The 70,815-nt window shown below is 52.6% G+C and overlaps 1 protein-coding gene and 4 pseudogenes across 1 annotated transcript; all 5 read left to right on the top strand.

Annotated features, from left to right (window-relative positions):
- Positions 1-8,390: 8,390 nt before the first annotated feature.
- Positions 8,391-13,816, top strand: LOC132317285 (inositol 1,4,5-trisphosphate receptor-interacting protein-like 1; annotated as a pseudogene).
- A 2,225-nt stretch (positions 13,817-16,041) lies between these two features.
- Positions 16,042-21,564, top strand: LOC132317286 (inositol 1,4,5-trisphosphate receptor-interacting protein-like 1; annotated as a pseudogene).
- Positions 21,565-23,789: 2,225 nt separating this feature from the next.
- On the top strand, positions 23,790-37,083 carry LOC132317287 (inositol 1,4,5-trisphosphate receptor-interacting protein-like 1; annotated as a pseudogene).
- Positions 37,084-39,292: 2,209 nt separating this feature from the next.
- On the top strand, positions 39,293-40,837 carry LOC132317288 (inositol 1,4,5-trisphosphate receptor-interacting protein-like 1; annotated as a pseudogene).
- Positions 40,838-49,369: 8,532 nt separating this feature from the next.
- Positions 49,370-50,383, top strand: LOC132317289 (inositol 1,4,5-trisphosphate receptor-interacting protein-like 1). The gene is made up of 2 exons (XM_059819470.1): positions 49,370-49,429; positions 49,586-50,383. The coding sequence occupies exons 1-2, from the start codon at positions 49,370-49,372 to the stop codon at positions 50,381-50,383; spliced, it is 858 nt and encodes a 285-aa protein (XP_059675453.1).
- Positions 50,384-70,815: the final 20,432 nt, after the last annotated feature.

A 70,815-nucleotide genomic window follows, 5' to 3' on the forward strand; every position in this document is an offset into this window, starting at 1 on the left:
CACTGGCTGCGGCCGGGATGGCATTTCACAGGGGCTCAGACATTCTTGCTGGCAGCTCCGGCTGTGCAAGGACCAAGCAAGAGGCACTGCTGATGTGCCTCGGTGTGCTCACTGGGGGCCGGGTGGAGAGTCTACCCATCCTAGACGCTCCCCGGGAGGCTGGTGCCGCAGAACCGAGCACGCAGCATATGGAGAAGACACTGCTCAGTTGGCAGCGGGAACTGCTGAACACACCTTTCCTCCAGAGCAAAAGCACACTCTGGGGAGTCTGAGCCGATGCAGCTGAAGAGGCTGTTGCAAGAAGGCTTGTGACAGAGACTCCCGTTACCACCTGGACGGTGACTGCCCTCCCTCTTCGAGAGAGTCCATTCCCTCCGGGAGATTGGCCGTGGACAAAGATGGCAATAAATCACTTGTTTGAAGAAACGCTGCATCCATGAGTCTCTGTGCATCACTTTGATGGCGAACGCGGGCATAGGGTGCTGACAGCTCAGCTGCGGCAGAGTCAGCGAGCATTTTGCAGAAGAGCTGATGCAGTGGGCTCTGGTTTCAATGATTTCCTGGGCTTTGGCTTCCCAGGTGTTGTGGGTTAATGCCAGTAGGCAGCTTGGCATCACGCTGCTGCTCAATCCCTTTCCCCCAGTGGGATGGAGGAGAGACTCTGAAGCATAAAAGTGGGAAAACGTGTGGGTTGAGAGAGGACAGCTTAGTAGGTAATGCAAGAGCTACATGCCCAGGCCAAGCAAATTAAAGAATTCATTCACTACTCCCCTGCTCTGCTGAGCACACCTGCCTTTTCGGGAAGCGTTCTGCCTCCCTGCGGCTCAGGGTGAAGGCGTTACCAGGAAACTTCCTAACCTAGTACGGCCCTCAGATTATTAGCCACTCTTGCTTTTTCATGTGGGTACCAACAAAGTCGCGATGAGAAGCCCAAGGGCGGTCAAAAGAGACTTCAGGGCCTCGGGGAGATTGGTAAAGGGATCAGGAGCACAGGTAGTGTTCTCCTCTGTCCTCGCAGTCGTAGGGAATGACATCGAAACAAGCAGGCGGACACAGCTTATCAATACCTGGCTCTGGGGCTAGCGTCACTAGCAGAATTTGGGGTTTTTCCATCACGGGATGGTCTACCTGACTCCAGGCCTGCTGGGGCCTGACGAGATTCACCGTTCTCCATGGGGGAAAAGTATTTTTGCTCACCAGTTAGCGGGGCTGATTGAAAGAGTTTTAAACTAGCTTTGAAGGGGGGAAGGGAATAAATCAGGCTTACTAGTGATAAGCTAAGGGACGGCATGACAATGTTTGAGGGACGGTGTGCTAGTGAGAGCTTTCCCTCTACTCCACGATGTGGTGAGTACACTGGAGCGCTTTTGAAATGTTTGTACACTAATGCACACGGTGTGAGGGATAGACAGGAGGGACTAGAGGTCTTGGCTCAGTCCCAGAGCTACGACATCATTGGCCTCAGTGAGACTTGTTGGCAAGAGTCCTGTGACTGGAGTGCTCTGATGGACTGTTACAGGCTCTTCAGGAGAGAGAGGCAGGGCAGGGCAGGCGAGGCGGTGGGGTAGCGCTGTATGTAAAGGAGGGGTTGGGCTGTACAGCGCTTGCAGTTGGGGACGACATGGTCGAGAGCCTTTGCGTAAAGATTAGGGGAAAAGCTAATAAAGCAGATGTTCTTGCAGGACTCTACTATGGATCACCCAGCCAGGATGACGGCACCGATGTATTACTCTCTAAGGAATCAAGGGAAATCTCTGGATCAGTCGCCCTATGTTGTCCTTACGGGAGACTTCAACTTCCCAGCTGCAAATTGGGACTGTCATGGGACAGACACGAACAGGCCCAGGAAATTCCTGAAGGCCACGCTGAAGATAACGTTTTGATTACTAAGGGTACTAAGGGAGCCGAGTAGGAAAGGTGCCCTCCTAGACCTGCTGTTTGTACATAGAGATGGTCTCGTGGGTGAAGTGATGGTTGGTGACTGTCTGGGCCATAGTGATCATGAAAAGGTTGCGTTTAAAACCATTTGCGATATGGGAAAAGCTGTTCGCAGAGGTACTAGCTGTTGACGCGGAAGTCACGGACAACAACACGACGACCAATATGATCAGTTTGATGCCACTTTATTGCGCAGATAGCTCAGTTAATATACCTTCTGTTATCGCATTACACGCGCCGTCAGCCTTATGATTGGTTTTCAGCAAGCAAGCACGCGACTCTAAGCATTCCACCATTGGTTAAAGCTAGCTGTTCACACGAACGTGGCTCCCGCCTATATCCTGGCTGAAGTTCTGTCTTTATCATGCTTTCCTCCCTTTTCTTGTTCTGCTTTTAGATTACACAGCATTCATGCTGCCCGAAGGTAACCTTTCAGTCCAAATCATTGTTCGCTCATAACCTTTGAGTACAGAGGCCTATATACAAGTTAAGTACAGATTTTCAGTGCTTGGAGTGTTCACAGGATGTCCATTTCTTACCAGAAAATCTCCCACAATTCCCCCTTCTTTTTTTTGAACACTCCAAGGCTCATCGGAGAGAACTGGCACTTGGTTGAACCATACTCTTCGCACCATTCCTTCTAATGCCTTTTGAAAACATTGAAATAAACAAGGCAACACAAGCAATGCTACAAAAATGACAAGCAATATAAACAGCCCAGTTTTAACCAGGGTTGCTAACCATCCTGTAATGCCCTACGATTTAAACAATGATTCTAACCATGAAACGTTGTCCTGGGTGACAGCATGTAAGATTTTTGTGTGATCCCATATTTGTTGTACATTGGATAAAATTACCCCTGACTGATCTACATAAGCACAACAAGACTCGTTTATAAGGGTACAGACTCCTCCCACCTGGGCGGTGAGGAGGTCAAGGGCTCGGCGATTCTGCCATACAACCTCTTTCAAGGATGGAACTTCCATCTGCAACGCAGTGATGGCTGCGGCTGTAGCATTGGCAATGAGCTCCATTTCTGTGGAAATATTTACCAGGGCTTGCTCTAACTGTTGAATACCCAATGTAGGAAAGATTGCCCTAACAAAGCTGTGAAAACAGGTATTGTAAATGCTCAAGGGATTCTCTCGGCTTCTCCGACATCGTGACCGCGTCCAAACACCACGCACGATACCATGCATGTCAGAATGATTAAAAACTTGGAGGTTTGGTATTAACATTCCAAGAGTATAGTGCCCAGTCCAGTTGCCAGGCAACTGCTTTCTGGCTATCAAATCACCACACAGCCACCATAGGCCTGGTTGTAGGTCACAGGTGACCGTGATCACGAGGCTTTTATTCTGCCCAGTGAGAGCATAGAGAAAGTCGGTCCACTGTTGGAGATCTATACCCAACGTGTTGTTTTGTGGACCTTGTCTAAGTGCATTAAATGGACCGTATTTCAACCGCACTCTCGTCCAATTCCCCTTCGAGGTATTAAAATTCCCATAATAGGGTGAGGACATTTCATTCCAGGTTACTGCCTTGTTATCATAAGTATAATTGATAAAAACAACAGACTTATTGAGTAGCTGTAATGACTAGGGATGATCCTGTAAGGGGCTAGATAAATTTCTACATTGACCACTAGTGTTGAGTAGTTCATAGGTATTGTATGCACTCCAATTCGTTATCGGAATACCAGTTACGGGGTTCTGATATTGATCAGCCGTACCACAAACCCAACATTCCTTCAACCCAGTGATATTTACCTTTTGAAGTGAGGTGACAAACGAATTACCGGAGAAAGCAGTAAGGCTTCCACCAGGTAACGCTAACAAGCCCATAAATAACAACCACCGCTCCATATTTATCTGTTCCTTCGTCTATCCCTATTATATTTAAACAAATCAGCACACTTTGATTTAGTTTGTTCCCATTCATTCACAACCAAATGACAGTACTAACCAAATGATCAATACAAATCATGCAACGTAGTAACCAAGTGATTAATACAAATCATATATGCAATTGTATGCCACCCGGCGGGGTTCTCACAAACCGTGACTTATGAGCAGCTTCAAATGACTGGTCTCTAACAAAAAAGAATGCCTTATTCTTACCAGAGGTCCTTGTCTGCCCCCGCAAGGATCCACTGAATCGGTGAGTCCCTCCAGAGAAATCTCTGGGGCTGGCCTAGGGAGTCGCCGATTCAGAGGTTCCTGCAGCCGGACAGAGATTGTCCCATCTAAAACTGAAACAACAAAGTCGGTACCAAGCCCGCGATCAGGACGGTTTTCCAAGATGAATAACTTAATAACAACTAGTTTGTTATTAAGCAGGCATTCTTTAATACAGCGCTGGGCAGCACTGGGGATTTGTCCACCATGAGTGCTCCAACGGGTTAGCAAAGCACCTCAGTTCATATACAGAAAAATCATACATATTCATCAGAATTCTAAAAAGGCCAGTCTTATGTGGATGAGTTCCCGGAATTCATTTGCTGCCAGATCCGCGTATACCATAACTGAGTCTGTTGGAGCAGTCTGTCAGAGTTGGCCTCAGGCTCGTGACGTGTTGCTACCATGATGCGAGAAGCATTGCGAACCGATTTGGTATTGTCCTTCTAAACAGTCATGACACCAATGTCCCGCTAATCCTCGACAACGAAATTCTTGTCGTCCGCAGGTGGCACAGTGCACGTATTCAGTTGTCATTCAACTGGACGGGGTCAATCGAAGGAGGAGGTTCTTTCCATGGTCTAATCCACCGTGCTGGGACCCACCGTGGACCCTGATCTGTTAAGATCCAAGCATAACCTCTCCCAGTCATTTTAACTTCAGCAGGACCTTTCCATTCCCCAGAAATTGGGTCCTTGAACTGTACCCGCACAGGTGTCGAGGGCTGCAGGCCAGATTTCAGCGATAAATGATGTATCACTATTGGGGGGGACTTGCGATCGCCCGTTAAGTGTAAAAAAATTAACACACACAGCACTTTTGCAAGCTGTTCAGCTGGACACAGGGATGAGTCTCCCCCTTTTTGTTTTTGCAAAAGCGATTTCAGCCTAGCATGAGCACGTTCTACTATGGCCTGTCCCGTCAGGGAATGTGGAATACCCGTAGACCTACGGATGCCCCACTGGGTACAAAAATGTGCGAAGCGATGCGAAACAGAAGCAGGCCCGTTATCGGTTTTAATTTCATTAGGTACACCTAACACAGCGATGGATGCACACATATGTCTAACCACATGTCTCGCCGTTTCACCTGTCTGCGCCGTTGCCCACATAGCCAGAGAATATGTGTCAATGCTTACATGAACATATTTTTGACGCCCAAATTCAGGAATATGAGTGACGTCCATCTGCCACAATTGTAAAGCATGCAATCCACGAGGATTGACTCCTAAACCCAATCCCAGACCTGTAATTTGGCAGTCCGGACATGATTGCACAATGCCACGGGCATCAGAAATAGAAAGATTAAATTGTCTCACTAAAACTTTAGCCGATTGGTGAAAAAATTCATGGGAACTCCGGGCTTGCGCAAACAGGTTAGTTTGGCGATTTTCCCAAGCGGCGGCAACTAAGTCATCTGCTCTGTTATTGCCAATGGCCAGACCAGAGTCAAACTGATGGCTGTGAATATGCGTAATAAAATGAGGATTGGTTCGCTGATTTAACAAATGCAACATCTGTAACAACAACTGGTATAATATCGGGTTTTTCACCTCACGTACCATAGATCGTTCAATCCGTTTAACAGTACCCACCGCATACAAAGAATCAGAAACAATGTTAAGAGGTTGAGTTGCCCAATTCTGAAAAGCCCAAACCACGGCCTTTAGCTCTAATGTTTGCAACGAATCTTGCGGACAACCCGTAAGCAATTGGGAATGCCATTGTCCCTGAACACACCAAGTAATAGCGGCTCGTTTTGACTTTTTTCCTGCATCGGTAAAAATGGTAAGCCCTGGGACAGGCGTTTCTCATAATTGCGGAGATTCTTCAAACGCTTGGTCCTGTAACAACGGTAAAAGTCTTGTGGGTGGGTAAGCATTAGTAATCTGACCAGTATATTCTGCAAAAGCATATTGTAAAATATCAGAAGAGGACAAAAGCCAATCTAAATAGGATTGCTTAACAGGAATATAAATTCGTTCTGGATCCTGCCCTGTTAAATCAATACTGCGACGCCTTCCCTTTATGATGATATTTGCAAGCAGTTCTATTCTAGTAGACACTGTTGTCTTAGGCTGATATGACAAGAAAAGCCATTCTAATATTACAACACTTTTTGGTGATTGCTGGATTAAGAGACCTAAAACATGGTTCCTACTTTTACTGGAATTAACAATAAGTAAGTGCATAGGTAGTTCTGTAATGAATCGTTGTGATGCCCCACTGACTAATTTCTTGGTTATCTTTTGCAAAGCTTGCTGTTGCTGCATCGATAAATGAGACCAAGTGTCCTGAGCATAGGCAGCCTCAATCGTGGGGATAAGTCTTTTATTGCGTGCCCAAATTAACAGCGCCTTCGAGGTAGACAGGTTGTGACGGAGAGAAAGACTTCACTGTCAGGTTCAAATTAACAATTTATTTGAACTTCACTCACAGGTCCAATACGCCACTATTGCAGGTTCTTTTATGGATACAATGGAGGAATGCACTATTGCAATTAAATACACAATTCACAAGCGTGCTAGATATTAATACCTTACAAAAAAAAGAGTGCACTAATCACAGTCTTAAAGCATGCCAAATACCATACGTATGTTTCTTAATCACTTACCCCCTCTCTCAGGTAAGGCCTCTTAATCCCTGGGAAGTTACTTTGTACAGCGTCCTGGACAAGGGGGAAAGAATCTCCTACAGGCCAGCTGTACCCTTGGAAAAGCGACTCTCCCCATTTTTCTGCCCAAACCTTACGGGTTTTTTTATTCCCTGATTTGATGGGTGGGGGCAGGCTTATGCACGAATGTTTATCTCTGGTGCCTTGATGGCTCGGCTCCTTAGTCTATGTGGTAATTTAGTGATGTCTAGCACACAGTTACTGAATAGTGGTGGAATGGTACTCAGGGCATTTTGTTTGTTAAGGGATCATTCAGGCTCCATTTGGGTTTTGGGTTTCGGGTTCCGGCAGTGTTCAGACAACCCCGGGCTGAGCCGTTTCCACAGCTCCCCCCAGGTCCTCTCTGCATAGATAAGGATTTGTCAAGGTGAGACAAAGCTGAGTCCAATCACAACTCCCTGCATCTTGCCTTGGTGCTCTGAAACAGGTTTAGCCGGGTGATCCCATACACAGATCATAACTCAGTCCTCTCGTAGAGAGTATATGTAGGAGAAACTTGAGCACTGCCGCCTCTTCCTTTGACAAAGAAGACCCCATTCTCCTCCCGGCCGCTCGCTTGATCAGAGCAAGATTCCCTTTGTTTTCTTAGCGCGCTAAATTTTCCCGAGTCCTAGGGTAGCGCTCACCTGTTCCGGCCGGCTTCCACCCCCTCTTTTCGTGGACTGCTCATCGGACCGTACTTGATCCCTTATCAATCTGAGGGTCCCTGTCCTCTCGCAGTGGCACAGCAGGAGCAGAGGTCCTGCCGTGGGCAGGTCCCACCCCACCACCAGGATATACACCACCACCCACCATCGGTGTCACGAAGGCACCAAGAGCACACCCATGTCCACAAGCACAGAGGTCAGCACCAAGGGAGCCGATCCCATCTCACAGGATGGCATCTCAAGGAACAAGCATCCATGGGTTACGTCACCCGATTTTATGTTTGGTAAGGGCTTGGGAGGCTTCTGTCTGCTTTGTAAAGGGAGCCCCTGGGAGCCACGTCCTGCCGGGTGGGTCTGCACTTTGTGGGTGTCGGGGCGTCGGCTGCCTGGGGCAGCTGTGAGTCGCTGAGCCGGGGTAGGGCCAAAGGCTGGGGCTGGCTGGCGGGCGTGCCTGTGATGCGCTCTGGTGCCTGTGACAGCACAGGGCACGAGTCACAATGGGGGTGGTTATAAGGGGCGCCAGCAGGCAGCGCTGCCCCAGTCCGGCCTGGGCCAGCGGTGAGTGCGCACGCGGGGGGAGGCTGAGCTGGAGGAGGGCGTGGGCAGGAACGCGGAGCCCCAGGGGGGTGGGTTCTCACCCTGCCTCGAGGGCCCAGACACTCGTGGGAGCGCCTTGGGCAGGGCACTGTGCTGCTGCCGCCGCCGGGGCTGACAGCAGGCCTTCCTGCCTCCCACGATGCCTCGCCCCCTCTCCTACATGTCCCCAGATCCCTGCGGCTCTCATCTCTGCCCCCCCACCACCAGCAGCTCCCTCCCTCCCAGCCCCACTGAACCCCTTCTCTCCCTCCTCCTGCAGGCCATGGCTGTCGCAATATTCCTCGCACTCATTGTGCAAAGCCTCCTCCAGTACCCGCAGATGGTCAGGGATGAGCTGGATGAGGCCACGCCCGAGTGCATGCAGCAGTGTGCGGAGCAGCTGAGCCAGGAGATGACTCGGCTGCTGCAGGAGCTGGAGCAGAGGAGCCAGGAGCAGAGCGCCTTTGCCTGGGGAGCCCTGCTCTTTGCTGCCTTGCAGCAGTGGCAATTCTGGGCCGTTGCTGGAGTCCTGGTCCTGCTCTTTGGGCTCTGCTGGTGGCTCAGGAAAGGGAGCCGTCAGCCAGCCAGCAGCCGCAAGGAGGGCAGCTCCAGAAAGAAGGCACATAATAAGGAGCAGGCAGTAAAACCCAGTGTTGCACTGCATGTGGGCAGAGTTTTGTCCAGTCGCCTCCTGGACCTGCCAGAATCGTTCGTGATGGTGGAGGAGCTGGTGGATGAACTTCTCCGCATCTGCCGAAAGCTTTCCAGGAATACTTTCATGCCGCAACTGAAGCCAGCCATTGGGGTGGGCAGTGCCTTAGAAAGTTGGAGTCCTCATAAGCATGATGCTGTCTTCTGCCTGCTTGTGCCCCTGAAGCCCCCCCGTGGGCACACCTTCCACCTGGAACTGGGCACCATGGAGGAGATGCCAGCGAGGCATGCCAGTCTCCGCGTGGAGCTCGAGTGCACCTGCACGAGGGAGCAGCTGGTGGAGGACATGCTGTGCTTCCTCCACCACCCCGAGGAGGAGCTGAGGAGGAATCAGGGCGCCAGCCTCCTAGACACCCTCTGCACCGGCCCCTACCTAGACATGGAGAAAACCACCCTCTGGTTCCAGATATTGGTAAAAGCAGCCTGGGTGGCTTTGCCTCTGTCGCAACACTGCCGTCTAACAGTGCTACCTTCCAGGCGCTCAGGCAAGCTCCGGCTGACAAACACGGACGATATTACCCTCCTGATTGAGGTGATGTTTGGGGTGCAGCAAGATGGCTCAGACACCTTCCTGAGCATCGAGTAGGTAGAGGCCAGTGTTACCAGCAGCAGGACGTGGCCAGAGAGCTGTGCTGTGCCAGACGAGCAGTTCTCCAAGCACAGGGCCAGGCCTGAGGACACTCCCCGGGGAGCTCGTGCTGCAGAACTGAGCAGGCTGGACACAGAGAACACGCTGCTCATGCGGCAGTGGGAATTGCTGCCGCATCTTTCCTCCACAGCAGAAGCACACTCTGGGGAGTGGGACCCGATGCAGCTGAAGGGGCCATTGCAAGGAGCCTTGCAACAGAGACTCCGTTACCACCTGGACGGTGACTGCCCTCCCTCTTCGAGAGAGTCCGTTCCCTCCGGGAGACTGGCCGTGGACAAAGATGGCAATAAATCACTTGTTTGAAGAAACGCTGCATCCATGAGTCTCTGTGCATCACTTTGATGGCGAACGCGGGCATAGGGTGCTGACAGCTCAGCTGCGGCAGAGTCAGCGAGCATTTTGCAGAAGAGCTGATGCAGTGGGCTCTGGTTTCAATGATTCCCTGGGCTTTGGCTTCCCAGGTGTTGTGGGTTAATGCCAGTAGGCAGCTTGGCATCACACAGCTACTCAGTCCCTTTCCCCCAGTGGGATGGAGGAGAGACTCTGAAGCATAAAAGTGGGAAAACGTGTGGGTTGAGAGAGGACAGTTTAGTACGTAAAGCAAGAGCTACATGCCCAGGCCAAGCAAAATAAAGAATTCATTCACTACTCCTCTGGTCTGCTGAGCAGACCTACCTTTTTAGGAAGCCGCCTGCCTCCCTGCGGCTCAGGTTACCATGAAATTTCCTAGTCTTTTATGTCCCTCAGTTTGTTATCATAGAATCATAGAATATCTCAAGTTGGATGGGACCCATAAGCATCATTGAGTCTGAGTCCCTGCTCCTTGCAGGACTATCTAAAACTATATCATATGACTAAGAGCATCATCCAGAGGCTCCTTGAACTCTGACAGGCTTAGTGCCATGACCGCTTCCCTGGGGAGCCTGTTCCAGTGACCAACCACCCTCTTAGGGAAGAACCTTTTCCTAAGGCCCAGTCTGAATTTCCCCTGACACAGCATTATTCTATTTCCTCGTGTCCTGTCGCTGGTCACCAGAGAGAGGAGATCAGCACCTGCCTCTCTGCTGCCCGCCTTGGGGAAGTTGTAGACTGCGATGAGGTCACCCCTCAGCCTTCTCTTCTCCAAGCTGATCAAGCCAAGCGACCTCAGCTGCTCCTCCTAAGCCTTACCCTCGAGGCCTTTCACCATCTTGGTCGCCCTCCTCTAGACACCTAGACACACTCTAATAGTCTGATGTCCTTCTTACATTGAGGCGCCCAAAACTGCACACAGTACTCGAGGTGGGGCTGCACCAGTGCAGTGTCGAGTGGGACAATCTCCTCCCTCAACCAGCTAGCTATGCTGTGCTCGATGCAGCCCAGGACCCAGTTGGCCCTTTGGGCTGCCAGGGCACGCTGTTGACTCCTATTAAATTTGCATTCAACCCAAACCCCCAGATCTCATTCTGCAGCGCTGCTCTCCAGCCTCTCATCCCCCGATTTGATTACCCCATTCCAGGTGGAGAATCGCGCACTTGCTCTTGTTACATTTCATACGGCTGGTGATTGCCCAGCTCTCTAGTCTATCCAGATCTCTCTGTAAGGCCTCTCTACCCTTGAGGGAGTCCACAGCTCCTCCTAGTTCAGTATCATCAGCAAACTTAATTAATGTACATTCGATTGCTGCACCCAGATCATTTATAAAAACATTAAAGAGCGCTGGCCCTAAAATCAAGCCCTGTGGGACCCCACTGGTGACTGGTCACCAGCCTCATGTAACCCCATTTACCATAACTCTTTGAGCCCAACCCATCAGCCAGTTGCTCACCCAACATATTATGGACTTGTCTAGCTGTGTGCTGGACATTTTGTCCGGAAGGATACTGGGAGAGACAGTACCAAAAGCTTTGCTAAAATCCAAAAAACCCCACATTTACTGGCTTCCCTTGGTCAATTAAATGGGTGACCTTGTCATAAAAGGAAATTAAGTCAGTTAAGCAGAACTTTCCCCTCGTGAACCCATGTTGGCTATGACCAATGACTGCATTGTCTCTCAAGTGTTTTTCAGTAACTCCCAGAATAACCTTCTCCGTAATTTTACCAGGCACTGAAGTGAGACTGACAGGCCTGTAATTACCAGGGTCTTCCTTCTTTCCATTCTTGAAAATTGGGACAACATTTACCAGCTTCCAGTCAACTGCAACCTCTCCAGACTCCCCAGACTGCTGAAAAATAATCGAGAAAGGTCCTGCGATAACATTGGCCAGCTCTTTCAGTACCCTGGTATGAATCCCGTCAGGCTGCATAGATTTTTTCGCATTCAGCTGGAGCAGCAAGTCTCAAACAAGTTCAGAGTCAGCTGGGAGCTCATCATCCCCCCAGTCACGATCTTCCAACACAAGGCTCCGGGGGTCCCAGGGCCCATCATTGGTGTTAAAGACAGAAGCCAAGAAGGCGTTAAACTTCTCTGCTTTGTCTACATCCCTATTTGTGACGTGACCAACCTCATCAAGTAAGGGACCAATGTTATCTCTGATCCTCCTTTTGCTGTTAACATATTTAAAAAAGCCATTTTTGTTGTCCTTCACAGTGCTAGACAGCCTGAACTCTAATCAAGCTTTGGCCGCATGAATTTCTCCCTACAGTGGCGAACAGCATCTCTGTAGTCCTCCCGTGTTGCCTGCCCTTCCTTCCAGTGGCTATACACTTTTCCTTCTGCACCTATGTTCTAGAAGAAGATCCCTGCTCAGCAAAAACAGCCTTCTGCACTGCTTGCTTGACTTCCAACACTTTGTAATTGCCTGGTCCGGCACTCTTAAGAGATGGCTCTTAAAAAGTGACCAGCACTAATGGACCCCAATACCCTCTAATGAAGAGGCCCAGGGGACCTTACTAACTAGTTCCTTGAGCAGCCTGAAGTCTGCTGTCCCCACAGCCAGGCTCGAAGTTTTGCTGGCAGTTTTCCTCCTGTTGCCAACAACTGGAAACTCAGCTATTTCGTGGTCACTGTGACCAAGAATGCCACCAATCACCACTTTGCCCACGAGTCCCTCTCTGTTCACAAACAACAAATCTAGGAGGGCGTCTTTCCTAGTCGGCTCCCTTAGTACCCATATCAAAACGTTATCATCAACGTGGCCTTCAGGAATTTCCTGGGCCTGTTCGTGTCTGCTCTATGACAGTCCCAGTTCGCAGCTGGGACATTGAAGTCGCCCATAAGGACAATCTAGGGTGACTGATCTAGAAATTTCCCCTGATTCCTTAGAGAGTAATACATCGGTGCTGTCATCCTGGCTGGGTGATCTACAGTAGAGTCCTGCAAGAACATCTGCTTTATTAGCTTTTCTCTGAATCTTTACAGAGAGGCTCTCAACCATTTCCCGCTTTGAGAAAGGTGAACCCCATCTGTCGCTAGCTGGCCAAGTGTCATGGAGACTGACCTGTGATCAAAAACCCCAAAATTCTGCTGGTGACACCAGTCACAGAGCCAGGTATTGATCAGCTGGGTCTTCTTGTTTCTTCCCTCCTCATTCCCTGCAACTGAAGGCACAGAGGAAAACACTACTTAAGCACAAAGTAAAACCCTGCTTGTGCTCCTGATCCCTTAACCATTCGTCCCAAGGCTCTGAAGTCTCTTTTGATCACCCTTGGTCTTCTTATTGCAACTTCATCGCTGCCTACATAAAAAAACAATAACAGATAATAAACTGAGGGCCATACCAGACTGGGAACATTTCTAATCACAGCTTTAACATGAGCCTCAGGGAAGGACCACATACAGTGGCCAGGTCAGACATCAACTATTGCCTGCTCATGCATCTGAAGCAGCATGGGTGGTTTTGACTCTGTTGTCCAAATGCCATATAACAGTGCTGCCGTCCAGCCACTCCTCCAAACTCCAGGTGACAAAAGGAAGCAAGTATAGCCTCTTCATTGAGGTGAAGATTGGGGTGCAGAAATGCGACTTGGACATCTTCTGGAGAAGCCAGACTACGGAGGCCATCTTCACCCCAAGAACAATGCGGCCAGAGAGCTACGCTGTGGCAGTAGTTCTTCAGGCATATCACCAGGCACGCCCCGCATGACAGCTGCCACCTCAAATGCCTGCAGATCTGCGCCCGCATCCTGGTGGGCACAGGCTTTTCCACCTATACTTTGAAGACAGTTGTGATGCACCTCCTGACCTCCATACCCCTGTCAGGCTGGCGCAGGAGGGATTTCCTGCCGCGGCTGCAGGATATCATGCGGTACCTGTGCTGCTGCCTGGAGGAGAAACGCCTTGATCACTTCTTCTTTGGCAATGAGACCGTGCCCGAGGAGATCACCTTGCCCCAGCCTTCCAAACGGCCGAGCCACTCAACCTCTTCCAGCACCTGGCACAGGATCCTGAAGCCCACGCTGAGGCACTGCGTGAGTTCGATGAGCTGCAAGATAGGCTCACGAGGCTGCTGTTCTATGGACAATGAAAGAGGTCTTCATGCACAGAGCTGTGTTTGCGCGGCTCACAGCTGATGGCACACGACCACCTCATACCCCAGGGAAAAGAGGGGAGTAGGCGGGACACAGGAAGGAAAGGGAAAACCCCGTGCAGCACCAATTCTTTATTCGTGCGCATGAGGTGTCCCATTCAAATTGGGGCACCCCGAACGAGGTTTTACACGAGGTTCTTATACCTTTCCTGGGCGACCAGGTACAACAGGATTTGACCAATCGCTACTTAACACACGCGTAGTACTATTTTGCAAAGCAGCTATAAATCTGCGGCGTCACCATCCCCCTGCTTCCTTCTTGATCTAAACGACCCTGAGTTGGTCTTGCTACAGTTACTTATCAATGATGCCAGATACGGGGAGGGTTTCACAGAGGTGTTCCAGGGGCTAGGAAGCAGGCATGATAGTCTGGGATTGGAGAATTCAGAGCACGTGAGTAAGGGACAGGATCCCGGAAAAGTCAAGCAGGCAAAGGTGAGCCACCCACCCGCCCGCATTAGAACCAGTGCCACCAGGAAAGCGCGTAAGCTATTAGCAACTGGAGATTCCTTACTGAGGGGCACTGAAGCACCTGTTTGCCATCCAGACAATTTGTCTAGAGAAGTTTGCTGCCCACCAGCAGCTCACATTCCTGACGCCACTGAGAGGCTGCCAAGCCTGCTGAATGGTACAGGATATCATCCAGTCCTGCTACGCAAAGTAGGGTCAAACAATACTGTGACGAGGCAACTTAGAAGCAGCAAAAGAGGCCGCGTGTCCCTCGGAGCAATGCTAAAAGGATCAGGAGCACAGGCGGTGTTCTCCTCTATCCCGCCAGGAGGAGGAAGGGGTTCGGGAAGGAGCAGACAAACTGAGCACTGAATGCCTGGCTGCGTAGCTGGTACTCAAGGTTTTGGCTTCTCTGGTCATGGCTCTACCTTTGAGAAGCCAGGTTTGTTGGGAGCTGATGGCATTCACCTGACCCCATACCCCAGGGAAAAAGAGGGGAGAACGTGGGACACAGAAAGGAAAGGGAAATCCCTGCACAGCAGCCCTCTGCCGAGAGCGGCACCATCCTCCTCTCAATGGTCTCCCCAGCGCAGCAGCCGGTGAAGACCACAGTGGCTACGAAGATGATTTTCGCCTGCTTTCCCCTCGCACTGTCACGGCCATGGTGCTGATTTCACAAGGGCCGGGAAACTCCCTGGCAGCTCCGTCTGGGCAGGGACCAAGCAAGAGGCTTGTTCACTGGGTTCCGGGTAGAGAATCTGCCTGTCCCAGACACTCCCCAGGGACTTGGTACCGCAGAGCTGAACATGCTGGACATGGAGAAGACGCTGCTCTATCGGCAGAGCGAGTTTCCCCCTGGGAAATCTCCACCCGCACCCCCTCATCACCCTGGGAAATGTCTCTTTGGAAGCAATGTCCTCTCGCAGTGGCACAGCAGGAGCAGAGGTCCTGCCATGGGCAGGTCCCACCCCACCACCAGGATATACACCACCACCCACCATCGGTGTCACGAAGGCACCAAGAGCACACCCATGTCCACAAGCACAGAGGTCAGCACCAAGGGAGCCGATCCCATCTCACAGGATGGCATCTCAAGGAACAAGCATCCATGGGTTACGTCACCCGATTTTATGTTTGGTAAGGGCTTGGGAGGCTTCTGTCTGCTTTGTAAAGGGAGCCCCTGGGAGCCACGTCCTGCCGGGTGGGTCTGCACTTTGTGGGTGTCGGGGCGTCGGCTGCCTGGGGCAGCTGTGAGTCGCTGAGCCGGGGTAGGGCCAAAGGCTGGGGCTGGCTGGCGGGCGTGCCTGTGATGCGCTCTGGCGCCTGTGACAGCACAGGGCAGGAGTCACAATGGGGGTGGTTATAAGGGGCGCCAGCAGGCAGCGCTGCCCCAGTCCGGCCTGGGCCAGCGGTGAGTGCGCACGCGGGGGGAGGCTGAGCTGGAGGAGGGCGTGGGCAGGAACGCGGAGCCCCAGGGGGGTGGGTTCTCACCCTGCCTCGAGGGCCCAGACACTCGTGGGAGCGCCTTGGGCAGGGCACTGTGCTGCTGCCGCCGCCGGGGCTGACAGCAGGCCTTCCTGCCTCCCACGATGCCTCGCCCCCTCTCCTACATGTCCCCAGATCCCTGCGGCTCTCATCTCTGCCCCCCCACCACCAGCAGCTCCCTCCCTCCCAGCCCCACTGAACCCCTTCTCTCCCTCCTCCTGCAGGCCATGGCTGTCGCAATATTCCTCGCACTCATTGTGCAAAGCCTCCTCCAGTACCCGCAGATGGTCAGGGATGAGCTGGATGAGGCCACGCCCGAGTGCATGCAGCAGTGTGCGGAGCAGCTGAGCCAGGAGATGACTCGGCTGCTGCAGGAGCTGGAGCAGAGGAGCCAGGAGCAGAGCGGCTTTGCCTGGGGAGCCCTGCTCTTTGCTGCCTTGCAGCAGTGGCAGTTCTGGGCCGTTGCTGGAGTCCTGGTCCTGCTCTTTGGGCTCTGCTGGTGGCTCAGGAAAGGAAGCCGTCAGCCAGCCAGCAGCCGCAAGGAGGGCAGCTCCAGAAAGAAGGCACATAATAAGGAGCAGGCAGTAAAACCCAGTGTTGCACTGCATGTGGGCAGAGTTTTGTCCAGTCGCCTCCTGGACCTGCCAGAATCGTTCGTGATGGTGGAGGAGCTGGTGGATGAACTTCTCCGCATCTGCCGAAAGCTTTCCAGGAATACTTTCATGCCGCAACTGAAGCCAGCCATTGGGGTGGGCAGTGCCTTAGAAAGTTGGAGTCCTCATAAGCATGATGCTGTCTTCTGCCTGCTTGTGCCCCTGAAGCCCCCCCGTGGGCACACCTTCCACCTGGAACTGGGCACCATGGAGGAGATGCCAGCGAGGCATGCCAGTCTCCGCGTGGAGCTCGAGTGCACCTGCACGAGGGAGCAGCTGGTGGAGGACATGCTGTGCTTCCTCCACCACCCCGAGGAGGAGCTGAGGAGGAATCAGGGCGCCAGCCTCCTAGACACCCTCTGCACCGGCCCCTACCTAGACATGGAGAAAACCACCCTCTGGTTCCAGATATTGGTAAAAGCAGCCTGGGTGGCTTTGCCTCTGTCGCAACACTGCCGTCTAACAGTGCTACCTTCCAGGCGCTCAGGCAAGCTCCGGCTGACAAACACGGACGATATTACCCTCCTGATTGAGGTGATGTTTGGGGTGCAGCAAGATGGCTCAGACACCTTCCTGAGCATCGAGTAGGTAGAGGCCAGTGTTACCAGCAGCAGGACGTGGCCAGAGAGCTGTGCTGTGCCAGACGAGCAGTTCTCCAAGCACAGGGCCAGGCCTGAGGACACTCCCCGGGGAGCTCGTGCTGCAGAACTGAGCAGGCTGGACACAGAGAACACGCTGCTCATGCGGCAGTGGGAATTGCTGCCGCATCTTTCCTCCACAGCAGAAGCACACTCTGGGGAGTGGGACCCGATGCAGCTGAAGGGGCCATTGCAAGGAGCCTTGCAACAGAGACTCCGTTACCACCTGGACGGTGACTGCCCTCCCTCTTCGAGAGAGTCCGTTCCCTCCGGGAGACTGGCCGTGGACAAAGATGGCAATAAATCACTTGTTTGAAGAAACGCTGCATCCATGAGTCTCTGTGCATCACTTTGATGGCGAACGCGGGCATAGGGTGCTGACAGCTCAGCTGCGGCAGAGTCAGCGAGCATTTTGCAGAAGAGCTGATGCAGTGGGCTCTGGTTTCAATGATTCCCTGGGCTTTGGCTTCCCAGGTGTTGTGGGTTAATGCCAGTAGGCAGCTTGGCATCACACAGCTACTCAGTCCCTTTCCCCCAGTGGGATGGAGGAGAGACTCTGAAGCATAAAAGTGGGAAAACGTGTGGGTTGAGAGAGGACAGTTTAGTACGTAAAGCAAGAGCTACATGCCCAGGCCAAGCAAAATAAAGAATTCATTCACTACTCCTCTGGTCTGCTGAGCAGACCTACCTTTTTAGGAAGCCGCCTGCCTCCCTGCGGCTCAGGTTACCATGAAATTTCCTAGCCTTTTATGTCCCTCAGTTTGTTATCATAGAATCATAGAATATCTCAAGTTGGATGGGACCCATAAGCATCATTGAGTCTGAGTCCCTGCTCCTTGCAGGACTATCTAAAACTATATCATATGACTAAGAGCATCATCCAGAGGCTCCTTGAACTCTGACAGGCTTAGTGCCATGACCGCTTCCCTGGGGAGCCTGTTCCAGTGACCAACCACCCTCTTAGGGAAGAACCTTTTCCTAAGGCCCAGTCTGAATTTCCCCTGACACAGCATTATTCTATTTCCTCGTGTCCTGTCGCTGGTCACCAGAGAGAGGAGATCAGCACCTGCCTCTCTGCTGCCCGCCTTGGGGAAGTTGTAGACTGCGATGAGGTCACCCCTCAGCCTTCTCTTCTCCAAGCTGATCAAGCCAAGCGACCTCAGCTGCTCCTCCTAAGCCTTACCCTCGAGGCCTTTCACCATCTTGGTCGCCCTCCTCTAGACACCTAGACACACTCTAATAGTCTGATGTCCTTCTTACATTGAGGCGCCCAAAACTGCACACAGTACTCGAGGTGGGGCTGCACCAGTGCAGTGTCGAGTGGGACAATCTCCTCCCTCAACCAGCTAGCTATGCTGTGCTCGATGCAGCCCAGGACCCAGTTGGCCCTTTGGGCTGCCAGGGCACGCTGTTGACTCCTATTAAATTTGCATTCAACCCAAACCCCCAGATCTCATTCTGCAGCGCTGCTCTCCAGCCTCTCATCCCCCGATTTGATTACCCCATTCCAGGTGGAGAATCGCGCACTTGCTCTTGTTACATTTCATACGGCTGGTGATTGCCCAGCTCTCTAGTCTATCCAGATCTCTCTGTAAGGCCTCTCTACCCTTGAGGGAGTCCACAGCTCCTCCTAGTTCAGTATCATCAGCAAACTTAATTAATGTACATTCGATTGCTGCACCCAGATCATTTATAAAAACATTAAAGAGCGCTGGCCCTAAAATCAAGCCCTGTGGGACCCCACTGGTGACTGGTCACCAGCCTCATGTAACCCCATTTACCATAACTCTTTGAGCCCAACCCATCAGCCAGTTGCTCACCCAACATATTATGGACTTGTCTAGCTGTGTGCTGGACATTTTGTCCGGAAGGATACTGGGAGAGACAGTACCAAAAGCTTTGCTAAAATCCAAAAAACCCCACATTTACTGGCTTCCCTTGGTCAATTAAATGGGTGACCTTGTCATAAAAGGAAATTAAGTCAGTTAAGCAGAACTTTCCCCTCGTGAACCCATGTTGGCTATGACCAATGACTGCATTGTCTTCTCAAGTGTTTTTCAGTAACTCCCAGAATAACCTTCTCCGTAATTTTACCAGGCACTGAAGTGAGACTGACAGGCCTGTAATTACCAGGGTCTTCCTTCTTTCCATTCTTGAAAATTGGGACAACATTTACCAGCTTCCAGTCAACTGCAACCTCTCCAGACTCCCCAGACTGCTGAAAAATAATCGAGAAAGGTCCTGCGATAACATTGGCCAGCTCTTTCAGTACCCTGGTATGAATCCCGTCAGGCTGCATAGATTTTTTCGCATTCAGCTGGAGCAGCAAGTCTCAAACAAGTTCAGAGTCAGCTGGGAGCTCATCATCCCCCCAGTCACGATCTTCCAACACAAGGCTCCGGGGGTCCCAGGGCCCATCATTGGTGTTAAAGACAGAAGCCAAGAAGGTGTTAAACTTCTCTGCTTTGTCTACATCCCTATTTGTGACGTGACCAACCTCATCAAGTAAGGGACCAATGTTATCTCTGATCCTCCTTTTGCTGTTAACATATTTAAAAAAGCCATTTTTGTTGTCCTTCACAGTGCTAGACAGCCTGAACTCTAATCAAGCTTTGGCCGCATGAATTTCTCCCTACAGTGGCGAACAGCATCTCTGTAGTCCTCCCGTGTTGCCTGCCCTTCCTTCCAGTGGCTATACACTTTTCCTTCTGCACCTATGTTCTAGAAGAAGATCCCTGCTCAGCAAAAACAGCCTTCTGCACTGCTTGCTTGACTTCCAACACTTTGTAATTGCCTGGTCCGGCACTCTTAAGAGATGGCTCTTAAAAAGTGACCAGCACTAATGGACCCCAATACCCTCTAATGAAGAGGCCCAGGGGACCTTACTAACTAGTTCCTTGAGCAGCCTGAAGTCTGCTGTCCCCACAGCCAGGCTCGAAGTTTTGCTGGCAGTTTTCCTCCTGTTGCCAACAACTGGAAACTCAGCTATTTCGTGGTCACTGTGACCAAGAATGCCACCAATCACCACTTTGCCCACGAGTCCCTCTCTGTTCACAAACAACAAATCTAGGAGGGCGTCTTTCCTAGTCGGCTCCCTTAGTACCCATATCAAAACGTTATCATCAACGTGGCCTTCAGGAATTTCCTGGGCCTGTTCGTGTCTGCTCTATGACAGTCCCAGTTCGCAGCTGGGACATTGAAGTCGCCCATAAGGACAATCTAGGGTGACTGATCTAGAAATTTCCCCTGATTCCTTAGAGAGTAATACATCGGTGCTGTCATCCTGGCTGGGTGATCTACAGTAGAGTCCTGCAAGAACATCTGCTTTATTAGCTTTTCTCTGAATCTTTACAGAGAGGCTCTCAACCATTTCCCGCTTTGAGAAAGGTGAACCCCATCTGTCGCTAGCTGGCCAAGTGTCATGGAGACTGACCTGTGATCAAAAACCCCAAAATTCTGCTGGTGACACCAGTCACAGAGCCAGGTATTGATCAGCTGGGTCTTCTTGTTTCTTCCCTCCTCATTCCCTGCAACTGAAGGCACAGAGGAAAACACTACTTAAGCACAAAGTAAAACCCTGCTTGTGCTCCTGATCCCTTAACCATTCGTCCCAAGGCTCTGAAGTCTCTTTTGATCACCCTTGGTCTTCTTATTGCAACTTCATCGCTGCCTACATAAAAAAACAATAACAGATAATAAACTGAGGGCCATACCAGACTGGGAACATTTCTAATCACAGCTTTAACATGAGCCTCAGGGAAGGACCACATACAGTGGCCAGGTCAGACATCAACTATTGCCTGCTCATGCATCTGAAGCAGCATGGGTGGTTTTGACTCTGTTGTCCAAATGCCATATAACAGTGCTGCCGTCCAGCCACTCCTCCAAACTCCAGGTGACAAAAGGAAGCAAGTATAGCCTCTTCATTGAGGTGAAGATTGGGGTGCAGAAATGCGACTTGGACATCTTCTGGAGAAGCCAGACTACGGAGGCCATCTTCACCCCAAGAACAATGCGGCCAGAGAGCTACGCTGTGGCAGTAGTTCTTCAGGCATATCACCAGGCACGCCCCGCATGACAGCTGCCACCTCAAATGCCTGCAGATCTGCGCCCGCATCCTGGTGGGCACAGGCTTTTCCACCTATACTTTGAAGACAGTTGTGATGCACCTCCTGACCTCCATACCCCTGTCAGGCTGGCGCAGGAGGGATTTCCTGCCGCGGCTGCAGGATATCATGCGGTACCTGTGCTGCTGCCTGGAGGAGAGACGCCTTGATCACTTCTTCTTTGGCAATGAGACCGTGCCCGAGGAGATCACCTTGCCCCAGCCTTCCAAACGGCCGAGCCACTCAACCTCTTCCAGCACCTGGCACAGGATCCTGAAGCCCACGCTGAGGCACTGCGTGAGTTCGATGAGCTGCAAGATAGGCTCACGAGGCTGCTGTTCTATGGACAATGAAAGAGGTCTTCATGCACAGAGCTGTGTTGGCGCGGCTCACAGCTGATGGCACACGACCACCTCATACCCCAGGGAAAAGAGGGGAGTAGGTGGGACACAGGAAGGAAAGGGAAAACCCCGTGCAGCACCAATTCTTTATTCGTGCGCATGAGGTGTCCTATTCAAATTGGGGCACCCCGAACGAGGTTTTACACGAGGTTCTTATACCTTTCCTGGGCGACCAGGTACAACAGGATTTGACCAATCGCTACTTAACACACGCGTAGTACTATTTTGCAAAGCAGCTATAAATCTGCGGCGTCACCATCCCCCTGCTTCCTTCTTGATCTAAACGACCCTGAGTTGGTCTTGCTACAGTTACTTATCAATGATGCCAGATACGGGGAGGGTTTCACAGAGGTGTTCCAGGGGCTAGGAAGCAGGCATGATAGTCTGGGATTGGAGAATTCAGAGCACGTGAGTAAGGGACAGGATCCCGGAAAAGTCAAGCAGGCAAAGGTGAGCCACCCACCCGCCCGCATTAGAACCAGTGCCACCAGGAAAGCGCGTAAGCTATTAGCAACTGGAGATTCCTTACTGAGGGGCACTGAAGCACCTGTTTGCCATCCAGACAATTTGTCTAGAGAAGTTTGCTGCCCACCAGCAGCTCACATTCCTGACGCCACTGAGAGGCTGCCAAGCCTGCTGAATGGTACAGGATATCATCCAGTCCTGCTACGCAAAGTAGGGTCAAACAATACTGTGACGAGGCAACTTAGAAGCAGCAAAAGAGGCCGCGTGTCCCTCGGAGCAATGCTAAAAGGATCAGGAGCACAGGCGGTGTTCTCCTCTATCCCGCCAGGAGGAGGAAGGGGTTCGGGAAGGAGCAGACAAACTGAGCACTGAATGCCTGGCTGCGTAGCTGGTACTCAAGGTTTTGGCTTCTCTGGTCATGGCTCTACCTTTGAGAAGCCAGGTTTGTTGGGAGCTGATGGCATTCACCTGACCCCATACCCCAGGGAAAAAGAGGGGAGAACGTGGGACACAGAAAGGAAAGGGAAATCCCTGCACAGCAGCCCTCTGCCGAGAGCGGCACCATCCTCCTCTCAATGGTCTCCCCAGCGCAGCAGCCGGTGAAGACCACAGTGGCTACGAAGATGATTTTCGCCTGCTTTCCCCTCGCACTGTCACGGCCATGGTGCTGATTTCACAAGGGCCGGGAAACTCCCTGGCAGCTCCGTCTGGGCAGGGACCAAGCAAGAGGCTTGTTCACTGGGTTCCGGGTAGAGAATCTGCCTGTCCCAGACACTCCCCAGGGACTTGGTACCGCAGAGCTGAACATGCTGGACATGGAGAAGACGCTGCTCTATCGGCAGAGCGAGTTTCCCCCTGGGAAATCTCCACCCGCACCCCCTCATCACCCTGGGAAATGTCTCTTTGGAAGCAATGTCCTCTCGCAGTGGCACAGCAGGAGCAGAGGTCCTGCCATGGGCAGGTCCCACCCCACCACCAGGATATACACCACCACCCACCATCGGTGTCACGAAGGCCCCAAGAGCACACCCATGTCCACAAGCACAGAGGTCAGCACCAAGGGAGCCGATCCCATCTCACAGGATGGCATCTCAAGGAACAAGCATCCACGGGTTACGTCACCCGATTTTATGTTTGGTAAGGGCTTGGGAGGCTTCTGTCTGCTTTGTAAAGGGAGCCCCTGGGAGCCACGTCCTGCCGGGTGGGTCTGCACTTTGTGGGTGTCGGGGCTTCGGCTGCCTGGGGCAGCTGTGAGTCGCTGAGCCGGGGTAGGGCCAAAGGCTGGGGCTGGCTGGCGGGCGTGCCTGTGATGCGCTCTGGCGCCTGTGACAGCACAGGGCACGAGTCACAATGGGGGTGGTTATAAGGGGCGCCAGCAGGCAGCGCTGCCCCAGTCCGGCCTGGGCCAGCGGTGAGTGCGCACGCGGGGGGAGGCTGAGCTGGAGGAGGGCGTGGGCAGGAACGCGGAGCCCCAGGGGGGTGGGTTCTCACCCTGCCTCGAGGGCCCAGACACTCGTGGGAGCGCCTTGGGCAGGGCACTGTGCTGCTACCGCCGCCGGGGCTGACAGCAGGCCTTCCTGCCTCCCACGATGCCTCGCCCCCTCTCCTACATGTCCCCAGATCCCTGCGGCTCTCATCCCTGCCCCCCCACCACCAGCAGCTCCCTCCCTTCCAGCCCCACTGAACCCCTTCTCTCCCTCCTCCTGCAGGCCATGGCTGTCGCAAATCTCCTCGCACTCATTGTGCAAAGCATCATCCAGTACCCGCACGTGGTCGGTGATGAGCTGGATGAGGCCACGCGCGAGTGCATGCAGCAGTGTGCGGAGCAGCTGAGCCAGGAGATGACTCGGCTGCTGCAGGAGCTGGAGCAGAGGAGCCAGGAGCAGAGCGCCTTTGCCTGGGGAGCCCTGCTCTTTGCTGCCTTGCAGCAGTGGCAATTCTGGGCCGTTGCTGGAGTCCTGGTCCTGCTCTTTGGGCTCTGCTGGTGGCTCAGGAAAGGGAGCCGTCAGCCAGCCAGCAGCCGCAAGGAGGGCAGCTCCAGAAAGAAGGCACATAATAAGGAGCAGGCAGTAAAACCCAGTGTTGCACTGCATGTGGGCAGAGTTTTGTCCAGTCGCCTCCTGGACCTGCCAGAATCGTTCGTGATGGTGGAGGAGCTGGTGGATGAACTTCTCCGCATCTGCCGAAAGCTTTCCAGGAATACTTTCATGCCGCAACTGAAGCCAGCCATTGGGGTGGGCAGTGCCTTAGAAAGTTGGAGTCCTCATAAGCATGATGCTGTCTTCTGCCTGCTTGTGCCCCTGAAGCCCCCCCGTGGGCACACCTTCCACCTGGAACTGGGCACCATGGAGGAGATGCCAGCGAGGCATGCCAGTCTCCGCGTGGAGCTCAAGTGCACCTGCACGAGGGAGCAGCTGGTGGAGGACATGCTGTGCTTCCTCCACCACCCCGAGGAGGAGCTGAGGAGGAATCAGGGCGCCAGCCTCCTAGACACCCTCTGCACCGGCCCCTACCTAGACATGGAGAAAACCACCCTCTGGTTCCAGATATTGGTAAAAGCAGCCTGGGTGGCTTTGCCTCTGTCGCAACACTGCCGTCTAACAGTGCTACCTTCCAGGCGCTCAGGCAAGCTCCGGCTGACAAACACGGACGATATTACCCTCCTGATTGAGGTGATGTTTGGGGTGCAGCAAGATGGCTCAGACACCTTCCTGAGCATCGAGTAGGTAGAGGCCAGTGTTACCAGCAGCAGGACGTGGCCAGAGAGCTGTGCTGTGCCAGACGAGCAGTTCTCCAAGCACAGGGCCAGGCCTGAGGACACTCCCCGGGGAGCTCGTGCTGCAGAACTGAGCAGGCTGGACACAGAGAACACGCTGCTCATGCGGCAGTGGGAATTGCTGCCGCATCTTTCCTCCACAGCAGAAGCACACTCTGGGGAGTGGGACCCGATGCAGCTGAAGGGGCCATTGCAAGGAGCCTTGCAACAGAGACTCCGTTACCACCTGGACGGTGACTGCCCTCCCTCTTCGAGAGAGTCCGTTCCCTCCGGGAGACTGGCCGTGGACAAAGATGGCAATAAATCACTTGTTTGAAGAAACGCTGCATCCATGAGTCTCTGTGCATCACTTTGATGGCGAACGCGGGCATAGGGTGCTGACAGCTCAGCTGCGGCAGAGTCAGCGAGCATTTTGCAGAAGAGCTGATGCAGTGGGCTCTGGTTTCAATGATTCCCTGGGCTTTGGCTTCCCAGGTGTTGTGGGTTAATGCCAGTAGGCAGCTTGGCATCACACAGCTACTCAGTCCCTTTCCCCCAGTGGGATGGAGGAGAGACTCTGAAGCATAAAAGTGGGAAAACGTGTGGGTTGAGAGAGGACAGTTTAGTACGTAAAGCAAGAGCTACATGCCCAGGCCAAGCAAAATAAAGAATTCATTCACTACTCCTCTGGTCTGCTGAGCAGACCTACCTTTTTAGGAAGCCGCCTGCCTCCCTGCGGCTCAGGTTACCATGAAATTTCCTAGCCTTTTATGTCCCTCAGTTTGTTATCATAGAATCATAGAATCATAGAATATCTCAAGTTGGATGGGACCCATAAGCATCATTGAGTCTGAGTCCCTGCTCCTTGCAGGACTATCTAAAACTATATCATATGACTAAGAGCATCATCCAGAGGCTCCTTGAACTCTGACAGGCTTAGTGCCATGACCGCTTCCCTGGGGAGCCTGTTCCAGTGACCAACCACCCTCTTAGGGAAGAACCTTTTCCTAAGGCCCAGTCTGAATTTCCCCTGACACAGCATTATTCTATTTCCTCGTGTCCTGTCGCTGGTCACCAGAGAGAGGAGATCAGCACCTGCCTCTCTGCTGCCCGCCTTGGGGAAGTTGTAGACTGCGATGAGGTCACCCCTCAGCCTTCTCTTCTCCAAGCTGATCAAGCCAAGCGACCTCAGCTGCTCCTCCTAAGCCTTACCCTCGAGGCCTTTCACCATCTTGGTCGCCCTCCTCTAGACACCTAGACACACTCTAATAGTCTGATGTCCTTCTTACATTGAGGCGCCCAAAACTGCACACAGTACTCGAGGTGGGGCTGCACCAGTGCAGTGTCGAGTGGGACAATCTCCCAATCTCCTCCCTCAACCAGCTAGCTATGCTGTGCTCGATGCAGCCCAGGACCCAGTTGGCCCTTTGGGCTGCCAGGGCACGCTGTTGACTCCTATTAAATTTGCATTCAACCCAAACCCCCAGATCTCATTCTGCAGCGCTGCTCTCCAGCCTCTCATCCCCCGATTTGATTACCCCATTCCAGGTGGAGAATCGCGCACTTGCTCTTGTTACATTTCATACGGCTGGTGATTGCCCAGCTCTCTAGTCTATCCAGATCTCTCTGTAAGGCCTCTCTACCCTTGAGGGAGTCCACAGCTCCTCCTAGTTCAGTATCATCAGCAAACTTAATTAATGTACATTCGATTGCTGCACCCAGATCATTTATAAAAACATTAAAGAGCGCTGGCCCTAAAATCAAGCCCTGTGGGACCCCACTGGTGACTGGTCACCAGCCTCATGTAACCCCATTTACCATAACTCTTTGAGCCCAACCCATCAGCCAGTTGCTCACCCAACATATTATGGACTTGTCTAGCTGTGTGCTGGACATTTTGTCCGGAAGGATACTGGGAGAGACAGTACCAAAAGCTTTGCTAAAATCCAAAAAACCCCACATTTACTGGCTTCCCTTGGTCAATTAAATGGGTGACCTTGTCATAAAAGGAAATTAAGTCAGTTAAGCAGAACTTTCCCCTCGTGAACCCATGTTGGCTATGACCAATGACTGCATTGTCTCTCAAGTGTTTTTCAGTAACTCCCAGAATAACCTTCTCCGTAATTTTACCAGGCACTGAAGTGAGACTGACAGGCCTGTAATTACCAGGGTCTTCCTTCTTTCCATTCTTGAAAATTGGGACAACATTTACCAGCTTCCAGTCAACTGCAACCTCTCCAGACTCCCCAGACTGCTGAAAAATAATCGAGAAAGGTCCTGCGATAACATTGGCCAGCTCTTTCAGTACCCTGGTATGAATCCCGTCAGGCTGCATAGATTTTTTCGCATTCAGCTGGAGCAGCAAGTCTCAAACAAGTTCAGAGTCAGCTGGGAGCTCATCATCCCCCCAGTCACGATCTTCCAACACAAGGCTCCGGGGGTCCCAGGGCCCATCATTGGTGTTAAAGACAGAAGCCAAGAAGGCGTTAAACTTCTCTGCTTTGTCTACATCCCTATTTGTGACGTGACCAACCTCATCAAGTAAGGGACCAATGTTATCTCTGATCCTCCTTTTGCTGTTAACATATTTAAAAAAGCCATTTTTGTTGTCCTTCACAGTGCTAGACAGCTTGAACTCTAATCAAGCTTTGGCCGCATGAATTTCTCCCTACAGTGGCGAACAGCATCTCTGTAGTCCTCCCGTGTTGCCTGCCCTTCCTTCCAGTGGCTATACACTTTTCCTTCTGCACCTATGTTCTAGAAGAAGATCCCTGCTCGGCAAAAACAGCCTTCTGCACTGCTTGCTTGACTTCCAACACTTTGTAATTGCCTGGTCCGGCACTCTTAAGAGATGGCTCTTAAAAAGTGACCAGCACTAATGGACCCCAATACCCTCTAACGAAGAGGCCCAGGGGACCTTACTAACTAGTTCCTTGAGCAGCCTGAAGTCTGCTGTCCCCACAGCCAGGCTCGAAGTTTTGCTGGCAGTTTTCCTCCTGTTGCCAACAACTGGAAACTCAGCTATTTCGTGGTCACTGTGACCAAGAATGCCACCAATCACCACTTTGCCCACGAGTCCCTCTCTGTTCACAAACAACAAATCTAGGAGGGCGTCTTTCCTAGTCGGCTCCCTTAGTACCCATATCAAAACGTTATCATCAACGTGGCCTTCAGGAATTTCCTGGGCCTGTTCGTGTCTGCTCTATGACAGTCCCAGTTCGCAGCTGGGACATTGAAGTCGCCCATAAGGACAATCTAGGGTGACTGATCTAGAAATTTCCCCTGATTCCTTAGAGAGTAATACATCGGTGCTGTCATCCTGGCTGGGTGATCTACAGTAGAGTCCTGCAAGAACATCTGCTTTATTAGCTTTTCTCTGAATCTTTACAGAGAGGCTCTCAACCATTTCCCGCTTTGAGAAAGGTGAACCCCATCTGTCGCTAGCTGGCCAAGTGTCATGGAGACTGACCTGTGATCAAAAACCCCAAAATTCTGCTGGTGACACCAGTCACAGAGCCAGGTATTGATCAGCTGGGTCTTCTTGTTTCTTCCCTCTTCATTCCCTGCAACTGAAGGCACAGAGGAAAACACTACTTAAGCACAAAGTAAAACCCTGCTTGTGCTCCTGATCCCTTAACCATTCGTCCCAAGGCTCTGAAGTCTCTTTTGATCACCCTTGGTCTTCTTATTGCAACTTCATCGCTGCCTACATAAAAAAACAATAACAGATAATAAACTGAGGGCCATACCAGACTGGGAACATTTCTAATCACAGCTTTAACATGAGCCTCAGGGAAGGACCACATACAGTGGCCAGGTCAGACATCAACTATTGCCTGCTCATGCCTCTGAAGCAGCATGGGTGGTTTTGACTCTGTTGTCCAAATGCCATATAACAGTGCTGCCGTCCAGCCACTCCTCCAAACTCCAGGTGACAAAAGGAAGCAAGTATAGCTTCTTCATTGAGGTGAAGATTGGGGTGCAGAAATGCGACTTGGACATCTTCTGGAGAAGCCAGACTACGGAGGCCATCTTCACCCCAAGAACAATGCGGCCAGAGAGCTACGCTGTGGCAGTAGTTCTTCAGGCATATCACCAGGCACGCCCCGCATGACAGCTGCCACCTCAAATGCCTGCAGAACTGCGCCCGCATCCTGGTGGGCACAGGCTTTTCCACCTATACTTTGAAGACAGTTGTGATGCACCTCCTGACCTCCATACCCCTGTCAGGCTGGCGCAGGAGGGATTTCCTGCCGCGGCTGCAGGATATCATGCGGTACCTGTGCGGCTGCCTGGAGGAGAAACGCCTTGATCATTCTTCTTTGGCAATGAGACCGTGCCCGAGGAGATCACCTTGCCCCAGCCTTCCAAACGGCCGAGCCACTCAACCTCTTCCAGCACCTGGCACAGGATCCTGCTGCCCACGCTGAGGCACTGCGTGAGTTCGATGAGCTGCAAGATAGGCTCACGAGGCTGCTGTTCTATGGACAATGAAAGAGGTCTTCATGCACAGAGCTGTGTTTGCGCGGCTCACAGCTGATGGCACACGACCACCTCGTACCCCAGGGAAAAAGAGGGGAGAAGGCTGGACACAGGAAGGAAAGGGAAAACCCCGTGCAGCACCAATTCTTTATTCGTGCGCATGAGGTGTCCCATTCAAATTGGGGCACCCCGAACGAGGTTTTACACGAGGTTCTTATACCTTTCCTGGGCGACCAGGTACAACAGGATTTGACCAATCGCTACTTAACACACGCGTAGTACTATTTTGCAAAGCAGCTATAAATCTGCGGCGTCACCATCCCCCTGCTTCCTTCTTGATCTAAACGACCCTGAGTTGGTCTTGCTACAGTTACTTATCAATGATGCCAGATACGGGGAGGGTTTCACAGAGGTGTTCCAGGGGCTAGGAAGCAGGCATGATAGTCTGGGATTGGAGAATTCAGAGCACGTGAGTAAGGGACAGGATCCCGGAAAAGTCAAGCAGGCAAAGGTGAGCCACCCACCCGCCCGCATTAGAACCAGTGCCACCAGGAAAGCGCGTAAGCTATTAGCAACTGGAGATTCCTTACTGAGGGGCACTGAAGCACCTGTTTGCCATCCAGACAATTTGTCTAGAGAAGTTTGCTGCCCACCAGCAGCTCACATTCCTGACGCCACTGAGAGGCTGCCAAGCCTGCTGAATGGTACAGGATATCATCCAGTCCTGCTACGCAAAGTAGGGTCAAACAATACTGTGACGAGGCAACTTAGAAGCAGCAAAAGAGGCCGCGTGTCCCTCGGAGCAATGCTAAAAGGATCAGGAGCACAGGCGGTGTTCTCCTCTATCCCGCCAGGAGGAGGAAGGGGTTCGGGAAGGAGCAGACAAACTGAGCACTGAATGCCTGGCTGCGTAGCTGGTACTCAAGGTTTTGGCTTCTCTGGTCATGGCTCTACCTTTGAGAAGCCAGGTTTGTTGGGAGCTGATGGCATTCACCTGACCCCATACCCCAGGGAAAAAGAGGGGAGAACGTGGGACACAGAAAGGAAAGGGAAATCCCTGCACAGCAGCCCTCTGCCGAGAGCGGCACCATCCTCCTCTCAATGGTCTCCCCAGCGCAGCAGCCGGTGAAGACCACAGTGGCTACGAAGATGATTTTCGCCTGCTTTCCCCTCGCACTGTCACGGCCATGGTGCTGATTTCACAAGGGCCGGGAAACTCCCTGGCAGCTCCGTCTGGGCAGGGACCAAGCAAGAGGCTTGTTCACTGGGTTCCGGGTAGAGAATCTGCCTGTCCCAGACACTCCCCAGGGACTTGGTACCGCAGAGCTGAACATGCTGGACATGGAGAAGACGCTGCTCTATCGGCAGAGCGAGTTTCCCCCTGGGAAATCTCCACCCGCACCCCCTCATCACCCTTGGGAAATGTCTCTTTGGAAGCAATGTCCTCTCGCAGTGGCACAGCAGGAGCAGAGGTCCTGCCATGGGCAGGTCCCACCCCACCACCAGGATATACACCACCACCCACCATCGGTGTCACGAAGGCACCAAGAGCACACCCATGTCCACAAGCACAGAGGTCAGCACCAAGGGAGCCGATCCCATCTCACAGGATGGCATCTCAAGGAACAAGCATCCACGGGTTACGTCACCCGATTTTATGTTTGGTAAGGGCTTGGGAGGCTTCTGTCTGCTTTGTAAAGGGAGCCCCTGGGAGCCACGTCCTGCCGGGTGGGTCTGCACTTTGTGGGTGTCGGGGCTTCGGCTGCCTGGGGCAGCTGTGAGTCGCTGAGCCGGGGTAGGGCCAAAGGCTGGGGCTGGCTGGCGGGCGTGCCTGTGATGCGCTCTGGCGCCTGTGACAGCACAGGGCAGGAGTCACAATGGGGGTGGTTATAAGGGGCGCCAGCAGGCAGCGCTGCCCCAGTCCGGCCTGGGCCAGCGGTGAGTGCGCACGCGGGGGGAGGCTGAGCTGGAGGAGGGCGTGGGCAGGAACGCGGAGCCCCAGGGGGGTGGGTTCTCACCCTGCCTCGAGGGCCCAGACACTCGTGGGAGCGCCTTGGGCAGGGCACTGTGCTGCTGCCGCCGCCGGGGCTGACAGCAGGCCTTCCTGCCTCCCACGATGCCTCGCCCCCTCTCCTACATGTCCCCAGATCCCTGCGGCTCTCATCTCTGCCCCCCCACCACCAGCAGCTCCCTCCCTCCCAGCCCCACTGAACCCCTTCTCTCCCTCCTCCTGCAGGCCATGGCTGTCGCAATATTCCTCGCACTCATTGTGCAAAGCCTCCTCCAGTACCCGCAGATGGTCAGGGATGAGCTGGATGAGGCCACGCGCGAGTGCATGCAGCAGTGTGCGGAGCAGCTGAGCCAGGAGATGACTCGGCTGCTGCAGGAGCTGGAGCAGAGGAGCCAGGAGCAGAGCGCCTTTGCCTGGGGAGCCCTGCTCTTTGCTGCCTTGCAGCAGTGGCAATTCTGGGCCGTTGCTGGAGTCCTGGTCCTGCTCTTTGGGCTCTGCTGGTGGCTCAGGAAAGGGAGCCGTCAGCCAGCCAGCAGCCGCAAGGAGGGCAGCTCCAGAAAGAAGGCACATAATAAGGAGCAGGCAGTAAAACCCAGTGTTGCACTGCATGTGGGCAGAGTTTTGTCCAGTCGCCTCCTGGACCTGCCAGAATCGTTCGTGATGGTGGAGGAGCTGGTGGATGAACTTCTCCGCATCTGCCGAAAGCTTTCCAGGAATACTTTCATGCCGCAACTGAAGCCAGCCATTGGGGTGGGCAGTGCCTTAGAAAGTTGGAGTCCTCATAAGCATGATGCTGTCTTCTGCCTGCTTGTGCCCCTGAAGCCCCCCCGTGGGCACACCTTCCACCTGGAACTGGGCACCATGGAGGAGATGCCAGCGAGGCATGCCAGTCTCCGCGTGGAGCTCGAGTGCACCTGCACGAGGGAGCAGCTGGTGGAGGACATGCTGTGCTTCCTCCACCACCCCGAGGAGGAGCTGAGGAGGAATCAGGGCGCCAGCCTCCTAGACACCCTCTGCACCGGCCCCTACCTAGACATGGAGAAAACCACCCTCTGGTTCCAGATATTGGTAAAAGCAGCCTGGGTGGCTTTGCCTCTGTCGCAACACTGCCGTCTAACAGTGCTACCTTCCAGGCGCTCAGGCAAGCTCCGGCTGACAAACACGGACGATACTACCCTCCTGATTGAGGTGATGTTTGGGGTGCAGCAAGATGGCTCAGACACCTTCCTGAGCATCGAGTAGGTAGAGGCCAGTGTTACCAGCAGCAGGACGTGGCCAGAGAGCTGTGCTGTGCCAGACGAGCAGTTCTCCAAGCACAGGGCCAGGCCTGAGGACACTCCCCGGGGAGCTCGTGCTGCAGAACTGAGCAGGCTGGACACAGAGAACACGCTGCTCATGCGGCAGTGGGAATTGCTGCCGCATCTTTCCTCCACAGCAGAAGCACACTCTGGGGAGTGGGACCCGATGCAGCTGAAGGGGCCATTGCAAGGAGCCTTGCAACAGAGACTCCGTTACCACCTGGACGGTGACTGCCCTCCCTCTTCGAGAGAGTCCGTTCCCTCCGGGAGACTGGCCGTGGACAAAGATGGCAATAAATCACTTGTTTGAAGAAACGCTGCATCCATGAGTCTCTGTGCATCACTTTGATGGCGAACGCGGGCATAGGGTGCTGACAGCTCAGCTGCGGCAGAGTCAGCGAGCATTTTGCAGAAGAGCTGATGCAGTGGGCTCTGGTTTCAATGATTCCCTGGGCTTTGGCTTCCCAGGTGTTGTGGGTTAATGCCAGTAGGCAGCTTGGCATCACACAGCTACTCAGTCCCTTTCCCCCCGTGGGATGGAGGAGAGACTCTGAAGCATAAAAGTGGGAAAACGTGTGGGTTGAGAGAGGACAGTTTAGTACGTAAAGCAAGAGCTACATGCCCAGGCCAAGCAAAATAAAGAATTCATTCACTACTCCTCTGGTCTGCTGAGCAGACCTACCTTTTTAGGAAGCCGCCTGCCTCCCTGCGGCTCAGGTTACCATGAAATTTCCTAGCCTTTTATGTCCCTCAGTTTGTTATCATAGAATCATAGAATCATAGAATATCTCAAGTTGGATGGGACCCATAAGCATCATTGAGTCTGAGTCCCTGCTCCTTGCAGGACTATCTAAAACTATATCATATGACTAAGAGCATCATCCAGAGGCTCCTTGAACTCTGACAGGCTTAGTGCCATGACCGCTTCCCTGGGGAGCCTGTTCCAGTGACCAACCACCCTCTTAGGGAAGAACCTTTTCCTAAGGCCCAGTCTGAATTTCCCCTGACACAGCATTATTCTATTTCCTCGTGTCCTGTCGCTGGTCACCAGAGAGAGGAGATCAGCACCTGCCTCTCTGCTGCCCGCCTTGGGGAAGTTGTAGACTGCGATGAGGTCACCCCTCAGCCTTCTCTTCTCCAAGCTGATCAAGCCAAGCGACCTCAGCTGCTCCTCCTAAGCCTTACCCTCGAGGCCTTTCACCATCTTGGTCGCCCTCCTCTAGACACCTAGACACACTCTAATAGTCTGATGTCCTTCTTACATTGAGGCGCCCAAAACTGCACACAGTACTCGAGGTGGGGCTGCACCAGTGCAGTGTCGAGTGGGACAATCTCCTCCCTCAACCAGCTAGCTATGCTGTGCTCGATGCAGCCCAGGACCCAGTTGGCCCTTTGGGCTGCCAGGGCACGCTGTTGACTCCTATTAAATTTGCATTCAATCCAAACCCCCAGATCTCATTCTGCAGCGCTGCTCTCCAGCCTCTCATCCCCCGATTTGATTACCCCATTCCAGGTGGAGAATCGCGCACTTGCTCTTGTTACATTTCATACGGCTGGTGATTGCCCAGCTCTCTAGTCTATCCAGATCTCTCTGTAAGGCCTCTCTACCCTTGAGGGAGTCCACAGCTCCTCCTAGTTCAGTATCATCAGCAAACTTAATTAATGTACATTCGATTGCTGCACCCAGATCATTTATAAAAACATTAAAGAGCGCTGGCCCTAAAATCAAGCCCTGTGGGACCCCACTGGTGACTGGTCACCAGCCTCATGTAACCCCATTTACCATAACTCTTTGAGCCCAACCCATCAGCCAGTTGCTCACCCAACATATTATGGACTTGTCTAGCTGTGTGCTGGACATTTTGTCCGGAAGGATACTGGGAGAGACAGTACCAAAAGCTTTGCTAAAATCCAAAAAACCCCACATTTACTGGCTTCCCTTGGTCAATTAAATGGGTGACCTTGTCATAAAAGGAAATTAAGTCAGTTAAGCAGAACTTTCCCCTCGTGAACCCATGTTGGCTATGACCAATGACTGCATTGTCTCTCAAGTGTTTTTCAGTAACTCCCAGAATAACCTTCTCCGTAATTTTACCAGGCACTGAAGTGAGACTGACAGGCCTGTAATTACCAGGGTCTTCCTTCTTTCCATTCTTGAAAATTGGGACAACATTTACCAGCTTCCAGTCAACTGCAACCTCTCCAGACTCCCCAGACTGCTGAAAAATAATCGAGAAAGGTCCTGCGATAACATTGGCCAGCTCTTTCAGTACCCTGGTATGAATCCCGTCAGGCTGCATAGATTTTTTCGCATTCAGCTGGAGCAGCAAGTCTCAAACAAGTTCAGAGTCAGCTGGGAGCTCATCATCCCCCCAGTCACGATCTTCCAACACAAGGCTCCGGGGGTCCCAGGGCCCATCATTGGTGTTAAAGACAGAAGCCAAGAAGGCGTTAAACTTCTCTGCTTTGTCTACATCCCTATTTGTGACGTGACCAACCTCATCAAGTAAGGGACCAATGTTATCTCTGATCCTCCTTTTGCTGTTAACATATTTAAAAAAGCCATTTTTGTTGTCCTTCACAGTGCTAGACAGCTTGAACTCTAATCAAGCTTTGGCCGCATGAATTTCTCCCTACAGTGGCGAACAGCATCTCTGTAGTCCTCCCGTGTTGCCTGCCCTTGCTTCCAGTGGCTATACACTTTTCCTTCTGCACCTATGTTCTAGAAGAAGATCCCTGCTCAGCAAAAACAGCCTTCTGCACTGCTTGCTTGACTTCCAACACTTTGTAATTGCCTGGTCCGGCACTCTTAAGAGATGGCTCTTAAAAAGTGACCAGCACTAAAGGACCCCAATACCCTCTAACGAAGAGGCCCAGGGGACCTTACTAACTAGTTCCTTGAGCAGCCTGAAGTCTGCTGTCCCCACAGCCAGGCTCGAAGTTTTGCTGGCAGTTTTCCTCCTGTTGCCAACAACTGGAAACTCAGCTATTTCGTGGTCACTGTGACCAAGAATGCCACCAATCACCACTTTGCCCACGAGTCCCTCTCTGTTCACAAACAACAAATCTAGGAGGGCGTCTTTCCTAGTCGGCTCCCTTAGTACCCATATCAAAACGTTATCATCAACGTGGCCTTCAGGAATTTCCTGGGCCTGTTCGTGTCTGCTCTATGACAGTCCCAGTTCGCAGCTGGGACATTGAAGTCGCCCATAAGGACAATCTAGGGTGACTGATCTAGAAATTTCCCTTGATTCCTTAGAGAGTAATACATCGGTGCTGTCATCCTGGCTGGGTGATCTATAGTAGAGTCCTGCAAGAACATCTGCTTTATTAGCTTTTCTCTGAATCTTTACAGAGAGGCTCTCAACCATTTCCCGCTTTGAGAAAGGTGAACCCCATCTGTCACTAGCTGGCCAAGTGTCATGGAGACTGACCTGTGATCAAAAACCCCAAAATTCTGCTGGTGACACCAGTCACAGAGCCAGGTATTGATCAGCTGGGTCTTCTTGTTTCTTCCCTCTTCATTCCCTGCAACTGAAGGCACAGAGGAAAACACTACTTAAGCACAAAGTAAAACCCTGCTTGTGCTCCTGATCCCTTAACCATTCGTCCCAAGGCTCTGAAGTCTCTTTTGATCACCCTTGGTCTTCTTATTGCAACTTCATCGCTGCCTACATAAAAAAACAATAACAGATAATAAACTGAGGGCCATACCAGACTGGGAACATTTCTAATCGCATCTTTAACATGAGCCTCAGGGAAGGACCACATACAGTGGCCAGGTCAGACATCAACTATTGCCTGCTCATGCCTCTGAAGCAGCATGGGTGGTTTTGACTCTGTTGTCCAAATGCCATATAACAGTGCTGCCGTCCAGCCACTCCTCCAAACTCCAGGTGACAAAAGGCAGCAAGTATAGCCTCTTCATTGAGGTGAAGATTGGGGTGCAGAAATGCGACTTGGACATCTTCTGGAGAAGCCAGACTACGGAGGCCATCTTCACCCCAAGAACAATGCGGCCAGAGAGCTACGCTGTGGCAGTAGTTCTTCAGGCATATCACCAGGCACGCCCCGCATGACAGCTGCCACCTCAAATGCCTGCAGATCTGCGCCCGCATCCTGGTGGGCACAGGCTTTTCCACCTATACTTTGAAGACAGTTGTGATGCACCTCCTGACCTCCATACCCCTGTCAGGCTGGCGCAGGAGGGATTTCCCGCCGCGGCTGCAGGATATCATGCGGTACCTGCGCTGCTGCCTGGAGGAGAGACGCCTTGATCACTTCTTCTTTGGCAATGAGACCGTGCCCGAGGAGATCACCTTGCCCCAGCCTTCCAAACGGCCGAGCCACTCAACCTCTTCCAGCACCTGGCACAGGATCCTGCTGCCCACGCTGAGGCACTGCGTGAGTTCGATGAGCTGCAAGATAGGCTCACGAGGCTGCTGTTCTATGGACAATGAAAGAGGTCTTCATGCACAGAGCTGTGTTTGCGCGGCTCACAGCTGATGGCACACGACCACCTCATACCCCAGGGAAAAGAGGGGAGTAGGCGGGACACAGGAAGGAAAGGGAAAACCCCGTGCAGCACCAATTCTTTATTCGTGCGCATGAGGTGTCCCATTCAAATTGGGGCACCCCGAACGAGGTTTTACACGAGGTTCTTATACCTTTCCTGGGCGACCAGGTACAACAGGATTTGACCAATCGCTACTTAACACACGCGTAGTACTATTTTGCAAAGCAGCTATAAATCTGCGGCGTCACCATCCCCCTGCTTCCTTCTTGATCTAAACGACCCTGAGTTGGTCTTGCTACAGTTACTTATCAATGATGCCAGATACGGGGAGGGTTTCACAGAGGTGTTCCAGGGGCTAGGAAGCAGGCATGATAGTCTGGGATTGGAGAATTCAGAGCACGTGAGTAAGGGACAGGATCCCGGAAAAGTCAAGCAGGCAAAGGTGAGCCACCCACCCGCCCGCATTAGAACCAGTGCCACCAGGAAAGCGCGTAAGCTATTAGCAACTGGAGATTCCTTACTGAGGGGCACTGAAGCACCTGTTTGCCATCCAGACAATTTGTCTAGAGAAGTTTGCTGCCCACCAGCAGCTCACATTCCTGACGCCACTGAGAGGCTGCCAAGCCTGCTGAATGGTACAGGATATCATCCAGTCCTGCTACGCAAAGTAGGGTCAAACAATACTGTGACGAGGCAACTTAGAAGCAGCAAAAGAGGCCGCGTGTCCCTCGGAGCAATGCTAAAAGGATCAGGAGCACAGGCGGTGTTCTCCTCTATCCCGCCAGGAGGAGGAAGGGGTTCGGGAAGGAGCAGACAAACTGAGCACTGAATGCCTGGCTGCGTAGCTGGTACTCAAGGTTTTGGCTTCTCTGGTCATGGCTCTACCTTTGAGAAGCCAGGTTTGTTGGGAGCTGATGGCATTCACCTGACCCCATACCCCAGGGAAAAAGAGGGGAGAACGTGGGACACAGAAAGGAAAGGGAAATCCCTGCACAGCAGCCCTCTGCCGAGAGCGGCACCATCCTCCTCTCAATGGTCTCCCCAGCGCAGCAGCCGGTGCAGACCACAGTGGCTACGAAGATGATTTTTGCCTGCTTTCCCCTCGCACTGCCATGGCCATGGTGCTGATTTCACAAGGGCCGAGAAACTCCCTGGCAGCTCCGTCTGGGCAGGGACCAAGCAAGAGGCTTGTTCACTGGGCTCCGGGTAGAGAATCTGCCTGTCCCAGACACTCCCCAGGGACTTGGTACCGCAGAGCTGAACATGCTGGACATGGAGAAGACGCTGCTCTATCAGCAGGATGAGTTGCCCACTGGGAAATCTCCACCCGCACCCCCTCATCACCCTGGGAAATGTCTCTTTGGAAGCAATGTCCTCTCGCAGTGGCACAGCAGGAGCAGAGGTCCTGCCATGGGCAGGTCCCACCCCACCACCAGGATATACACCACCACCCCCCATCGGTGTCACGAAGGCACCAAGAGCACACCCATGTCCACAAGCACAGAGGTCAGCACCGAGGGAGCCGATCCCATCTCACAGGATGGCATCTCAAGGAACAAAGCATCCACGGGTTACGTCACCCGATTTTATGTTTGGTAAGGGCTTGGGAGGCTTCTGTCTGCTTTGTAAAGGGAGCCCCTGGGAGCCACGTCCTGCCGGGTGGGTCTGCACTTTGTGGGTGTCGGGGCTTCGGCTGCCTGGGGCAGCTGTGAGTCGCTGAGCCGGGGTAGGGCCAAAGGCTGGGGCTGGCTGGCGGGCGTGCCTGTGATGCGCTCTGGTGCCTGTGACAGCACAGGGCACGAGTCACAATGGGGGTGGTTATAAGGGGCGCCAGCAGGCAGCGCTGCCCCAGTCCGGCCTGGGCCAGCGGTGAGTGCGCACGCGGGGGGAGGCTGAGCTGGAGGAGGGCGTGGGCAGGAACGCGGAGCCCCAGGGGGGTGGGTTCTCACCACGCTCGTGGGAGCTCCTGCAGCAGGGCGCTGTGCCGCCGCCACCGCCGGGGCTGAGAGCAGGCCTTGCTGCCTCCCAGATGCCTTGCCCCCTCTCCTACCTTCCCCTAGATCCCTGTGACTCCCGTCCCTGTCCCCGTCCCCCCCCCCAGCTCCCTCCCTCCCAGCCCCACTGAACCCCTTCTCTCCCTCCTCCTGCAGGCCATGGCTGTCACAGAATTCTTCGCACTCATTGTGCAAAGCCTCCTCCAGTACCCGCAGATGGTCGGTGATGAGCTGGATGAGGCCACACGCGAGCGCATGCAGCAGCGTGCGGAGCAGCTGAGCCAGGAGATGACTCGGCTGCTGCAGGAGCTGGAGCAAAGGAGCCAGGAGCTGAGGAGCCAGGAGCTGAGTAGCCAGGAGCAGAGCGGCTTTGCCTGGGAAGCCCTGCTCTTTGCTGCCTTGCAGCAGTGGCAATTCTGGGCCATTGCTGGAGTCCTGGTCCTGCTCTTTGGGTTCTGCTGGTGGCTCAGGAAAAAGAGACATGAGCCAGACATCAGCAGCGACGAGGAAAGCTCCAGCAGCGACAGGGAGCCGGTGGAGGCGGAGGAGGAAGAAGATAATGACAATGATGATGCAAATGACGTGGGAAGGTTTTTGGAGGAGCACATACAGTGGCCAGTTCAGAACATGGCCAAAGAGAGGCAGCTGGCAGAGGAGCTCATGGGCAACTTCATCCTTGCCTTCAACAGCTCTTGTCAAAGAGTTTCTTCCCAGTGCTGCAATCAGCCATTGGGGTGGGCAGCGCCTTTGAATGCTGGAGTCCCCGTGAGAAAGACATTGTCTACCGCCTGCTTGTGCCCCTCAAGCCCCCCCGTGGGCATGCCTTCCACCTGGAGCTGGGCACTGCAGGGGAGATGCTGGCAAGGACCTTCTCCATGGGTGTAGAGCTGGTATGCATCTGCATGAGGGAGTGGCTGGCAGGACAGATGCTGTGCTTTCTCCACCACCCCGAGGAGCAGCGGAGGAGGAATCAGGACCCCAGCCTCCTACGCACCCTCTGCACTGAATCCTACCTAGATGGGCAAAAACTGCCCGCTAGTTCCATCAATTGGTGAAAGCAGCATGGGTGATTTTGCCACTGTCGTGCCAATGCTGTTTAAAAGTGCTGCCCTCCAGCCGCTCCTGCAAATTCCAGGTGACAAAAGGCCACACGGAGAGCCTCACCATTGAGATGATGGTTGGGGTGCAGCAAGGTGACTCGGACATCTTCCTGAGCAGCCAGACTACGGAGGCCATCTTCACCCCAAGCACGACATGGCCAGAGAGCTACGCTGTGGCAGAGGTGAAGTTCTTCAGGCATATCGCCAGGCAAGCCCCACATGACAGCTGCCACCTCAAATGCCTGCATATCTGCGCCCGCATCCTGGTGGGCACAGGCTTTTCCACCTATATATTGAAGACAGTTGTGATGCACCTCCTGACCTCCATACCCCTGTCAAGCTGGCGCAGGAGGGATTTCCTGCCGCGGCTGCAGGATATCATGCAGTACCTGCGCTGCTGCCTGGAGGAGAAACGCCTTGATCACTTCTTCTTTGGCAATGAGACCGTGCCCGAGGAGATCACCTTGCCCCAGCCTTCCAAACGGCCGAGCCACTCAACCTCTTCCAGCACCTGGCACAGGATCCTGCTGCCCACGCTGAGGCACTGCGTGAGTTCGATGAGCTGCAAGATAGGCTCACGAGGCTGCTGTTCTATGGACAATGAAAGAGGTCTTCATGCACAGAGCTATGTTTGCGCGGCTCACAGCTGATGGCACACAACCACCTCGTACCCCAGGGAAAAAGAGGGGAGAAGGCTGGACACAGGAAGGAAAGGGAAAACCCCGTGCGCAGCAGCCCTCTGCCAAGAGCAGCAGCGTTCTCCTCTCAATGGTGTCCCCAGCGCAGCAGACGGTGATGACGATGGTGGCGACAAAGACGAGTTTCGCCCTGCTTTCCCCTCGCACTGGCTGCGGCCGGGAAGGCATTTCACAGGGGCTCAGACATTCTTGCTGGCAGCTCCGGCTGTGCAAGGACCAAGCAAGAGGCACTGCTGATGTGCCTCGGTGTGCTCACTGGGGGCCGGGTGGAGAGTCTACCCATCCTAGACGCTCCCCGGGAGGCTGGTGCCGCAGAACCGAGCACGCAGCATATGGAGAAGACACTGCTCAGTTGGCAGCGGGAACTGCTGAACACACCTTTCCTCCAGAGCAAAAGCACACTCTGGGGAGTCTGAGCCGATGCAGCTGAAGAGGCTGTTGCAAGAAGGCTTGTGACAGAGACTCCCGTTACCACCTGGACGGTGACTGCCCTCCCTCTTCGAGAGAGTCCATTCCCTCCGGGAGATTGGCCGTGGACAAAGATGGCAATAAATCACTTGTTTGAAGAAACGCTGCATCCATGAGTCTCTGTGCATCACTTTGATGGCGAACGCGGGCATAGGGTGCTGACAGCTCAGCTGCGGCAGAGTCAGCGAGCATTTTGCAGAAGAGCTGATGCAGTGGGCTCTGGTTTCAATGATTTCCTGGGCTTTGGCTTCCCAGGTGTTGTGGGTTAATGCCAGTAGGCAGCTTGGCATCACGCTGCTTCTCAATCCCTTTCCCCCAGTGGGATGGAGGAGAGACTCTGAAGCATAAAAGTGGGAAAACGTGTGGGTTGAGAGAGGACAGCTTAGTAGGTAATGCAAGAGCTACATGCCTAGGCCAAGCAAATTAAAGAATTCATTCACTACTCCCCTGCTCTGCTGAGCACACCTGCCTTTTCGGGAAGCGTTCTGCCTCCCTGCGGCTCAGGGTGAAGGCGTTACCAGGAAACTTCCTAACCTAGTACGGCCCTCAGATTATTAGCCACTCTTGCTTTTTCATGTGGGTACCAACAAAGTCGCGATGAGAAGCCCAAGGGCGGTCAAAAGAGACTTCAGGGCCTCGGGGAGATTGGTAAAGGGATCAGGAGCACAGGTAGTGTTCTCCTCTGTCCTCACAGTCGTAGGGAATGACATCGAAACAAGCAGGCGGACACAGCTTATCAATACCTGGCTCTGGGGCTAGCGTCACTAGCAGAATTTGGGGTTTTTCCATCACGGGATGGTCTACCTGACTCCAGGCCTGCTGGGGCCTGACGAGATTCACCGTTCTCCATGGGGGAAAAGTATTTTTGCTCACCAGTTAGCGGGGCTGATTGAAAGAGTTTTAAACTAGCTTTGAAGGGGGGAAGGGAAAAAATCAGGCTTACTAGTGATAAGCTAAGGGACGGCATGACAATGTTTGAGGGACGGTGTGCTAGTGAGAGCTTTCCCTCTACTCCACGATGTGGTGAGTACACTGGAGCGCTTTTGAAATGTTTGTACACTAATGCACACGGTGTGAGGGATAGACAGGAGGGACTAGAGGTCTTGGCTCAGTCCCAGAGCTACGACATCATTGGCCTCAGTGAGACTTGTTGGCAAGAGTCCTGTGACTGGAGTGCTCTGATGGACTGTTACAGGCTCTTCAGGAGAGAGAGGCAGGGCAGGGCAGGCGAGGCGGTGGGGTAGTGCTGTATGTAAAGGAGGGGTTGGGCTGTACAGCGCTTGCAGTTGGGGACGACATGGTCGAGAGCCTTTGCGTAAAGATTAGGGGAAAAGCTAATAAAGCAGATGTTCTTGCAGGACTCTACTATGGATCACCCAGCCAGGATGACGGCACCGATGTATTACTCTCTAAGGAATCAAGGGAAATCTCTGGATCAGTCGCCCTATGTTGTCCTTACGGGAGACTTCAACTTCCCAGCTGCAAATTGGGACTGTCATGGGACAGACACGAACAGGCCCAGGAAATTCCTGAAGGCCACGCTGAAGATAACGTTTTGATTACTAAGGGTACTAAGGGAGCCGAGTAGGAAAGGTGCCCTCCTAGACCTGCTGTTTGTACATAGAGATGGTCTCGTGGGTGAAGTGATGGTTGGTGACTGTCTGGGCCATAGTGATCATGAAAAGGTTGCGTTTAAAACCATTTGCGATATGGGAAAAGCTGTTCGCAGAGGTACTAGCTGTTGACGCGGAAGTCACGGACAACAACACGACGACCAATATGATCAGTTTGATGCCACTTTATTGCGCAGATAGCTCAGTTAATATACCTTCTGTTACCGCATTACACGCGCCGTCAGCCTTATGATTGGTTTTCAGCAAGCAAGCACGCGACTCTAAGCATTCCACCATTGGTTAAAGCTAGCTGTTCACACGAACGTGGCTCCCGCCTATATCCTGGCTGAAGTTCTGTCTTTATCATGCTTTCCTCCCTTTTCTTGTTCTGCTTTTAGATTACACAGCATTCATGCTGCCCGAAGGTAACCTTTCAGTCCAAATCATTGTTCGCTCATAACCTTTGAGTACAGAGGCCTATATACAAGTTAAGTACAGATTTTCAGTGCTTGGAGTGTTCACAGGATGTCCATTTCTTACCAGAAAATCTCCCACAATTCCCCCTTCTTTTTTTTGAACACTCCAAGGCTCATCGGAGAGAACTGGCACTTGGTTGAACCATACTCTTCGCACCATTCCTTCTAATGCCTTTTGAAAACATTGAAATAAACAAGGCAACACAAGCAATGCTACAAAAATGACAAGCAATATAAACAGCCCAGTTTTAACCAGGGTTGCTAACCATCCTGTAATGCCCTACGATTTAAACAATGATTCTAACCATGAAACGTTGTCCTGGGTGACAGCATGTAAGATTTTTGTGTGATCCCATATTTGTTGTACATTGGATAAAATTACCCCTGACTGATCTACATAAGCACAACAAGACTCGTTTATAAGGGTACAGACTCCTCCCACCTGGGCGGTGAGGAGGTCAAGGGCTCGGCGATTCTGCCATACAACCTCTTTCAAGGATGGAACTTCCATCTGCAACGCAGTGATGGCTGCGGCTGTAGCATTGGCAATGAGCTCCATTTCTGTGGAAATATTTACCAGGGCTTGCTCTAACTGTTGAATACCCAATGTAGGAAAGATTGCCCTAACAAAGCTGTGAAAACAGGTATTGTAAATGCTCAAGGGATTCTCTCGGCTTCTCCGACATCGTGACCGCGTCCAAACACCACGCACGATACCATGCATGTCAGAATGATTAAAAACTTGGAGGTTTGGTATTAACATTCCAAGAGTATAGTGCCCAGTCCAGTTGCCAGGCAACTGCTTTCTGGCTATCAAATCACCACACAGCCACCATAGGCCTGGTTGTAGGTCACAGGTGACCGTGATCACGAGGCTTTTATTCTGCCCAGTGAGAGCATAGAGAAAGTCGGTCCACTGTTGGAGATCTATACCCAACGTGTTGTTTTGTGGACCTTGTCTAAGTGCATTAAATGGACCGTATTTCAACCGCACTCTCGTCCAATTCCCCTTCGAGGTATTAAAATTCCCATAATAGGGTGAGGACATTTCATTCCAGGTTACTGCCTTGTTATCATAAGTATAATTGATAAAAACAACAGACTTATTGAGTAGCTGTAATGACTAGGGATGATCCTGTAAGGGGCTAGATAAATTTCTACATTGACCACTAGTGTTGAGTAGTTCATAGGTATTGTATGCACTCCAATTCGTTATCGGAATACCAGTTACGGGGTTCTGATATTGATCAGCCGTACCACAAACCCAACATTCCTTCAACCCAGTGATATTTACCTTTTGAAGTGAGGTGACAAACGAATTACCGGAGAAAGCAGTAAGGCTTCCACCAGGTAACGCTAACAAGCCCATAAATAACAACCACCGCTCCATATTTATCTGTTCCTTCGTCTATCCCTATTATATTTAAACAAATCAGCACACTTTGATTTAGTTTGTTCCCATTCATTCACAACCAAATGACAGTACTAACCAAATGATCAATACAAATCATGCAACGTAGTAACCAAGTGATTAATACAAATCATATATGCAATTGTATGCCACCCGGCGGGGTTCTCACAAACCGTGACTTATGAGCAGCTTCAAATGACTGGTCTCTAACAAAAAAGAATGCCTTATTCTTACCAGAGGTCCTTGTCTGCCCCCGCAAGGATCCACTGAATCGGTGAGTCCCTCCAGAGAAATCTCTGGGGCTGGCCTAGGGAGTCGCCGATTCAGAGGTTCCTGCAGCCGGACAGAGATTGTCCCATCTAAAACTGAAACAACAAAGTCGGTACCAAGCCCGCGATCAGGACGGTTTTCCAAGATGAATAACTTAATAACAACTAGTTTGTTATTAAGCAGGCATTCTTTAATACAGCGCTGGGCAGCACTGGGGATTTGTCCACCATGAGTGCTCCAACGGGTTAGCAAAGCACCTCAGTTCATATACAGAAAAATCATACATATTCATCAGAATTCTAAAAAGGCCAGTCTTATGTGGATGAGTTCCCGGAATTCATTTGCTGCCAGATCCGCGTATACCATAACTGAGTCTGTTGGAGCAGTCTGTCAGAGTTGGCCTCAGGCTCGTGACGTGTTGCTACCATGATGCGAGAAGCATTGCGAACCGATTTGGTATTGTCCTTCTAAACAGTCATGACACCAATGTCCCGCTAATCCTCGACAACGAAATTCTTGTCGTCCGCAGGTGGCACAGTGCACGTATTCAGTTGTCATTCAACTGGACGGGGTCAATCGAAGGAGGAGGTTCTTTCCATGGTCTAATCCACCGTGCTGGGACCCACCGTGGACCCTGATCTGTTAAGATCCAAGCATAACCTCTCCCAGTCATTTTAACTTCAGCAGGACCTTTCCATTCCCCAGAAATTGGGTCCTTGAACTGTACCCGCACAGGTGTCGAGGGCTGCAGGCCAGATTTCAGCGATAAATGATGTATCACTATTGGGGGGGACTTGCGATCGCCCGTTAAGTGTAAAAAAATTAACACACACAGCGCTTTTGCAAGCTGTTCAGCTGGACACAGGGATGAGTCTCCCCCTTTTTGTTTTTGCAAAAGCGATTTCAGCCTAGCATGAGCACGTTCTACTATGGCCTGTCCCGTCAGGGAATGTGGAATACCCGTAGACCTACGGATGCCCCACTGGGTACAAAAATGTGCGAAGCGATGCGAAACAGAAGCAGGCCCGTTATCGGTTTTAATTTCATTAGGTACACCTAACACAGCGATGGATGCACACATATGTCTAACCACATGTCTCGCCGTTTCACCTGTCTGCGCCGTTGCCCACATAGCCAGAGAATATGTGTCAATGCTTACATGAACATATTTTTGACGCCCAAATTCAGGAATATGAGTGACGTCCATCTGCCACAATTGTAAAGCATGCAATCCACGAGGATTGACTCCTAAACCCAATCCCAGACCTGTAATTTGGCAGTCCGGACATGATTGCACAATGCCACGGGCATCAGAAATAGAAAGATTAAATTGTCTCACTAAAACTTTAGCCGATTGGTGAAAAAATTCATGGGAACTCCGGGCTTGCGCAAACAGGTTAGTTTGGCGATTTTCCCAAGCGGCGGCAACTAAGTCATCTGCTCTGTTATTGCCAATGGCCAGACCAGAGTCAAACTGATGGCTGTGAATATGCGTAATAAAATGAGGATTGGTTCGCTGATTTAACAAATGCAACATCTGTAACAACAACTGGTATAATATCGGGTTTTTCACCTCACGTACCATAGATCGTTCAATCCGTTTAACAGTACCCACCGCATACAAAGAATCAGAAACAATGTTAAGAGGTTGAGTTGCCCAATTCTGAAAAGCCCAAACCACGGCCTTTAGCTCTAATGTTTGCAACGAATCTTGCGGACAACCCGTAAGCAATTGGGAATGCCATTGTCCCTGAACACACCAAGTAATAGCGGCTCGTTTTGACTTTTTTCCTGCATCGGTAAAAATGGTAAGCCCTGGGACAGGCGTTTCTCATAATTGCGGAGATTCTTCAAACGCTTGGTCCTGTAACAACGGTAAAAGTCTTGTGGGTGGGTAAGCATTAGTAATCTGACCAGTATATTCTGCAAAAGCATATTGTAAAATATCAGAAGAGGACAAAAGCCAATCTAAATAGGATTGCTTAACAGGAATATAAATTCGTTCTGGATCCTGCCCTGTTAAATCAATACTGCGACGCCTTCCCTTTATGATGATATTTGCAAGCAGTTCTATTCTAGTAGACACTGTTGTCTTAGGCTGATATGACAAGAAAAGCCATTCTAATATTACAACACTTTTTGGTGATTGCTGGATTAAGAGACCTAAAACATGGTTCCTACTTTTACTGGAATTAACAATAAGTAAGTGCATAGGTAGTTCTGTAATGAATCGTTGTGATGCCCCACTGACTAATTTCTTGGTTATCTTTTGCAAAGCTTGCTGTTGCTGCATCGATAAATGAGACCAAGTGTCCTGAGCATAGGCAGCCTCAATCGTGGGGATAAGTCTTTTATTGCGCGCCCAAATTAACAGCGCCTTCGAGGTAGACAGGTTGTGACGGAGAGAAAGACTTCACTGTCAGGTTCAAATTAACAATTTATTTGAACTTCACTCACAGGTCCAATACGCCACTATTGCAGGTTCTTTTATGGATACAATGGAGGAATGCACTATTGCAATTAAATACACAATTCACAAGCGTGCTAGATATTAATACCTTACAAAAAAAAGAGTGCACTAATCACAGTCTTAAAGCATGCCAAATACCATACGTATGTTTCTTAATCACTTACCCCCTCTCTCAGGTAAGGCCTCTTAATCCCTGGGAAGTTACTTTGTACAGCGTCCTGGACAAGGGGGAAAGAATCTCCTACAGGCCAGCTGTACCCTTGGAAAAGCGACTCTCCCCATTTTTCTGCCCAAACCTTACGGGTTTTTTTATTCCCTGATTTGATGGGTGGGGGCAGGCTTATGCACGAATGTTTATCTCTGGTGCCTTGATGGCTCGGCTCCTTAGTCTATGTGGTAATTTAGTGATGTCTAGCACACAGTTACTGAATAGTGGTGGAATGGTACTCAGGGCATTTTGTTTGTTAAGGGATCATTCAGGCTCCATTTGGGTTTTGGGTTTCGGGTTCCGGCAGTGTTCAGACAACCCCGGGCTGAGCCGTTTCCACAGCTCCCCCCAGGTCCTCTCTGCATAGATAAGGATTTGTCAAGGTGAGACAAAGCTGAGTCCAATCACAACTCCCTGCATCTTGCCTTGGTGCTCTGAAACAGGTTTAGCCGGGTGATCCCATACACAGATCATAACTCAGTCCTCTCGTAGAGAGTATATGTAGGAGAAACTTGAGCACTGCCGCCTCTTCCTTTGACAAAGAAGACCCCATTCTCCTCCCGGCCGCTCGCTTGATCAGAGCAAGATTCCCTTTGTTTTCTTAGCGCGCTAAATTTTCCCGAGTCCTAGGGTAGCGCTCACCTGTTCCGGCCGGCTTCCACCCCCTCTTTTCGTGGACTGCTCATCGGACCGTACTTGATCCCTTATCAATCTGAGGGTCCCTGTCCTCTCGCAGTGGCACAGCAGGAGCAGAGGTCCTGCCGTGGGCAGGTCCCACCCCACCACCAGGATATACACCACCACCCACCATCGGTGTCACGAAGGCACCAAGAGCACACCCATGTCCACAAGCACAGAGGTCAGCACCAAGGGAGCCGATCCCATCTCACAGGATGGCATCTCAAGGAACAAGCATCCATGGGTTATGTCACCCGATTTTATGTTTGGTAAGGGCTTGGGAGGCTTCTGTCTGCTTTGTAAAGGGAGCCCCTGGGAGCCACGTCCTGCCGGGTGGGTCTGCACTTTGTGGGTGTCGGGGCTTCGGCTGCCTGGGGCAGCTGTGAGTCGCTGAGCCGGGGTAGGGCCAAAGGCTGGGGCTGGCTGGCGGGCGTGCCTGTGATGCGCTCTGGCGCCTGTGACAGCACAGGGCACGAGTCACAATGGGGGTGGTTATAAGGGGCGCCAGCAGGCAGCGCTGCCCCAGTCCGGCCTGGGCCAGCGGTGAGTGCGCACGCGGGGGGAGGCTGAGCTGGAGGAGGGCGTGGGCAGGAACGCGGAGCCCCAGGGGGGTGGGTTCTCACCCTGCCTCGAGGGCCCAGACACTCGTGGGAGCGCCTTGGGCAGGGCACTGTGCTGCTGCCGCCGCCGGGGCTGACAGCAGGCCTTCCTGCCTCCCACGATGCCTCGCCCCCTCTCCTACATGTCCCCAGATCCCTGCGGCTCTCATCTCTGCCCCCCCACCACCAGCAGCTCCCTCCCTCCCAGCCCCACTGAACCCCTTCTCTCCCTCCTCCTGCAGGCCATGGCTGTCGCAATATTCCTCGCACTCATTGTGCAAAGCCTCCTCCAGTACCCGCAGATGGTCAGGGATGAGCTGGATGAGGCCACGCCCGAGTGCATGCAGCAGTGTGCGGAGCAGCTGAGCCAGGAGATGACTCGGCTGCTGCAGGAGCTGGAGCAGAGGAGCCAGGAGCAGAGCGCCTTTGCCTGGGGAGCCCTGCTCTTTGCTGCCTTGCAGCAGTGGCAATTCTGGGCCGTTGCTGGAGTCCTGGTCCTGCTCTTTGGGCTCTGCTGGTGGCTCAGGAAAGGGAGCCGTCAGCCAGCCAGCAGCCGCAAGGAGGGCAGCTCCAGAAAGAAGGCACATAATAAGGAGCAGGCAGTAAAACCCAGTGTTGCACTGCATGTGGGCAGAGTTTTGTCCAGTCGCCTCCTGGACCTGCCAGAATCGTTCGTGATGGTGGAGGAGCTGGTGGATGAACTTCTCCGCATCTGCCGAAAGCTTTCCAGGAATACTTTCATGCCGCAACTGAAGCCAGCCATTGGGGTGGGCAGTGCCTTAGAAAGTTGGAGTCCTCATAAGCATGATGCTGTCTTCTGCCTGCTTGTGCCCCTGAAGCCCCCCCGTGGGCACACCTTCCACCTGGAACTGGGCACCATGGAGGAGATGCCAGCGAGGCATGCCAGTCTCCGCGTGGAGCTCGAGTGCACCTGCACGAGGGAGCAGCTGGTGGAGGACATGCTGTGCTTCCTCCACCACCCCGAGGAGGAGCTGAGGAGGAATCAGGGCGCCAGCCTCCTAGACACCCTCTGCACCGGCCCCTACCTAGACATGGAGAAAACCACCCTCTGGTTCCAGATATTGGTAAAAGCAGCCTGGGTGGCTTTGCCTCTGTCGCAACACTGCCGTCTAACAGTGCTACCTTCCAGGCGCTCAGGCAAGCTCCGGCTGACAAACACTGACGATATTACCCTCCTGATTGAGGTGATGTTTGGGGTGCAGCAAGATGGCTCAGACACCTTCCTGAGCATCGAGTAGGTAGAGGCCAGTGTTACCAGCAGCAGGACGTGGCCAGAGAGCTGTGCTGTGCCAGACGAGCAGTTCTCCAAGCACAGGGCCAGGCCTGAGGACACTCCCCGGGGAGCTCGTGCTGCAGAACTGAGCAGGCTGGACACAGAGAACACGCTGCTCATGCGGCAGTGGGAATTGCTGCCGCATCTTTCCTCCACAGCAGAAGCACACTCTGGGGAGTGGGACCCGATGCAGCTGAAGGGGCCATTGCAAGGAGCCTTGCAACAGAGACTCCGTTACCACCTGGACGGTGACTGCCCTCCCTCTTCGAGAGAGTCCGTTCCCTCCGGGAGACTGGCCGTGGACAAAGATGGCAATAAATCACTTGTTTGAAGAAACGCTGCATCCATGAGTCTCTGTGCATCACTTTGATGGCGAACGCGGGCATAGGGTGCTGACAGCTCAGCTGCGGCAGAGTCAGCGAGCATTTTGCAGAAGAGCTGATGCAGTGGGCTCTGGTTTCAATGATTCCCTGGGCTTTGGCTTCCCAGGTGTTGTGGGTTAATGCCAGTAGGCAGCTTGGCATCACACAGCTACTCAGTCCCTTTCCCCCAGTGGGATGGAGGAGAGACTCTGAAGCATAAAAGTGGGAAAACGTGTGGGTTGAGAGAGGACAGTTTAGTACGTAAAGCAAGAGCTACATGCCCAGGCCAAGCAAAATAAAGAATTCATTCACTACTCCTCTGGTCTGCTGAGCAGACCTACCTTTTTAGGAAGCCGCCTGCCTCCCTGCGGCTCAGGTTACCATGAAATTTCCTAGCCTTTTATGTCCCTCAGTTTGTTATCATAGAATCATAGAATCATAGAATATCTCAAGTTGGATGGGACCCATAAGCATCATTGAGTCTGAGTCCCTGCTCCTTGCAGGACTATCTAAAACTATATCATATGACTAAGAGCATCATCCAGAGGCTCCTTGAACTCTGACAGGCTTAGTGCCATGACCGCTTCCCTGGGGAGCCTGTTCCAGTGACCAACCACCCTCTTAGGGAAGAACCTTTTCCTAAGGCCCAGTCTGAATTTCCCCTGACACAGCATTATTCTATTTCCTCGTGTCCTGTCGCTGGTCACCAGAGAGAGGAGATCAGCACCTGCCTCTCTGCTGCCCGCCTTGGGGAAGTTGTAGACTGCGATGAGGTCACCCCTCAGCCTTCTCTTCTCCAAGCTGATCAAGCCAAGCGACCTCAGCTGCTCCTCCTAAGCCTTACCCTCGAGGCCTTTCACCATCTTGGTCGCCCTCCTCTAGACACCTAGACACACTCTAATAGTCTGATGTCCTTCTTACATTGAGGCGCCCAAAACTGCACACAGTACTCGAGGTGGGGCTGCACCAGTGCAGTGTCGAGTGGGACAATCTCCTCCCTCAACCAGCTAGCTATGCTGTGCTCGATGCAGCCCAGGACCCAGTTGGCCCTTTGGGCTGCCAGGGCACGCTGTTGACTCCTATTAAATTTGCATTCAACCCAAACCCCCAGATCTCATTCTGCAGCGCTGCTCTCCAGCCTCTCATCCCCCGATTTGATTACCCCATTCCAGGTGGAGAATCGCGCACTTGCTCTTGTTACATTTCATACGGCTGGTGATTGCCCAGCTCTCTAGTCTATCCAGATCTCTCTGTAAGGCCTCTCTACCCTTGAGGGAGTCCACAGCTCCTCCTAGTTCAGTATCATCAGCAAACTTAATTAATGTACATTCGATTGCTGCACCCAGATCATTTATAAAAACATTAAAGAGCGCTGGCCCTAAAATCAAGCCCTGTGGGACCCCACTGGTGACTGGTCACCAGCCTCATGTAACCCCATTTACCATAACTCTTTGAGCCCAACCCATCAGCCAGTTGCTCACCCAACATATTATGGACTTGTCTAGCTGTGTGCTGGACATTTTGTCCGGAAGGATACTGGGAGAGACAGTACCAAAAGCTTTGCTAAAATCCAAAAAACCCCACATTTACTGGCTTCCCTTGGTCAATTAAATGGGTGACCTTGTCATAAAAGGAAATTAAGTCAGTTAAGCAGAACTTTCCCCTCGTGAACCCATGTTGGCTATGACCAATGACTGCATTGTCTCTCAAGTGTTTTTCAGTAACTCCCAGAATAACCTTCTCCGTAATTTTACCAGGCACTGAAGTGAGACTGACAGGCCTGTAATTACCAGGGTCTTCCTTCTTTCCATTCTTGAAAATTGGGACAACATTTACCAGCTTCCAGTCAACTGCAACCTCTCCAGACTCCCCAGACTGCTGAAAAATAATCGAGAAAGGTCCTGCGATAACATTGGCCAGCTCTTTCAGTACCCTGGTATGAATCCCGTCAGGCTGCATAGATTTTTTCGCATTCAGCTGGAGCAGCAAGTCTCAAACAAGTTCAGAGTCAGCTGGGAGCTCATCATCCCCCCAGTCACGATCTTCCAACACAAGGCTCCGGGGGTCCCAGGGCCCATCATTGGTGTTAAAGACAGAAGCCAAGAAGGCGTTAAACTTCTCTGCTTTGTCTACATCCCTATTTGTGACGTGACCAACCTCATCAAGTAAGGGACCAATGTTATCTCTGATCCTCCTTTTGCTGTTAACATATTTAAAAAAGCCATTTTTGTTGTCCTTCACAGTGCTAGACAGCTTGAACTCTAATCAAGCTTTGGCCGCATGAATTTCTCCCTACAGTGGCGAACAGCATCTCTGTAGTCCTCCCGTGTTGCCTGCCCTTCCTTCCAGTGGCTATACACTTTTCCTTCTGCACCTATGTTCTAGAAGAAGATCCCTGCTCAGCAAAAACAGCCTTCTGCACTGCTTGCTTGACTTCCAACACTTTGTAATTGCCTGGTCCGGCACTCTTAAGAGATGGCTCTTAAAAAGTGACCAGCACTAATGGACCCCAATACCCTCTAACGAAGAGGCCCAGGGGACCTTACTAACTAGTTCCTTGAGCAGCCTGAAGTCTGCTGTCCCCACAGCCAGGCTCGAAGTTTTGCTGGCAGTTTTCCTCCTGTTGCCAACAACTGGAAACTCAGCTATTTCGTGGTCACTGTGACCAAGAATGCCACCAATCACCACTTTGCCCACGAGTCCCTCTCTGTTCACAAACAACAAATCTAGGAGGGCGTCTTTCCTAGTCGGCTCCCTTAGTACCCATATCAAAACGTTATCATCAACGTGGCCTTCAGGAATTTCCTGGGCCTGTTCGTGTCTGCTCTATGACAGTCCCAGTTCGCAGCTGGGACATTGAAGTCGCCCATAAGGACAATCTAGGGTGACTGATCTAGAAATTTCCCCTGATTCCTTAGAGAGTAATACATCGGTGCTGTCATCCTGGCTGGGTGATCTACAGTAGAGTCCTGCAAGAACATCTGCTTTATTAGCTTTTCTCTGAATCTTTACAGAGAGGCTCTCAACCATTTCCCGCTTTGAGAAAGGTGAACCCCATCTGTCGCTAGCTGGCCAAGTGTCATGGAGACTGACCTGTGATCAAAAACCCCAAAATTCTGCTGGTGACACCAGTCACAGAGCCAGGTATTGATCAGCTGGGTCTTCTTGTTTCTTCCCTCTTCATTCCCTGCAACTGAAGGCACAGAGGAAAACACTACTTAAGCACAAAGTAAAACCCTGCTTGTGCTCCTGATCCCTTAACCATTCGTCCCAAGGCTCTGAAGTCTCTTTTGATCACCCTTGGTCTTCTTATTGCAACTTCATCGCTGCCTACATAAAAAAACAATAACAGATAATAAACTGAGGGCCATACCAGACTGGGAACATTTCTAATCACAGCTTTAACATGAGCCTCAGGGAAGGACCACATACAGTGGCCAGGTCAGACATCAACTATTGCCTGCTCATGCCTCTGAAGCAGCATGGGTGGTTTTGACTCTGTTGTCCAAATGCCATATAACAGTGCTGCCGTCCAGCCACTCCTCCAAACTCCAGGTGACAAAAGGAAGCAAGTATAGCCTCTTCATTGAGGTGAAGATTGGGGTGCAGAAATGCGACTTGGACATCTTCTGGAGAAGCCAGACTACGGAGGCCATCTTCACCCCAAGAACAATGCGGCCAGAGAGCTACGCTGTGGCAGTAGTTCTTCAGGCATATCACCAGGCACGCCCCGCATGACAGCTGCCACCTCAAATGCCTGCAGATCTGCGCCCGCATCCTGGTGGGCACAGGCTTTTCCACCTATACTTTGAAGACAGTTGTGATGCACCTCCTGACCTCCATACCCCTGTCAGGCTGGCGCAGGAGGGATTTCCTGCCGCGGCTGCAGGATATCATGCGGTACCTGTGCGGCTGCCTGGAGGAGAAACGCCTTGATCATTCTTCTTTGGCAATGAGACCGTGCCCGAGGAGATCACCTTGCCCCAGCCTTCCAAACGGCCGAGCCACTCAACCTCTTCCAGCACCTGGCACAGGATCCTGCTGCCCACGCTGAGGCACTGCGTGAGTTCGATGAGCTGCAAGATAGGCTCACGAGGCTGCTGTTCTATGGACAATGAAAGAGGTCTTCATGCACAGAGCTGTGTTTGCGCGGCTCACAGCTGATGGCACACGACCACCTCGTACCCCAGGGAAAAGAGGGGAGTAGGCGGGACACAGGAAGGAAAGGGAAAACCCCGTGCAGCACCAGTTCTTTATTCGTGCGCATGAGGTGTCCCATTCAAATTGGGGCACCCCGAACGAGGTTTTACACGAGGTTCTTATACCTTTCCTGGGCGATCAGGTACAACAGGATTTGACCAATCGCTACTTAACACACGCGTAGTACTATTTTGCAAAGCAGCTATAAATCTGCGGCGTCACCATCCCCCTGCTTCCTTCTTGATCTAAACGACCCTGAGTTGGTCTTGCTACAGTTACTTATCAATGATGCCAGATACGGGGAGGGTTTCACAGAGGTGTTCCAGGGGCTAGGAAGCAGGCATGATAGTCTGGGATTGGAGAATTCAGAGCACGTGAGTAAGGGACAGGATCCCGGAAAAGTCAAGCAGGCAAAGGTGAGCCACCCACCCGCCCGCATTAGAACCAGTGCCACCAGGAAAGCGCGTAAGCTATTAGCAACTGGAGATTCCTTACTGAGGGGCACTGAAGCACCTGTTTGCCATCCAGACAATTTGTCTAGAGAAGTTTGCTGCCCACCAGCAGCTCACATTCCTGACGCCACTGAGAGGCTGCCAAGCCTGCTGAATGGTACAGGATATCATCCAGTCCTGCTACGCAAAGTAGGGTCAAACAATACTGTGACGAGGCAACTTAGAAGCAGCAAAAGAGGCCGCGTGTCCCTCGGAGCAATGCTAAAAGGATCAGGAGCACAGGCGGTGTTCTCCTCTATCCCGCCAGGAGGAGGAAGGGGTTCGGGAAGGAGCAGACAAACTGAGCACTGAATGCCTGGCTGCGTAGCTGGTACTCAAGGTTTTGGCTTCTCTGGTCATGGCTCTACCTTTGAGAAGCCAGGTTTGTTGGGAGCTGATGGCATTCACCTGACCCCATACCCCAGGGAAAAAGAGGGGAGAACGTGGGACACAGAAAGGAAAGGGAAATCCCTGCACAGCAGCCCTCTGCCGAGAGCGGCACCATCCTCCTCTCAATGGTCTCCCCAGCGCAGCAGCCGGTGAAGACCACAGTGGCTACGAAGATGATTTTCGCCTGCTTTCCCCTCGCACTGCCATGGCCATGGTGCTGATTTCACAAGGGCCGGGAAACTCCCTGGCAGCTCCGTCTGGGCAGGGACCAAGCAAGAGGCTTGTTCACTGGGTTCCGGGTAGAGAATCTGCCTGTCCCAGACACTCCCCAGGGACTTGGTACCGCAGAGCTGAACATGCTGGACATGGAGAAGACGCTGCTCTATCGGCAGAGCGGGTTTCCCCCTGGGAAATCTCCATCCGCACCCCCTCATCACCCTTGGGAAATGTCTCTTTGGAAGCAATGTCCTCTCGCAGTGGCACAGCAGGAGCAGAGGTCCTGCCATGGGCAGGTCCCACCCCACCACCAGGATATACACCACCACCCACCATCGGTGTCACGAAGGCCCCAAGAGCACACCCATGTCCACAAGCACAGAGGTCAGCACCAAGGGAGCCGATCCCATCTCACAGGATGGCATCTCAAGGAACAAGCATCCACGGGTTACGTCACCCGATTTTATGTTTGGTAAGGGCTTGGGAGGCTTCTGTCTGCTTTGTAAAGGGAGCCCCTGGGAGCCACGTCCTGCCGGGTGGGTCTGCACTTTGTGGGTGTCGGGGCTTCGGCTGCCTGGGGCAGCTGTGAGTCGCTGAGCCGGGGTAGGGCCAAAGGCTGGGGCTGGCTGGCGGGCGTGCCTGTGATGCGCTCTGGCGCTTGTGACAGCACAGGGCACGAGTCACAATGGGGGTGGTTATAAGGGGCGCCAGCAGGCAGCGCTGCCCCAGTCCGGCCTGGGCCAGCGGTGAGTGCGCACGCGGGGGGAGGCTGAGCTGGAGGAGGGCGTGGGCAGGAACGCGGAGCCCCAGGGCGGTGGGTTCTCACCCTGCCTCGAGGGCCCAGACACTCGTGGGAGTGCCTTGGGCAGGGCACTGTGCTGCTGCCGCCGCCGGGGCTGACAGCAGGCCTTCCTGCCTCCCACGATGCCTCGCCCCCTCTCCTACATGTCCCCAGATCCCTGCGGCTCTCATCTCTGCCCCCCCACCACCAGCAGCTCCCTCCCTCCCAGCCCCACTGAACCCCTTCTCTCCCTCCTCCTGCAGGCCATGGCTGTCGCAATATTCCTCGCACTCATTGTGCAAAGCTCCTCCAGTACCCGCAGATGGTCAGGGATGAGCTGGATGAGGCCACGCCCGAGTGCATGCAGCAGTGTGCGGAGCAGCTGAGCCAGGAGATGACTCGGCTGCTGCAGGAGCTGGAGCAGAGGAGCCAGGAGCAGAGCGCCTTTGCCTGGGGAGCCCTGCTCTTTGCTGCCTTGCAGCAGTGGCAATTCTGGGCCGTTGCTGGAGTCCTGGTCCTGCTCTTTGGGCTCTGCTGGTGGCTCAGGAAAGGGAGCCGTCAGCCAGCCAGCAGCCGCAAGGAGGGCAGCTCCAGAAAGAAGGCACATAATAAGGAGCAGGCAGTAAAACCCAGTGTTGCACTGCATGTGGGCAGAGTTTTGTCCAGTCGCCTCCTGGACCTGCCAGAATCGTTCGTGATGGTGGAGGAGCTGGTGGATGAACTTCTCCGCATCTGCCGAAAGCTTTCCAGGAATACTTTCATGCCGCAACTGAAGCCAGCCATTGGGGTGGGCAGTGCCTTAGAAAGTTGGAGTCCTCATAAGCATGATGCTGTCTTCTGCCTGCTTGTGCCCCTGAAGCCCCCCCGTGGGCACACCTTCCACCTGGAACTGGGCACCATGGAGGAGATGCCAGCGAGGCATGCCAGTCTCCGCGTGGAGCTCGAGTGCACCTGCACGAGGGAGCAGCTGGTGGAGGACATGCTGTGCTTCCTCCACCACCCCGAGGAGGAGCTGAGGAGGAATCAGGGCGCCAGCCTCCTAGACACCCTCTGCACCGGCCCCTACCTAGACATGGAGAAAACCACCCTCTGGTTCCAGATATTGGTAAAAGCAGCCTGGGTGGCTTTGCCTCTGTCGCAACACTGCCGTCTAACAGTGCTACCTTCCAGGCGCTCAGGCAAGCTCCGGCTGACAAACACGGACGATATTACCCTCCTGATTGAGGTGATGTTTGGGGTGCAGCAAGATGGCTCAGACACCTTCCTGAGCATCGAGTAGGTAGAGGCCAGTGTTACCAGCAGCAGGACGTGGCCAGAGAGCTGTGCTGTGCCAGACGAGCAGTTCTCCAAGCACAGGGCCAGGCCTGAGGACACTCCCCGGGGAGCTCGTGCTGCAGAACTGAGCAGGCTGGACACAGAGAACACGCTGCTCATGCGGCAGTGGGAATTGCTGCCGCATCTTTCCTCCACAGCAGAAGCACACTCTGGGGAGTGGGACCCGATGCAGCTGAAGGGGCCATTGCAAGGAGCCTTGCAACAGAGACTCCGTTACCACCTGGACGGTGACTGCCCTCCCTCTTCGAGAGAGTCCGTTCCCTCCGGGAGACTGGCCGTGGACAAAGATGGCAATAAATCACTTGTTTGAAGAAACGCTGCATCCATGAGTCTCTGTGCATCACTTTGATGGCGAACGCGGGCATAGGGTGCTGACAGCTCAGCTGCGGCAGAGTCAGCGAGCATTTTGCAGAAGAGCTGATGCAGTGGGCTCTGGTTTCAATGATTCCCTGGGCTTTGGCTTCCCAGGTGTTGTGGGTTAATGCCAGTAGGCAGCTTGGCATCACACAGCTACTCAGTCCCTTTCCCCCAGTGGGATGGAGGAGAGACTCTGAAGCATAAAAGTGGGAAAACGTGTGGGTTGAGAGAGGACAGTTTAGTACGTAAAGCAAGAGCTACATGCCCAGGCCAAGCAAAATAAAGAATTCATTCACTACTCCTCTGGTCTGCTGAGCAGACCTACCTTTTTAGGAAGCCGCCTGCCTCCCTGCGGCTCAGGTTACCATGAAATTTCCTAGCCTTTTATGTCCCTCAGTTTGTTATCATAGAATCATAGAATCATAGAATATCTCAAGTTGGATGGGACCCATAAGCATCATTGAGTCTGAGTCCCTGCTCCTTGCAGGACTATCTAAAACTATATCATATGACTAAGAGCATCATCCAGAGGCTCCTTGAACTCTGACAGGCTTAGTGCCATGACCGCTTCCCTGGGGAGCCTGTTCCAGTGACCAACCACCCTCTTAGGGAAGAACCTTTTCCTAAGGCCCAGTCTGAATTTCCCCTGACACAGCATTATTCTATTTCCTCGTGTCCTGTCGCTGGTCACCAGAGAGAGGAGATCAGCACCTGCCTCTCTGCTGCCCGCCTTGGGGAAGTTGTAGACTGCGATGAGGTCACCCCTCAGCCTTCTCTTCTCCAAGCTGATCAAGCCAAGCGACCTCAGCTGCTCCTCCTAAGCCTTACCCTCGAGGCCTTTCACCATCTTGGTCGCCCTCCTCTAGACACCTAGACACACTCTAATAGTCTGATGTCCTTCTTACATTGAGGCGCCCAAAACTGCACACAGTACTCGAGGTGGGGCTGCACCAGTGCAGTGTCGAGTGGGACAATCTCCTCCCTCAACCAGCTAGCTATGCTGTGCTCGATGCAGCCCAGGACCCAGTTGGCCCTTTGGGCTGCCAGGGCACGCTGTTGACTCCTATTAAATTTGCATTCAACCCAAACCCCCAGATCTCATTCTGCAGCGCTGCTCTCCAGCCTCTCATCCCCCGATTTGATTACCCCATTCCAGGTGGAGAATCGCGCACTTGCTCTTGTTACATTTCATACGGCTGGTGATTGCCCAGCTCTCTAGTCTATCCAGATCTCTCTGTAAGGCCTCTCTACCCTTGAGGGAGTCCACAGCTCCTCCTAGTTCAGTATCATCAGCAAACTTAATTAATGTACATTCGATTGCTGCACCCAGATCATTTATAAAAACATTAAAGAGCGCTGGCCCTAAAATCAAGCCCTGTGGGACCCCACTGGTGACTGGTCACCAGCCTCATGTAACCCCATTTACCATAACTCTTTGAGCCCAACCCATCAGCCAGTTGCTCACCCAACATATTATGGACTTGTCTAGCTGTGTGCTGGACATTTTGTCCGGAAGGATACTGGGAGAGACAGTACCAAAAGCTTTGCTAAAATCCAAAAAACCCCACATTTACTGGCTTCCCTTGGTCAATTAAATGGGTGACCTTGTCATAAAAGGAAATTAAGTCAGTTAAGCAGAACTTTCCCCTCGTGAACCCATGTTGGCTATGACCAATGACTGCATTGTCTCTCAAGTGTTTTTCAGTAACTCCCAGAATAACCTTCTCCGTAATTTTACCAGGCACTGAAGTGAGACTGACAGGCCTGTAATTACCAGGGTCTTCCTTCTTTCCATTCTTGAAAATTGGGACAACATTTACCAGCTTCCAGTCAACTGCAACCTCTCCAGACTCCCCAGACTGCTGAAAAATAATCGAGAAAGGTCCTGCGATAACATTGGCCAGCTCTTTCAGTACCCTGGTATGAATCCCGTCAGGCTGCATAGATTTTTTCGCATTCAGCTGGAGCAGCAAGTCTCAAACAAGTTCAGAGTCAGCTGGGAGCTCATCATCCCCCCAGTCACGATCTTCCAACACAAGGCTCCGGGGGTCCCAGGGCCCATCATTGGTGTTAAAGACAGAAGCCAAGAAGGCGTTAAACTTCTCTGCTTTGTCTACATCCCTATTTGTGACGTGACCAACCTCATCAAGTAAGGGACCAATGTTATCTCTGATCCTCCTTTTGCTGTTAACATATTTAAAAAAGCCATTTTTGTTGTCCTTCACAGTGCTAGACAGCCTGAACTCTAATCAAGCTTTGGCCGCATGAATTTCTCCCTACAGTGGCGAACAGCATCTCTGTAGTCCTCCCGTGTTGCCTGCCCTTCCTTCCAGTGGCTATACACTTTTCCTTCTGCATCTATGTTCTAGAAGAAGATCCCTGCTCGGCAAAAACAGCCTTCTGCACTGCTTGCTTGACTTCCAACACTTTGTAATTGCCTGGTCCGGCACTCTTAAGAGATGGCTCTTAAAAAGTGACCAGCACTAATGGACCCCAATACCCTCTAACGAAGAGGCCCAGGGGACCTTACTAACTAGTTCCTTGAGCAGCCTGAAGTCTGCTGTCCCCACAGCCAGGCTCGAAGTTTTGCTGGCAGTTTTCCTCCTGTTGCCAACAACTGGAAACTCAGCTATTTCGTGGTCACTGTGACCAAGAATGCCACCAATCACCACTTTGCCCACGAGTCCCTCTCTGTTCACAAACAACAAATCTAGGAGGGCGTCTTTCCTAGTCGGCTCCCTTAGTACCCATATCAAAACGTTATCATCAACGTGGCCTTCAGGAATTTCCTGGGCCTGTTCGTGTCTGCTCTATGACAGTCCCAGTTCGCAGCTGGGACATTGAAGTCGCCCATAAGGACAATCTAGGGTGACTGATCTAGAAATTTCCCCTGATTCCTTAGAGAGTAATACATCGGTGCTGTCATCCTGGCTGGGTGATCTACAGTAGAGTCCTGCAAGAACATCTGCTTTATTAGCTTTTCTCTGAATCTTTACAGAGAGGCTCTCAACCATTTCCCGCTTTGAGAAAGGTGAACCCCATCTGTCGCTAGCTGGCCAAGTGTCATGGAGACTGACCTGTGATCAAAAACCCCAAAATTCTGCTGGTGACACCAGTCACAGAGCCAGGTATTGATCAGCTGGGTCTTCTTGTTTCTTCCCTCTTCATTCCCTGCAACTGAAGGCACAGAGGAAAACACTACTTAAGCACAAAGTAAAACCCTGCTTGTGCTCCTGATCCCTTAACCATTCGTCCCAAGGCTCTGAAGTCTCTTTTGATCACCCTTGGTCTTCTTATTGCAACTTCATCGCTGCCTACATAAAAAAACAATAACAGATAATAAACTGAGGGCCATACCAGACTGGGAACATTTCTAATCACAGCTTTAACATGAGCCTCAGGGAAGGACCACATACAGTGGCCAGGTCAGACATCAACTATTGCCTGCTCATGCCTCTGAAGCAGCATGGGTGGTTTTGACTCTGTTGTCCAAATGCCATATAACAGTGCTGCCGTCCAGCCACTCCTCCAAACTCCAGGTGACAAAAGGAAGCAAGTATAGCCTCTTCATTGAGGTGAAGATTGGGGTGCAGAAATGCGACTTGGACATCTTCTGGAGAAGCCAGACTACGGAGGCCATCTTCACCCCAAGAACAATGCGGCCAGAGAGCTACGCTGTGGCAGTAGTTCTTCAGGCATATCACCAGGCACGCCCCGCATGACAGCTGCCACCTCAAATGCCTGCAGATCTGCGCCCGCATCCTGGTGGGCACAGGCTTTTCCACCTATACTTTGAAGACAGTTGTGATGCACCTCCTGACCTCCATACCCCTGTCAGGCTGGCGCAGGAGGGATTTCCTGCCGCGGCTGCAGGATATCATGCGGTACCTGTGCGGCTGCCTGGAGGAGAAATGCCTTGATCATTCTTCTTTGGCAATGAGACCGTGCCCGAGGAGATCACCTTGCCCCAGCCTTCCAAACGGCCGAGCCACTCAACCTCTTCCAGCACCTGGCACAGGATCCTGCTGCCCACGCTGAGGCACTGCGTGAGTTCGATGAGCTGCAAGATCCGCTCACGAGGCTGCTGTTCTATGGACAATGAAAGAGGTCTTCATGCACAGAGCTGTGTTTGCGCGGCTCACAGCTGATGGCACACGACCACCTCGTACCCCAGGGAAAAAGAGGGGAGAAGGCTGGACACAGGAAGGAAAGGGAAAACCCCGTGCGTAGCAGCCCTCTGCCAAGAGCAGCAGCGTTCTCCTCTCAATGGTGTCCCCAGCGCAGCAGACAGTGATGACGATGGTGGCGACAAAGACGAGTTTCGCCCTGCTTTCCCCTCGCACTGGCTGCGGCCGGGATGGCATTTCACAGGGGCTCAGACATTCTTGCTGGCAGCTCCGGCTGTGCAAGGACCAAGCAAGAGGCACTGCTGATGTGCCTCGGTGTGCTCACTGGGGGCCGGGTGGAGAGTCTACCCATCCTAGATGCTCCCCGGGAGGCTGGTGCCGCAGAACCGAGCACGCAGCATATGGAGAAGACACTGCTCAGTTGGCAGCGGGAACTGCTGAACACACCTTTCCTCCAGAGCAAAAGCACACTCTGGGGAGTCTGAGCCGATGCAGCTGAAGAGGCTGTTGCAAGGAGGCTTGTGACAGAGACTCCCGTTACCACCTGGACAGCGACCGCCCCCGCCTCTTCGAGAGAGTCTATTCCCTCTGGGAGCTTTACTCTGTGCCAAGTTGCCAATAAATGGTGTGTTTGAATAAGCGCTGCGTTTCTGGGTGTCTGTGTATCACTTTGTAGGGGCCTGTGCCGACCCAGGGAGAACCCAGGATGCAAAGGACAGAATTACAAGAGCAATTCTTTATTCGTGCGCATGAGGTGTCCTATTCAAATTGGGGCACCCCGAACGAGGTTTTACACGAGGTTCTTATACCTTTCCTGGGCGATCAGGTACAACAGGATTTGACCAATCGCTACTTAACACACGCGTAGTACTATTTTGCAAAGCAGCTATAAATCTGCGGCGTCACCATCCCCCTGCTTCCTTCTTGATCTAAACGACCCTGAGTTGGTCTTGCTACAGTTACTTATCAATGATGCCAGATACGGGGAGGGTTTCACAGAGGTGTTCCAGGGGCTAGGAAGCAGGCATGATAGTCTGGGATTGGAGAATTCAGAGCACGTGAGTAAGGGACAGGATCCCGGAAAAGTCAAGCAGGCAAAGGTGAGCCACCCACCCGCCCGCATTAGAACCAGTGCCACCAGGAAAGCGCGTAAGCTATTAGCAACTGGAGATTCCTTACTGAGGGGCACTGAAGCACCTGTTTGCCATCCAGACAATTTGTCTAGAGAAGTTTGCTGCCCACCAGCAGCTCACATTCCTGACGCCACTGAGAGGCTGCCAAGCCTGCTGAATGGTACAGGATATCATCCAGTCCTGCTACGCAAAGTAGGGTCAAACAATACTGTGACGAGGCAACTTAGAAGCAGCAAAAGAGGCTGCGTGTCCCTCGGAGCAATGCTAAAAGGATCAGGAGCACAGGTGGTGTTCTCCTCTATCCCGCCAGGAGGAGGAAGGGGTTCGGGAAAGAGCAGACAAACTGAGCACTGAATGCCTGGCTGCGTAGCTGGTACTCAAGGTTTTGGCTTCTCTGATCATGGCTCTACCTTTGAGAAGCCAGGTTTGTTGGGAGCTGATGGCATTCACCTGACCCCATACCCCAGGGAAAAAGAGGGGAGAACGTGGGACACAGAAAGGAAAGGGAAATCCCTGCACAGCAGCCCTCTGCCGAGAGCGGCACCATCCTCCTCTCAATGGTCTCCCCAGCGCAGCAGCCGGTGAAGACCACAGTGGCTACGAAGATGATTTTCGCCTGCTTTCCCCTCGCACTGCCATGGCCATGGTGCTGATTTCACAAGGGCCGGGAAACTCCCTGGCAGCTCCGTCTGGGCAGGGACCAAGCAAGAGGCTTGTTCACTGGGTTCCGGGTAGAGAATCTGCCTGTCCCAGACACTCCCCAGGGACTTGGTACCGCAGAGCTGAACATGCTGGACATGGAGAAGACGCTGCTCTATCGGCAGAGCGGGTTTCCCCCTGGGAAATCTCCATCCGCACCCCCTCATCACCCTTGGGAAATGTCTCTTTGGAAGCAATGTCCTCTCGCAGTGGCACAGCAGGAGCAGAGGTCCTGCCATGGGCAGGTCCCACCCCACCACCAGGATATACACCACCACCCACCATCGGTGTCACGAAGGCCCCAAGAGCACACCCATGTCCACAAGCACAGAGGTCAGCACCAAGGGAGCCGATCCCATCTCACAGGATGGCATCTCAAGGAACAAGCATCCACGGGTTACGTCACCCGATTTTATGTTTGGTAAGGGCTTGGGAGGCTTCTGTCTGCTTTGTAAAGGGAGCCCCTGGGAGCCACGTCCTGCCGGGTGGGTCTGCACTTTGTGGGTGTCGGGGCTTCGGCTGCCTGGGGCAGCTGTGAGTCGCTGAGCCGGGGTAGGGCCAAAGGCTGGGGCTGGCTGGCGGGCGTGCCTGTGATGCGCTCTGGCGCCTGTGACAGCACAGGGCACGAGTCACAATGGGGGTGGTTATAAGGGGCGCCAGCAGGCAGCGCTGCCCCAGTCCGGCCTGGGCCAGCGGTGAGTGCGCACGCGGGGGGAGGCTGAGCTGGAGGAGGGCGTGGGCAGGAACGCGGAGCCCCAGGGGGGTGGGTTCTCACCCTGCCTCGAGGGCCCAGACACTCGTGGGAGCGCCTTGGGCAGGGCACTGTGCTGCTGCCGCCGCCGGGGCTGACAGCAGGCCTTCCTGCCTCCCACGATGCCTCGCCCCCTCTCCTACATGTCCCCAGATCCCTGCGGCTCTCATCTCTGCCCCCCCACCACCAGCAGCTGCCTCCCTCCCAGCCCCACTGAACCCCTTCTCTCCCTCCTCCTGCAGGCCATGGCTGTCGCAATATTCCTCGCACTCATTGTGCAAAGCTCCTCCAGTACCCGCAGATGGTCAGGGATGAGCTGGATGAGGCCACGCCCGAGTGCATGCAGCAGTGTGCGGAGCAGCTGAGCCAGGAGATGACTCGGCTGCTGCAGGAGCTGGAGCAGAGGAGCCAGGAGCAGAGCGCCTTTGCCTGGGGAGCCCTGCTCTTTGCTGCCTTGCAGCAGTGGCAATTCTGGGCCGTTGCTGGAGTCCTGGTCCTGCTCTTTGGGCTCTGCTGGTGGCTCAGGAAAGGGAGCCGTCAGCCAGCCAGCAGCCGCAAGGAGGGCAGCTCCAGAAAGAAGGCACATAATAAGGAGCAGGCAGTAAAACCCAGTGTTGCACTGCATGTGGGCAGAGTTTTGTCCAGTCGCCTCCTGGACCTGCCAGAATCGTTCGTGATGGTGGAGGAGCTGGTGGATGAACTTCTCCGCATCTGCCGAAAGCTTTCCAGGAATACTTTCATGCCGCAACTGAAGCCAGCCATTGGGGTGGGCAGTGCCTTAGAAAGTTGGAGTCCTCATAAGCATGATGCTGTCTTCTGCCTGCTTGTGCCCCTGAAGCCCCCCCGTGGGCACACCTTCCACCTGGAACTGGGCACCATGGAGGAGATGCCAGCGAGGCATGCCAGTCTCCGCGTGGAGCTCGAGTGCACCTGCACGAGGGAGCAGCTGGTGGAGGACATGCTGTGCTTCCTCCACCACCCCGAGGAGGAGCTGAGGAGGAATCAGGGCGCCAGCCTCCTAGACACCCTCTGCACCGGCCCCTACCTAGACATGGAGAAAACCACCCTCTGGTTCCAGATATTGGTAAAAGCAGCCTGGGTGGCTTTGCCTCTGTCGCAACACTGCCGTCTAACAGTGCTACCTTCCAGGCGCTCAGGCAAGCTCCGGCTGACAAACACGGACGATATTACCCTCCTGATTGAGGTGATGTTTGGGGTGCAGCAAGATGGCTCAGACACCTTCCTGAGCATCGAGTAGGTAGAGGCCAGTGTTACCAGCAGCAGGACGTGGCCAGAGAGCTGTGCTGTGCCAGACGAGCAGTTCTCCAAGCACAGGGCCAGGCCTGAGGACACTCCCCGGGGAGCTCGTGCTGCAGAACTGAGCAGGCTGGACACAGAGAACACGCTGCTCATGCGGCAGTGGGAATTGCTGCCGCATCTTTCCTCCACAGCAGAAGCACACTCTGGGGAGTGGGACCCGATGCAGCTGAAGGGGCCATTGCAAGGAGCCTTGCAACAGAGACTCCGTTACCACCTGGACGGTGACTGCCCTCCCTCTTCGAGAGAGTCCGTTCCCTCCGGGAGACTGGCCGTGGACAAAGATGGCAATAAATCACTTGTTTGAAGAAACGCTGCATCCATGAGTCTCTGTGCATCACTTTGATGGCGAACGCGGGCATAGGGTGCTGACAGCTCAGCTGCGGCAGAGTCAGCGAGCATTTTGCAGAAGAGCTGATGCAGTGGGCTCTGGTTTCAATGATTCCCTGGGCTTTGGCTTCCCAGGTGTTGTGGGTTAATGCCAGTAGGCAGCTTGGCATCACACAGCTACTCAGTCCCTTTCCCCCAGTGGGATGGAGGAGAGACTCTGAAGCATAAAAGTGGGAAAACGTGTGGGTTGAGAGAGGACAGTTTAGTACGTAAAGCAAGAGCTACATGCCCAGGCCAAGCAAAATAAAGAATTCATTCACTACTCCTCTGGTCTGCTGAGCAGACCTACCTTTTTAGGAAGCCGCCTGCCTCCCTGCGGCTCAGGTTACCATGAAATTTCCTAGCCTTTTATGTCCCTCAGTTTGTTATCATAGAATCATAGAATCATAGAATATCTCAAGTTGGATGGGACCCATAAGCATCATTGAGTCTGAGTCCCTGCTCCTTGCAGGACTATCTAAAACTATATCATATGACTAAGAGCATCATCCAGAGGCTCCTTGAACTCTGACAGGCTTAGTGCCATGACCGCTTCCCTGGGGAGCCTGTTCCAGTGACCAACCACCCTCTTAGGGAAGAACCTTTTCCTAAGGCCCAGTCTGAATTTCCCCTGACACAGCATTATTCTATTTCCTCGTGTCCTGTCGCTGGTCACCAGAGAGAGGAGATCAGCACCTGCCTCTCTGCTGCCCGCCTTGGGGAAGTTGTAGACTGCGATGAGGTCACCCCTCAGCCTTCTCTTCTCCAAGCTGATCAAGCCAAGCGACCTCAGCTGCTCCTCCTAAGCCTTACCCTCGAGGCCTTTCACCATCTTGGTCGCCCTCCTCTAGACACCTAGACACACTCTAATAGTCTGATGTCCTTCTTACATTGAGGTGCCCAAAACTGCACACAGTACTCGAGGTGGGGCTGCACCAGTGCAGTGTCGAGTGGGACAATCTCCTCCCTCAACCAGCTAGCTATGCTGTGCTCGATGCAGCCCAGGACCCAGTTGGCCCTTTGGGCTGCCAGGGCACGCTGTTGACTCCTATTAAATTTGCATTCAACCCAAACCCCCAGATCTCATTCTGCAGCGCTGCTCTCCAGCCTCTCATCCCCCGATTTGATTACCCCATTCCCGGTGGAGAATTGCGCACTTGCTCTTGTTACATTTCATACGGCTGGTGATTGCCCAGCTCTCTAGTCTATCCAGATCTCTCTGTAAGGCCTCTCTACCCTTGAGGGAGTCCACAGCTCCTCCTAGTTCAGTATCATCAGCAAACTTAATTAATGTACATTCGATTGCTGCACCCAGATCATTTATAAAAACATTAAAGAGCGCTGGCCCTAAAATCAAGCCCTGTGGGACCCCACTGGTGACTGGTCACCAGCCTCATGTAACCCCATTTACCATAACTCTTTGAGCCCAACCCATCAGCCAGTTGCTCACCCAACATATTATGGACTTGTCTAGCTGTGTGCTGGACATTTTGTCCGGAAGGATACTGGGAGAGACAGTACCAAAAGCTTTGCTAAAATCCAAAAAACCCCACATTTACTGGCTTCCCTTGGTCAATTAAATGGGTGACCTTGTCATAAAAGGAAATTAAGTCAGTTAAGCAGAACTTTCCCCTCGTGAACCCATGTTGGCTATGACCAATGACTGCATTGTCTCTCAAGTGTTTTTCAGTAACTCCCAGAATAACCTTCTCCGTAATTTTACCAGGCACTGAAGTGAGACTGACAGGCCTGTAATTACCAGGGTCTTCCTTCTTTCCATTCTTGAAAATTGGGACAACATTTACCAGCTTCCAGTCAACTGCAACCTCTCCAGACTCCCCAGACTGCTGAAAAATAATCGAGAAAGGTCCTGCGATAACATTGGCCAGCTCTTTCAGTACCCTGGTATGAATCCCGTCAGGCTGCATAGATTTTTTCGCATTCAGCTGGAGCAGCAAGTCTCAAACAAGTTCAGAGTCAGCTGGGAGCTCATCATCCCCCCAGTCACGATCTTCCAACACAAGGCTCCGGGGGTCCCAGGGCCCATCATTGGTGTTAAAGACAGAAGCCAAGAAGGCGTTAAACTTCTCTGCTTTGTCTACATCCCTATTTGTGACGTGACCAACCTCATCAAGTAAGGGACCAATGTTATCTCTGATCCTCTTTTTGCTGTTAACATATTTAAAAAAGCCATTTTTGTTGTCCTTCACAGTGCTAGACAGCTTGAACTCTAATCAAGCTTTGGCCGCATGAATTTCTCCCTACAGTGGCGAACAGCATCTCTGTAGTCCTCCCGTGTTGCCTGCCCTTCCTTCCAGTGGCTATACACTTTTCCTTCTGCACCTATGTTCTAGAAGAAGATCCCTGCTCGGCAAAAACAGCCTTCTGCACTGCTTGCTTGACTTCCAACACTTTGTAATTGCCTGGTCCGGCACTCTTAAGAGATGGCTCTTAAAAAGTGACCAGCACTAATGGACCCCAATACCCTCTAACGAAGAGGCCCAGGGGACCTTACTAACTAGTTCCTTGAGCAGCCTGAAGTCTGCTGTCCCCACAGCCAGGCTCGAAGTTTTGCTGGCAGTTTTCCTCCTGTTGCCAACAACTGGAAACTCAGCTATTTCGTGGTCACTGTGACCAAGAATGCCACCAATCACCACTTTGCCCACGAGTCCCTCTCTGTTCACAAACAACAAATCTAGGAGGGCGTCTTTCCTAGTCGGCTCCCTTAGTACCCATATCAAAACGTTATCATCAACGTGGCCTTCAGGAATTTCCTGGGCCTGTTCGTGTCTGCTCTATGACAGTCCCAGTTCGCAGCTGGGACATTGAAGTCGCCCATAAGGACAATCTAGGGTGACTGATCTAGAAATTTCCCCTGATTCCTTAGAGAGTAATACATCGGTGCTGTCATCCTGGCTGGGTGATCTACAGTAGAGTCCTGCAAGAACATCTGCTTTATTAGCTTTTCTCTGAATCTTTACAGAGAGGCTCTCAACCATTTCCCGCTTTGAGAAAGGTGAACCCCATCTGTCGCTAGCTGGCCAAGTGTCATGGAGACTGACCTGTGATCAAAAACCCCAAAATTCTGCTGGTGACACCAGTCACAGAGCCAGGTATTGATCAGCTGGGTCTTCTTGTTTCTTCCCTCTTCATTCCCTGCAACTGAAGGCACAGAGGAAAACACTACTTAAGCACAAAGTAAAACCCTGCTTGTGCTCCTGATCCCTTAACCATTCGTCCCAAGGCTCTGAAGTCTCTTTTGATCACCCTTGGTCTTCTTATTGCAACTTCATCGCTGCCTACATAAAAAAACAATAACAGATAATAAACTGAGGGCCATACCAGACTGGGAACATTTCTAATCACAGCTTTAACATGAGCCTCAGGGAAGGACCACATACAGTGGCCAGGTCAGACATCAACTATTGCCTGCTCATGCCTCTGAAGCAGCATGGGTGGTTTTGACTCTGTTGTCCAAATGCCATATAACAGTGCTGCCGTCCAGCCACTCCTCCAAACTCCAGGTGACAAAAGGAAGCAAGTATAGCCTCTTCATTGAGGTGAAGATTGGGGTGCAGAAATGCGACTTGGACATCTTCTGGAGAAGCCAGACTACGGAGGCCATCTTCACCCCAAGAACAATGCGGCCAGAGAGCTACGCTGTGGCAGTAGTTCTTCAGGCATATCACCAGGCACGCCCCGCATGACAGCTGCCACCTCAAATGCCTGCAGAACTGCGCCCGCATCCTGGTGGGCACAGGCTTTTCCACCTATACTTTGAAGACAGTTGTGATGCACCTCCTGACCTCCATACCCCTGTCAGGCTGGCGCAGGAGGGATTTCCTGCCGCGGCTGCAGGATATCATGCG

This window comes from Gavia stellata, chromosome 7 (genome assembly GCF_030936135.1).
Source record: "Gavia stellata isolate bGavSte3 chromosome 7, bGavSte3.hap2, whole genome shotgun sequence".
Taxonomy (NCBI): Eukaryota; Metazoa; Chordata; class Aves; order Gaviiformes; family Gaviidae; genus Gavia; species Gavia stellata.

Excerpts from the sequence above, each read along its gene's own strand:
- LOC132317289 (XM_059819470.1), top strand. The coding sequence starts at position 49,370 with ATGGCTGTCGCAATATTCCTCGCACTCATTGTGCAAAGCCTCCTCCAG. Across the intron at positions 49,430-49,585 it reads TCCTCCAGTACCCGCAGATG|CAGTGGCAATTCTGGGCCGT; the intron begins GTCAGGGATGAG and ends GCTGCCTTGCAG.